This window comes from Helianthus annuus, chromosome 15 (genome assembly GCF_002127325.2).
Source record: "Helianthus annuus cultivar XRQ/B chromosome 15, HanXRQr2.0-SUNRISE, whole genome shotgun sequence".
In the NCBI taxonomy this organism is placed as follows: Eukaryota; Viridiplantae; Streptophyta; class Magnoliopsida; order Asterales; family Asteraceae; genus Helianthus; species Helianthus annuus.
This window is the reverse complement of record NC_035447.2, coordinates 173,663,366-173,735,454: the sequence shown is the minus strand read 5'-3', so window position 1 is coordinate 173,735,454 and position 72,089 is coordinate 173,663,366. Positions and strand designations below refer to the sequence as shown.

The window sequence follows — 72,089 nt, the reverse complement described above, 5'->3', positions numbered from 1 at the left end:
AGTGTATGTCGAAGGAGATACACAAACAAGTATAAACACATAAGAAAGCATATCAAGGATGATACTTAAATAATGAAATAAAACAAGTATTAACACATAGAGAAATATGTCAAGAATAACACATAAAGAATCGAACAACGAAACAAGTGTTAACACATAATAAAACAAGCATTAATGCGTAAGAATAACATGTCGAATATTACACATGAGTAACATACATGTTTAAAAGAGCATAAATAAGTAACAAATAAAGTATCATGTAGTAGTCCAAGCAAAGCATACGAATAAGGTTCTAAAACTATAGACTAGGCTAAAGCATTCCTACTTTTCCTAATTCCCTATAGTTATGGCTCTGATACCAATCTGTCACACCCCAACCAATGGCGGAAACATCGGGATGAGACGAAGTGTGAAGATTGCTAGAGACATCATGACGCTATTTGTGACAATATTTAGAAAATCCAAATTTCATTTCATTTCATAACTTCAAATAGTCAACGTTACAAGAAATTCAAATACGACAAGTTTAACAAAACAACATGATAACATATCAAAATTTTGATACAACATTTTAAACCCTAACGTCTATATGTGTATCTAGGCATCAACGCTACTTCATTTCATAGCATCATCGTCCTCAACCTGTAACATGTTTAAAATAAAGTTCAATGCAAAAGCAAAGGCGAGTATACAAGTTTGATACGTACATAGCAAAAGATAAGTTTGAACAATTCCTCATAGCAAGCATGTGATTCAAGATAAACATTTAAACATGGCATGTGTCTAACATATCAAACCAAGAAAACGCAACTTGCTCATGACATAACCAAAGTTTCAGTAGAGGCGGGTCGTTAATCCTATAGCGCTACATATGTCAAGGTTTGGCTCGTACGAAGTTAATGATAAGTTCAACACATAAGAATCACCCAAATTTAAAGTATCAAGTCATCACATATACAAGCATGTTATAGGAATGTTCATGTGTTTAGACAAAAGTTCATGTGTAAGTTTCAATAGGTAAACATGTTACACCCCAAAAGTAGTAAAAGTAAAAAGGGGAAAAGTACGAGTATACTCACAAAGTTTGCATATGTTTTCCGATTATCCAATTGTTGACGAGTAGAGATTTAGAGTCCGAATGTATAAGGGTTAAAGTTCAAGTATGTTTAGAGTCGAGATTCGGTGTTTAAAACAACATAAAAATAAGATATGAGAATAACATGGAAAATAATCATTTAGTACATATGATGCTTGTTCTTGACACTAGGAAACTCGAAGGAGTTTAGATGTTTTCATGGAACAAGGTTCCATTAGAATCGTGACAAGTTATCATAGTCTAGGATGATGTAATCTAGTACCCCGACATATGAACACTAGTTCATCATCAAAGATTCGATTATTCGAATAATATATTTAGGTTATATAATATATGTCCAATAGTTCAAGCATGAGGTAGAAGATTAAAATCTTCATTTTGGTACCTCTAAATGTCATAGAAGTCATGTAGGAGGTAGGAAGATCAAGTCTTCCATTTAGGCACCTCTATGTGTTCACCACTACACTTGATGTAAAAAAAAACAACCAAGGAGGGTCATGAACATACAATAAAGAATAAGAAATATACACACTAACTAAGAGAATTCATCAAATCATGTGAGGATTGTATGTTTGGACAACCCAAGTTGTTCCATAATCACTCATGTATCAAAGACAAAGTTTGACATGACTTGTGGGTTAAAAACCCTAAACAAAACACCAAGTTTATGAGGTTTAATCCTCTGATTTTAAATGTCTCAACCTTGTTTTTAAGCTTAACCAACCATGGGATAAGTTGTAAGCATTAGGACATAGGTATGAGATGTGTTGGACACAAGTTGCATAGGTTTAAACAAGTTTTTGATGAACATAAAAACAAACAGAAAGTTTATGGACTATTTCGGGACATTTCCAGGTCTGATTTCTCCAAGGAGAAGTCTAGGAATCGAACCCCATGATTATACAAGCAAGTAGGAAAAAGAATCGAGTGAATCGGATAAGAATTGAGTGAGTTATGCTCATTTTCGTGAAGGGGTGTCAATCTACTCGAACCCTTGCTTTCAGCTACGGTTTGGTGGATGTTTTGTGAGTTTTTAGGGTTGCAAAAGTGGTAGGGAGGCTGGTTATAAGTGGTATTTATAGGGGGGAGGATTAGGGTTTCAATGGGTTGGGCTTTGGAAGTGTTTAGAAGGGGTTACACCTTGAAACTAGCCCACAAAACCCAACTATATGGGCTGAATTTTGCTGAATTGGGGCTGCCATATTTCTTTATTTTTTTATTTTTTTAAAACATTATAATGAGTAATTTTGTTAGTTAAGTTGTGTAATAATGTGCAACAATGTTTCCCCTAACTTGTAACAAGGTGAAATATGAAATAAAACGTGATTTAACTAGGTAAAAAGTGTAATGTACAAGTTTTATTTACGAAGCAAGTTCCGTATTTTACAACGATTACAATGAAAGAATGGTTATAAGAACACAAGATTTCCAAAGTTAGAATTTCACGTAAGGTTTCTAAATGTAGGAAGTTTGAAAACGCAGGGCGTTACAATCAGAGCTAGAACAGTCAAATTTGATTTAACAATCATTTTGACGTAAATAGTTCAGCTCAAAACAGTTGATACTGATCGTTTGTTCGTCGTTGAAAAACAGAGTAAGGATTAATCACCGTTAAAGTTGATTTCTCAGTACCTGTAAAACAACAAGAATGACGTCACAATCTCAGGACGATAAAAACAACATTGGTTCTCTTTTTAAACCACATATGCTAAAAAGAAATGAGTACAACATCTGGCAGAGGAGGATGGGTCACATCCTCGCTCAACAAAGCACAGGTTGTTGGAGGTCTGTCGTCTTTGGTCCCCATGTTCCTACAGTGCCAAGCGCTGAAGATACTAAAAAGTTCTTTCCAAAACCAGTTGAAAACTATACCGAAACCAACTTTCAAAAGATCGAACTAGATGCCAAAGCGTTTAGCATCATAGCTTCAGCGCTGCCCAATGAAATATATGCTGGACTGTTACACTGTAACAGTGCCAAAGAATTGTGGGACGCGCTTAAGGAACAGTTTGGGGGTACTGAAGAAGTCATAGAAAACAATAGGGAAATTCTGAACCAACAGTATGAAACATTTTGTCATGTTAAAGGTGAATCACTGACGCAACAATTTGAGCGTTTCAGTTGTCTCATCATTGAACTGAGGCTTGTTAAAACCACTTTTACAAACTCAACTCAAAATAGCAGGTTCCTCAGGTCACTGCCAGAAAAATGGGACACCATAGCTTTTGTCACCCGAAATTCACCTGAGTTCAAGGATCTGACCTTGACCCAACTCCATGGTCGACTCCTGACCTACGAAAGGGAGATGAACCAGAAAAGGAAGTTACAAGAGTCAGGAAAAACCGTTGATGATTATACATTCGGTAACACTGCTCTTTTGGGTCAAGAAGAATCTGGGAGTAGTGGTAAGGATCAGGGTTATGATCACTTCATTGACATAACTGCTGGTGCAAATTTTAACAACCCTGATCCTCACTCTACAAGTTATGCATTCACTGCAAACGAAAACCAGATGTCAGACAATCTAAGCTTTGAATTCAATGATCTACAGCATTTTGACCCCACTGATTTAGAGGAAATGGACATCCTGCATCAACTGGCCTTGCTAAGTGTTAGAACTAGCAAGTTTTATAAAAGAACAGGGCGAAAATTCCCAGGGTTGCATGGGAATCTAAGGGTTGGGTTGGATAAATCAAAAATCAAGTGCTACAAGTGTAATAGGTTAGGACACTTTGCTAGGGAATATAGGAGTCAAACTGCTGGCCTCATAATCACTCATCCTAGTTCAAACCCTAGACCTCAAAATCAAAACACTGTGCACTATGCCCAATATGCCCCAACAGCTCAAGTGAACACTGCTCACTATGCTGTTGCCCCTGTGCCAGTACATTATGTCCAAACAGCTGCTCCACAGATCCAATATGTTCAAACCCCTGTCCCTCAGGCACAAGTGCAACCTGCACCTCAAACCACTGCTCCAGCAGCAGTACAACCAGATCAACAAAGCTTTTTCACTCAAGGGTTTGTTGACTGGAGCAGTATGCCTGAAGACCTTAGTGATGAAAATTTTGCACTCTATGCTTCCAATGTTTCTTCTCATGATGAATTTTGTTTGATGGCATTAGAGTCAATACAGGAGGATGTTGAATCTGAAGAGGAACAGCTGGTTTCTGAAACAGTGGATGTGGTGATTGAAGCAGTGGTTACTGCTGTGGCAAATGAAGTACTGTTGAGAGAAAGTTCAGGCACCCTGATTGAACCACTGACAGATCCATGGTCAGAAGAGAACAAAGAAGAAAAGGCAGGTGAGAAAGAAGAGAGAGCTGAAGATGAGGAAAATCCTCAATGTGATTGTGCAATGATGGCTGCTGCCAAGGTATCATCCCAAGTTCTTGAAAAACTGTGTTCTGACAATTGCATTATTGCTTTTGCTAACATCAAAGAGGTGAATGAAAACCTTCGTGATAAAATCTTATCTGATGAAGTCAAATTTGAAAGATCTCTAAAAGAACTTAAAAACAAATTGGCTGAAAAAGAGAAAGAGATTAGCAGCATGAAAGAAGAGCAAAGCATAACCAAAACCCAACTCCAAACCTTGGTAGAAAAATACCAAGGTTGAAAAAGGAGTTAGAATCCACCCAGATCACATGTGAGAAATGGGTGGAATCATGCAAAGGGTATGAGGTTATGCTTGAGAAACAGATAAAAAGCAATGTGAAATTTGGGGTTGGTTATAGAAAACATGATGATGAAAACACTGCTTTTGGAAAATCTGTTTCAACCACTGATGTAACTGCTGAGTTCATCCCCACAAACAAGACTGACAAAGAAGTGAAAATCACTGACAAACTTGGTAACAAAATCACACTTGACAGACCAATGGGCCCCTCTGCTTTTGAGGAGATTGAAAATCATCAATTTAAACCAAAATGGTCTGATGAGTGTGATATTCTTGAAAATTTCAAGCCAATGGACTTTACATCAACTGATGGTGTTAAAGCTCCAAAAGCTAAAGTCATACCCCTCAAGGACATCCCAGCAGTGGTTAAAACCTCTGCTACAAAGGAGTCTGAAAAGAGAAAGAAGAAAGAAAAAATTGATAACTTGTTTTGTGAATTCTGTGAGAAAAGGAACCATCTAACAAAAGATTGTTTCCACTTAAAAGCTTATGATATAAACAAAACAAGTGTCATAGTTTCAGCTGAAAGTTGCATTGTTTATGGTAAAACAAACCACAAAACTCAAGCATGTGTGTATCTCAAAAACTTTGATATCAAAAAGAATGAGTACCTTGCTAAAAGATCCTTGAGTCCATCAGCATCATCATCGGTCAAATTCACCAAAAAGCAACCACTGTTTATACCAGTTCAAACAGCTGTCACAAAACAGCTGAACCAAACATCTGTCAAAAGAGATGTTCAGGTTACTGATGCACCCCCTGCCAATCAGTTCAGAAAAGGCAAGGAAAAACAGTCTTACCAAAGGATTCCACACGTTTATGAGGTCTACAAAAAACCCTCTAAACCCAGAGTGAACAGGCATCCTTTTGGTTATCAGCAGGTGATTGGTCAAGACCCCCAACAGTGGTTAGCTAGAAACAGTACTAAAACTGTCCAAACCTCTGACTTAACCACTGTCCATCACACTGCATCCATACCAGACACTGTTGAGACTCCATCCAAAGCCTTGTTGGCTTTGGAGTCCTTAATGAACTAATCCTTTTACTTCATGTGCAGGGAGCTTCTGCATGCTTTGACAGTCTTTGGTATGTAGATAGTGGAGGCTCCAGGCACATGACAGGATGTAAAGCCCTCCTCAAAGACTTTAAAATCCATGGAGAGGGTGATATATCCTTTGGGAATAATAGTAAAGGGAAAGTTCTGGGTTCTGGTACAGTGCAATCTGGTAATGTAAAATTTGAAAATGTCAATCTAATAGACAATCTGAAATTCAACCTTCTGAGTGTGTCTCAAATGAGTAACAAAGGGTTTGGGTCATTCTTCACAAGAGATTGTTGTAGGATTGTTGGACCAGAAATGGTCAAAAAGTTGGAGCAATAATCAAAAATGGTCAAACTAAACTTGTTGCTCAAAGAAGTGGCAATGTTTATGTTGTTGACATGTCAAAAGAGTGTCCCAGAGCTGATGCCTGTCTGTTCTTAGCTGCCTCTAACAAAGAGACAGAACTTTGGCACAGAAGGCCGGGGCACACAAATCTTAAGACAATCAGTGAAATCTCAAAAAATGGTTTGGTGAGAGGCCTACCACAAAAATTGTTTTCATGTTCTGAACATTGCATTTCCTGTTTAAAAGGAAAACAGCATAAAAGTTCTTACAAGTCCATTGAAGAGTCCAAAACAACCCAGTGTTTGCAAATGCTACACATGGATTTGTTTGGCCCAGTTCAAGTCATGAGCCTCAAAAGGAAAAGATATTGTTTGGTTATAGTTGATGACTTTTCTAGGTTTACATGGACTTTCTTTTTGCACTCTAAAGATGAAACTGCAGGCATTTTGCAAGACTTGTGACACAGGTTGAAAAGCAATTTGATCTTCCAGTGAAAAGCTTTAGGAGTGACAATGGCACAGAATTTAAAAATAAGGAGTTGGATGCCTTCTGTGTGAAGAAAGGGATTGTAAGGCAGTACAGCATCCCTAGAACACCAGAGCAAAATGGGGTTGTTGAAAGAAAGAACAGAACTTTGATTGAGGCTGCCAGAACTATGCTTGCAGATTCAGGTTTGCCATTAACTTTCTGGGCAGAGGCAGTAAACACTGCTTGCTATGTCCAGAACAGAGTTTTAATAAACCCCAGGCACAAAAAGACTGCTTATGAAATTCTGTATAAAAATTAAACCACTGATCTCATACTTCAAGGTGTTTGGCTGCCCATGCTTTATTTTGAACTTAAAAGATTCCATTTCAAAATTTGCAGCCAAAATTGATTGTGGTTATCATCTGGGATACTCAGCCACTACCAAGGCCTACCAAGTGTTCAATACACGGACCAAGGCAGTGGAGGAGACTTTGAATGTAAAGTTCAATGAACTTTCCTCAATGAAAATCCCAGCAAATCCTGCTGATCTGTTTGATCTTGAAAAGTTTACTTTTGAAAATATTGCTGTCAAGACTAACAGTGCAGGTCCAACAGAGGATACAACACCAGACTATGGGTATGAAATCATCATCCCTCAAAGGTCTGCCACAAATGGAAAAGCATCAGTTGTTCAAAACAGCTGTCAAAGCTCAACCACTGCTACCTCAACAGTTGTTGACCAAAGTAGCCCTTCTACCACTGCTTCCACATCCTCAAACACTGCTGACAAAAGTCCTCAAACAGTGGATAAAAGTCAGCAGTGGTCCACTTCATTACCACCCATTCCACCACCTTTTGAAGCCACTACTGGGTCATCAAAGTCACCAGCAGTGGTTAGCTCAGATGATACACATTTGCAGCCTTCACCAACAAATGCCATCATACCATACCAAGGAGATTTAATCTTCTTGAGATCTCATCCACCTGATCAAATCATTGGCAACATCAATGAAGGGGTGCTCACAAGAAGCCAAACCCAAAACATTTGTCTTTTTGCTGGCTTTCTATCACTCCATCAGCCAGTCAAGTACCAAGAGGCACTAAAAGACAACAGCTGGGTAGAAGCCATGCAAGAGGAGCTCCAACAGTTTAAAAGACAACAAGTATGGGAGCTTGTACCACTGCCAAAAGAGGTTAGTCCCATTGGCACAAAGTGGGTCTTTAAGAACAAAAAAGATGAAAGGGGCATTGTTGTCAAGAACAAAGCCAGGCTTGTGGTTCAAGGTTATAGACAGGAAGAGGGGATTGATTATGATGAAACATTCGCCCCTGTTGCAAGATTGGAAGCTATCAGACTGTTCCTGACCTTTGCTGTCAACCACAACATGAACGTGTTTCAGATGGATATCAAAAGTGCTTTCCTCTATGGTACATTGCAAGAAGAGGTGTATGTATGTCAACCTCCAGGCTTTGAGGATCCATTTTATCCTGATCATGTCTACAGGCTAAACAAAGCCTTGTATGGCCTGAAACAAGCACCAAGGGCCTGGTATGAAACTCTTTCCAACTTTCTACTCTCAAATGGTTTCAAAAGAGGTACCATTGATAAAACACTGTTTCTTAAATGGAGAGGGAAAGATTTAATGATTGTCCAAATTTATGTGGATGACATTATTTTTGGAAGCGCATGTACCAAAATGTGTGAAGAGTTTAGAGAACTCATGACAGCTGAGTTTGAAATGAGTGCAATGGGTGAGTTGCAATGCTTTCTTGGTCTCCAAGTACAGCAATTGCAAAATGGAACCTTCATTCATCAAAGCAAATATGCTAAAGAACTTTTAACCAAATTTGATATGAATGATTGTAAACCATGCAGCACACCCATGGCCACAAATAAGCTGGTCATGTCTGATGAAAAGGATGAGCTGATTGACCAAACACTTTATAAAAGCATGATTGGGTCTTTATTGTACCTAACTGCATCTAGACCAGACATCATGTTTGCAACATGTGTCTGTGCAAGAAGTCAATCAGCTCCCAGAAAATCAAATCTCATTGCTGTAAAAAGGATTCTCAGATACATAAAAGGTGCTCCCACACTTGGTATCTGGTATCCAGCTAATGGGAATATCAAGCTTTCAGGTTTTTCAGACAGTGACTTTGTTGGATGTCATACCACAAGGAAGTCCACTTCAGGAGGGTGCCAGTTTCTAGGTGATTGCTTAGTTTCTTGGCAAAGCAAAAAGCAAGCAGCAGTTTCAACATCCACTGCTGAGGCTGAATACATTGCTGCTGCAAGCTGTACAGCCCAACTCCTGTGGCTTCAAAATCAGTTACTGGATTTTGGTATCACTGCCTTAAAGACACCACTCATGTTGGACAGCCAGGCAGCAGAAAATATCATAAAAAATCCAGTTTCCCACTCTACCACAAAGCACATCGACATCAGACATCACTTTGTGAGGGATTGCTATGAAAAAGGTTTGATTTCTCTGCATCATGTCCCAACTAAAGACCAGCTGGCAGATGTGCTCACAAAAGCACTTGATACAGCCACTTTTGAAAGCTTGGTCTCTAGGATTGGGATGCTAAACATGGAATAACAAGCAACATCTTGTTTTTCTATGAATAAAAGCAACAAAATGTTTTCAGAAAATCAAAAATACATCCTTAAAAATAGCTAAAAATGAAAATTTCATTAAAATCCTTAAAAGTCTGCCATAACCACTGATCGTTCAAAAGTCTGCTCTACTTCAAAAAGCCTGCCCACTGCTGAAAGGCAACCTCTGTTCTCTCATTCCTTGATAACCTCTGTTGTTCAAAAGCAGTGTCTTATCCACTGATATGCTATCCACTGATAGTGAAAATCATCCACTGCCCCCTTTTCACTGCTTTCATCAGTTGCTTTCATCAAAAGTACTGTCCTTCATTTTCACCAGTGGTTGTCACGTGGGCAGTACATAGCAGTCAGACCTTTTTATAACGGCTCCCACGTCAGCATTCATTCTCTTTCCTATAAAATTCCCCACTCACCACCAAAACAGGGTTTTACTGTCGAATTGAATTCTTAAAAATTCTCTTCTCAAAGCAGTTTTTCTTCTCATCTCTCACAAATTCCTTCGATCATTCGTTTCAAAAATGACAAAATCGAAGTCATCTGCAAAACCCACATCAAAATCATCGAAAACAGCCTCTCAAAAGGCAACTTCCACTGAAATTCCATACAAATCATCTCACAATCTCCTGGGTCTTCTAACAAAACCAGGAACCACCGATGTTTTCGATTCCATCATCAACATCATGGCAAAATCAAAGTACAAAACTTTGTTCACCGCCGATGCACCAATCTATTTGGCGACCCAAAGGGAGTTTTGGAAGAATGCAACCCTTGACAAACAAGGAGACATTGCAACCACCATACACTCTTCTGTAAAGGGTAAAAAGGTCCAAATCACGCCACAATCCATCTCCGAAGTCTTTCAACTCGATGATCAGGCAGGTAAAACTTCCTTCACTAAAAACGAGTTGCACATTGACTTCATTGAACGAGGGTATGAAGCCACAATGATGAAGAAACTAACCTTAGAAAAGGGTTATTTTTCTCCTACACCTAGATTCCTATTTCATACCCTCCTACTATCTGTTTCAAACAAAACCACTTCTTTTAATCAGATCCCTATAAAGATTTAAAATCTGGGATATGCAATTCTTCAAGAAGAAAATTTTAACTATTCTCGGGAAATCTTTAAAGATTTGGTTAATAATGTTGAAACCAAATCATTCTTACTATTTCCAAGGTTTTTAAGTTACTATTTTGAAAAGAAATTCAGTAAGGATGATTTAGCTTTAATAAACCAAGGTGAGATAACTGTATAAACTGCCTAACATCTGAAACTTTTTCACGTATGTTAGCACCTTGCAAAACACAAGCAGGGGTGCCTGAGCAGAATTTAGCAGCTACCACTGCTCCTCAGGTATCTGCTGCTGTAACACCCCAAAAACGGGTTTGGTAATCAAACCCTGTTAATACTAAAAGACGGGTAAAATACCGTTAGTGGTAAAAATTAACCCGGTAAGTATTAGGACTCAAATATATAAGTCTAATATTAATTAAAAAGGGGAGTAAATACTTTGAGAGAACAAAGTATTTAAAAAGGCCAAAATAACGGGACTTAAAACATAACGGGTTATAACTTCCCGAACCCGTTAAAGTAACTAGGAGTAACTAACCTAGTTAGTTGCATGAGATTAAGTAACTAATGATGAGATATAGCTTCATTTGGTCAAAATAAAACATGAGGGACTAAAATGGACAAGTGGGAAACTTGTTTTATTAAAACACAAAAAAAATACACACACACACATTGTGTGCGTGTTCTGATCGACCAGAAGGTTCTCCAAGAACCAAAAACCCTAGTTTCACAAAATCAACCAAATTGAAGGCCAAATCGGGCTCGAATCAAAGGCATGAATACATACAAATGATCACCAAGTCAAGGGGAATCAAGAGGTATGTAAAATTGTGTTGTTACATGAAGTTGTAAAAATTGAATGAACATCACTATATGCGATTTTGGTGTAAATCGTAGAAATTAGAACTGAATTAGTGATGTATACATGTTTAGTAACAAAACCCTAAGTGAAATCATGCATAACATGATAGGAATTGAATGATTGAATGAATTCTCACACTAGGCTAAGTGGGTATTAGTCATAAGATGGATTTGATGATATGATTATGATTGGAATCATCCTGCATGTTAAGTAATCATGAAATACTTAAACAATTTGCAAGTTTGAGTATTTGATTATAAGAGTTAGTGGTGGAATTTTGATGTTAATCTTGGTAAAAATGACTAGTTATGAACTAGTTAGCAAATGTGTAGAATTATGCCCATTAGGTGTTTGTTAAAATGCCTAAATGAGAACTAAGTGTTAATAATGTGCCTAATTGAGTCTTGTGAACTTGATAGTGCAATCATATGTGTTAATTGGTGATTTGACTTTTAATAGTCAAACCGACCATTAATAAGATCGAACGGTAATTGTGATAGAAAATATGTAAGATGGAATAGTCATAATTAATGATGACTAATATAACCGTCTTACGAATTATGATAATAGTTTGACGCTTGACAAGCTAGGTGGAGGCTTGGAAATGAAGCGGGTCAAACGAAGCAAGAATGGCGGAAAAAGCATAATTCGGATGCAAGGTAAGTATAACTTACACTAGTCTTAAATTGTGGAATGTTTTTCTTATCATATAAATTATGAATGAGGTGTCTAAACATTTGAAAAGTGATGTTCCGTCGTGTAATCGAACGGAACAAGAAAATCAAGGATAAATGGTTAATTCGGCCAAACGGGTCGAAAGGTGTAGATAACACCTTTTGACTATATCGACTAACGATTCTTTTGTCGAGTCATATGCTTACAGGAATAGATATCCAATGGATATTCGCACCGTTCTTAATTAGCGAATATAAAGCAAGGTATTAAGATCGGGTCTATTTGTTGACTCGAGTCAGGTACGCTTATTTATGATGTATGTAAAAATATTAATTTGGTCGAAAAATTGGTGATAGCCCTTCATTGTAAAAGAAGGATCAAAATCGACCAAAATGCCCTTGTAGGCTAAATTGAACAAACAACTCTTAGAGGTTGTTTGGAAAGGATTCTTATGATTAAACAAAAGTTGGAACGAGTACGGGTAGGGAAAGAAGAATTTCTTGGGCCAAAAGACTCCATATGAGTCTTTGCCGTAAAATGATATTTCAAGAGGTATAAATTCGGAACACATAGATATCTACTTTAAATCCAACACACATTTAGTTGTGATGGAAGAGTACTATATAAGGGATATAGGTTACAACGCTAGATTAGAATGAAAGCGAAATTTAGCTTAAAGGTGCTTAAAATATCCTTAACGGGTCAAAATAAGCATGCTAGTGAAAATGGGTTTAATTTGTATAATAAACCTATGATTAGAACCCAATATGGTATATCACAATTATTGATGAAGTGTATGAAGTATAGGAATCAAATAAATACGTTTATTTGATAAAATGCGTAACCGGGTCAAAATTGGGTATAAAGGGTAATAAGCCGAAGACTTAAAAGTCCCAAATTTCGGTAGTCCAAATATTGGATTTTTACTCCATGTGATGGAGAATTAAATTACGATCGCATAGGAAAAAGAATCGGGTAAAACGGATGCAAAACGAGCAAGTTATGCGAGTTTTAGCATTTATGAATGTTAGCTGATCTGGGCGTCGTGCACGGTCGTGCGCTTGGCCGCATGGTCGTGCGTTTCCGAGTAAATCAATGCACTGGCTTGTGCACTGCCAGTGCCCCCAACGTTGTAGGAACTGCATGGCCGTGCGGTTGGATGCATGGTCGTGCGGTTGGATGCATGGCCGTGCGGTTGGGTGCATGGCCGTGCATCAGCTGCCAGTTCAGTAAAATGTGCAGAATTGACCAAATCAGTCCCGTAACCGAAAAAGGAGTCCCGAATCATATTCTAAACTTATTATAGAATGTTTATGGGATGCGATGAGCGTGTATGCATTTATATATGGAAAACTCGATGCAGGGGCCACCGTAAATTACGGTGTCCACCGTAATTTACGGTGGAGTTGAAAAATGCTACGGTGGATCCCTCCTGGTTTACGGTAGGGGCCTGTAGTACCAGTGGCCACCGTAAATTACGGTGCCACCGTAATTTACGGTGGAGGTCAGGTTGAGAACTTTGTTTGTGTTATCAATTGTTCCTCGAATTCGTTTAGACGCGTTTTAAGTCCTGTATGACTAAAGCATTTCATGTTTATGAAATGTAGGTACATTTTGGATGCCGGAAGACGATCAAGCATCATCGAGGAACCGAACACTATACAGATTCACGTTTCCGCACATTGTAAATCGATATTTTTAAAAGACGAATTTTGGTCATATTAGGCGGTGTACTTGGAATTTGTGAATGTTTTAATTAACTCGTATTTTCTAAGGATACTTAACGTTAACTACATGTTTATTTTCGTTAATAATACGAAAATCTTTAAAATAATAACTAGGATGTTACAGCTGCTGAGCCTACTGCTCTAGGTGATCAAAGCAGCAGACCAACTGTTTTGAAACCCACACCTACAAAACCCAAAAGGCTTTACAAAAAGAAAAATCAAAAACCCCCCAAACCAATCAAAACGGCAACTCTGGAGGATGAGATACCAGAGTTAATGCCTGTGACAACACAAATGTCACAAGAAACCACTGATGCTTCTTCCTCACAGCAGTTGGTACAAATATCTCAACCCATAACCATAACTCCTCCTGCTTCTTCACAAAAAGAACAGGTTGTACACAAAGGGTCACCACATTATGATGCTCTGGATACACTCGTTTCCATCATCCACAGCTCAATGCCCGGAGCAAGTCCGCTTTCTACACCAACCATCACATCCACAATTCCACCAAAAACACAACTACTGTTGGATGCAATTGATTTGAACCAGGCATTACCCAGTCCTTCTCACTCACCTGTCAATGAGAATATGCCTCAACAAATGACTGAGCCTGCTGTATCATCCATTGCTAACCCACCAACACAACCTGAGGAGGTTACACCCATTGAGTTACAAGTAACTCTTTGTGGTAATCCAAGTGAAGCAGCCACTACAACTGTTGAACCCACTGGTTTACAGTTGGAAAGTGGTTACATCAATAAGACTTCCTTGGAGGCAATTCCTTTTATAGCACCTCTGCCAACCACCAGTGGATTTATTTATCCTACTGGCAACATCAAAAGGTTGTCAAGTGCTGAAGGAAGAAGACCCCAGTACCAAGAAAAAGGGGCATCAGTGGTTAATGTTTGGAGTAAACTCCCTACTTCAACCACTGATAAAACCACTGTTAGTGGGAAATCAGATGATCCCATTAAATTGGGTGATGATTTAAAGTACCAGAAATTGACAGCTCGTGTTGAAAAACTTGATAACTCTGTTGCAGAGCTCAAAGATATGCTCCAACAGTTGTTACAGGTACAAAAGGTACAATCCACTGTTGTTCCACCTCAAGCACCTGCTCTCCAACAGGCACCTGCTACAAATGAGCTCTGGAATCTCTTTCAACCTTTTCTCCATCATCAAGCACAAGTAGCAGATCAGCAACATGAAAAACATGTTCAAGAGCTGAGAAATGCTATGGAGTCTAGGCTCAAAGACACTCAGGCTGATCTAAAGGCTCTCAAAACTCAGATCCTGCACAACTCTGGCACTGCTCCTCCACCTGTGTTCTTCATTGATCACCTCCCTGAAGATAATGCCAAAAAGGGGGAGAAAATTCAGGAGTGGAGAAGGAAAGGAATAACAGATGGTCTCTACCTTGCACCAGAAAATTCAAATATGACCAAACAGATTCCTTTGCCAGATGGGAGTAAGAAAATTGATGTGACCACAAATGCACTTGCAGAAGCACTTGCATGTGTGAAAAGGGATAGAGAGGCCAAAAAGAAAGCCAGGGTGGATTATCCGGATCAGGGTACTTCAGGATCAAGAGATGATGAAAATCTTATTGATGAAAAGAAGAAGCCTACAAGAAGAGTAAGGCTACCCAAATCCATTCCAGTCAGACGTTCAAAGTCTGCTCAAAAACCATCACCTAAAACAGCTGTTGTAACTCCTGTTGTATCCGCTGTTGTTGGTACTTCAGTAGTTTCAACATCTGCTCCAACTTCAACACACACCACCTCAACACACACTACATCCACTACCTTACCTCCATCACCACCAAAAGCAAAATCATCTCCTGTCAAAAGGCAGAAGACAGCAGTTGTTATAACTTCTGCTGTAAAGACAACAGTGGTTGGAACACCAGTTGTTTCAACAGCTGTTAGTCTATCACAAACCACTGCCACTACAACTACCTTTCCATCCAAAACATCATCAGTCTCTCCTCAAATAAAAAGGAGAAGGCTAATTCCTAAAGATGATGTCACTTCACCATCCCAAACATCTTCAAAATCTTTAGCTCTTGTCAACATACCAAAACCAGTTCCACATTCTTCAGTTCCAATACACAAGCCCTTACCTCCTGCAGGTGTTCAATTTCCTCTTGAACTAGAAGCTGTTAGAGAAGAAATAAAATCTTTTTATATTGAGGATGACCTTGCCAAAAGGAGTTTGCCTTCAATCAAAGGATATCCCTGGCCCAAAAATATTGATGAATATTTGAAGATAAAGGCCAAGCAAGCAGAGGATATCTCGAAAAGAAACACACAAGGGAAATCTGACAAAGAAGTTTCAAGATACTACCAATATCTGCTCACACAAGTCGGTTCCCTAGAACATTTTGCAAAGAATGTCAGTCAACAAATTTCAGAAAGAGCAGCTGAAACTTTGAAGAAAGACTACATTGAAAGCATTATGTTTTACAAAAGATATAAAGGAGAGAGACACATGTACAAAGAGTGGACTGTTCCTGAGCTTGAAGTTGAAGCAGCAATAATTCAAGAAATGATAAAAAGGAAAGTCACTCACACTCCTCCTGATTGGGCAAAGTTCAGAAAGAATGTACCTGACAAACAGATGGAACTGAAGAGAATGAAAGAAGAACTTGTTGCTGCTGATTATGGTACCAAAAGAAAAGTTGCTAGATGGAAAGAAGATGTGGTCACGACAACCTACAAAAGGTTGGAGGAATTAAGAAAGAAAGATCCAAAAGTTCCTCAAAAACCTGACTATCCTGAAGCAGCGGTTTCAAAAAGACCATCAAAGCTGCAAATCAGGAGAGCCACTGCTCCAACTGGTAATGCCATCTATAAAAGAAGGATACACAAACAGTTGAGAGATGAAACCATCCAAGTGATGATAGAAGGAGATGACCTTGTAAAAGAAGGCATAAAGAAAATGATCATAGAATCTCTTGGCTTGGGTCAAACTGCAAACACTGCTCAGCCAGTGATGAATAGGCCAGCCTCACCAAATACTTCTGCTAATAAACATCTCCCAAGAAACCCACCAGGCTCAAAAATACAAAAGTGGGAAACTGACAAACAGACCTGCGTATTGACTTTGCTCAGGTCTGGTGGAGAAGTGGAGAAAATATCAAGGGAACAAGCTCTTGGCCTGAGTCTTGAAGATTTGCAGGATCTCATTGATCTTCCACTTAGCAGGGATGATGAAGATACAGATGCCCTTGACTTTGAATTACAATTTAAAGGTCAGATAAGGGAGCTGTTAATGAGGCAATAAAATATCCACAAATAATGAAGAGTTTTGGCATTATCTGTTCCAGGGGGAGATTGTTGGGATTGAACCCAATCAGAGGAACAGATAATTAAAGCCAAAACTGGATCAGAGCAGTGGATCCTAAATAAGCAGATGTTGACATACAAATCTCTCCCCTTGAAAGTGATTACAACTACTGATGACCTCCTATCTGCTGATCTTGCTAAACTGCTGACCCATAACTGCTGCTCAACTAAAGATCTGATGGAAGACTAAAGTCCTGCTAATTCAATCTACTGCCTTGAGTCAAGCACTGCTGATCCGGACAAGTGCTGCTGGGTTCACAGCAGTAGAAGGTTGCAGCAGCTGTTCTAAAGTCTGTTTTGTAATAGAATGTATTAGCAGTAGTTAACACAAGCAGTGTCTGTATAGATCAGAGGTTAGAGTTTGTTAGGAGGTTAGATGTCACTTTCATGGTGACGTCAGCTAAGATGCTCAGTAGTTTGCAAGTGCCTATAAATAGTTCAGTACTTTGTACTGTTCTATTAGCTCTTTGCATCATTCGTCTTCTTTGCACGAACAAACTACTGAGCTCTGGCTGAGGGGGAGTTTGCAACCATTCATCAATCATTGTAATCGTGTTTGAAATAAATTCAATCTTTCGGTTCATTGTGTAAAGATGTTTGATAAAAGTATTACTCTCGTTTGATTGTATGCAAAGTTTGTGTTCATTATAATATCCGCTGCACACTCATCCATCTTCATCTTATTTACAAACATAAAATACAATCAAAAACAAACTCAGATCCAACAACAATATATGGGAAACCCCCACTAATCTTCGCAAACATGCCTGGAGGGCCGCGATGTAATTATATACGATACATGGGTTACTAAACAACCAAACGTTTTATGAAATGAACACTATTACTAAACAATCCACTGTGAACTTGCTCAACTAGTTGTTGACTCTCTGTTACATGCCTTGCAGGTCGTTAGGTACACTTGGAGCTTGCACTGGGAGGCGAGGTCGTTGTGGACAAGGATCGTGAATTGCTTTGATTAAACATTATGACATTTCATACTCATTCTCATGTTGGGTTTATTTTTATGCTTCCGCTAAACATTGATATTATACTTATGTTTGGAACACCTTTCATATTGGGTTGGTTGAATTACATTTACTTTTACTTATTACTTACATGTTCAATATGATTGGTGACTGGGTAATCTCGGTCCAATTGCGGTCCCGAGACTCTTTCTTTGACGCCCGGTTTTCAAGCTGGGCGTTGACTGTTGCCCTTGCGTCGGGCTGGTTGTTACGCGGGACGTATGGCTTGGGATCGCTGCCGCGATTCCATGTCTCCTGGTTGCGCTTGTTATTGCGCTTAGGCTCTTGGCGGGAGGACTGGCCTTCCGCTTGAGGCTGTGCCTTTGCAATATGCGGTTTGAGGGACCGCTGAGTCTGGGCGTACGTCTTGACCGCAGCCATGACGTCTTCCCATTTCTTTGGCAAGCCTTCTTTGCCGGAGATAGTCATAACCATTTTTTCGTCTTTAACGGCTACAATGAAATGGTTGCGTGCCATTTGGTCTGCCATGCCACCTATCTCCAGGCATTCTTTGTTGTAGCGGACGACAAACGACTCAAGAGATTCGTTGTCTCCGCGCCAGATGTTCATGACGTCCATCGAGTCACGCTCGTACGTCGTTGTTGGCAAAAATGTGCGAGGAATTTTGCATGTAAATCCTCGAATGAGGCTAGTGATCCTACTGGCAAAGAATCGAACCAAGCCCTGGCCAGACCCATGAGGGTCTGGGGGAAAAATGACACCAGGTGGGCTCGTCCCACCTGCCGTTGCACCTTGCGCCGATGAAGATGTTCATGTGGTCGTACGGGTCGGACGAACCATTGTATTTCACAACGTTTAATGGGAATTTAGTTGTGGTGACATCGGCGTGGGCAATCTCCGGGACAAACTTAGAGTTTTCGGCCGCAGATTTGGCATGTAGGGTTGGCTCTGAGAGCGCTTTGCAGCGCGGAGGTATATGTTGCGGGGTTGAGTTGGAGGAACATAATTGTGTCCTCCGGGTCGGCTGCTGGTAGCGTGGGATTCCCCGCAATATGTATGGTTCTCCGGGTCGGTATGGCCATACCCTTCGTGATGGGACTGCGGTCCCAGCCGGCTTTCAATGCCAGAGCCGCGGTGGCCTGTGGATTGTCGCCTGTTTTCGCCTTGAGGGCCCAGGCGGCTATGTATTGGGCCCTGGAACGAGACCCATATGAGGAATCATACTCATCAATTGTGCGGACCTCACAGTAAGAGGATCCGCGGTCTTTACGCCTACTCCGGGAGGCTGGGCGTGTGGGGGCCCTGCCATCGTATTGTAAAATACGACCCGCAGGGGTATGTGGTGCCGGGGTAGGACCGACTTATATCTGCGCATCTGCGCAGGCTCTGTTGTATGCTGCGGCCAGCAGAGTTTGTTGCTGGTCGTAACAGGCATGAGGGTTCATGTCTGGAGGAATCACAGATGCGTACTGCGAAAGATCGTGTCCAAACGTAAGGGATGCGCCCCCTTGCGTTGATGTGCCAATGTGGCCAGTATTTGGGACTGGAGGAGTGGTCCCCACAGGCCCTGGGTTTGCGGGGTTTAGGTTATCCCCGGTAGTGTTATTTAGACAATCAGACATGATCTTTTGAGAGGGAGAGGGATGGTTAAAAAGGTGCTAAGAGTAGCGTTGGGCACCAATGATGAAACAATAGTTAACCGGGCAGGGTTAACACACTGGTCTCGTCAAGAAGGGTTAATCCCTTCCTCTCGAGGATCGCTGGCTGGATCGTCCGCCGGTTGATCTCCTTCACAAGGAAACAAGCCGTGACTCGTAACAAGGAGGATGGGGTGGGGGGTGCTCCTTGTTACCACTCTCCGGCGGTGAGAATCAGTAGTTTGCTTGGGAAGCAAAGTGTGATAGTAGTAGTAGTAGTAGTAGTGAGAGAGTTGTGAAGAGATACCTCAAACCTGGTTGGGGTTGGTATTTATAGCCGAGGAGTGAAGGAGGAGTTGAAAGGACGGACTGACGACGTGCAACCCTTATGCAGGTGTGTCAGGCTTGTCGGTTGTGGAGGTGAAGCCACGTCCTACTGCAGTGTCAGTCTGTCGCTTACGTATGGCCTGACAGGCGACTGTCATTGGTCTCACTTGCTCTGTACTGTCAGTCCCACTTGCCCCGTGGGCAGGATGCGGTGCCGCGCCGCATCGCTACCTGCGGTAACTGCCGTTGTTCCCGCGTTGTCCTTCTGGCAAAGACTGTGGGATGCGGTGCCAGGCCGCATCGCCACTTGTAGTGACTGTTGCTGTTATCCAGATCCCTTGTATAGATAGAAGTGTTCACAGGATGCGGTGTTAGGCCGCATTGCTATGTGTACACCGTTTTCATACACTAGATGCGGTGCCACACCGCATTGTTATACCGTTCTCATACTCCGGGTTAGTCCTCTTCCATCATTGGGCAGATTGGATTCGACCTCTGTGTTCGCGCGTGCCCGCACGGACACAGATAAGTCTTTAGCTAGTGGGGGTTTTGATAAGGGTAATGGTCACTCGCGGTCATGCTGACGCGAGATCTGGGACCATACCCCTTCAATTTACATTAAAATATGTTTTATTTATTTATGAATAATTTCTAGAAAATAAAAAATATATAACTCAAACACCCTAGAGTGATTAACCATACCTAGTGATTGAATGCAAAATAAGGAGTGGAATGGGGAGTTGACATGACATAATATTATTGAATAGAGAATCACTCAATCACCCTTGAGTGATTAACCATACCCCTAGGCCTGTAAACGAACCGAACGAACACGAACATCGGTGTGTTCGTGTTTGTTCATTTAAATTTAACCGAACACGAACACGAACACGTAATCGAACACTTTTTTTTGTTCATGTTCGTTCATTAAAAAAATGGAAATGTTCGTGTTCGTTCGTGTTTGTTCGTGTTTGTTCATTAAAAAGCTAAACGAACACAAACGAACACACACAAACGAACAAACATAAACGAATATGATTGAACAAACATAAACGAACATAAAGCAAACATAAATGAAAACTAACGAACACAAAAGAACAAGTCTAGTACATCATAAATCCATCATGATTCTACCAAAACAAACAAGTCTAGTAGATCAAAAATCCATCATGTTAAATAATGGTTCAAAAATAAATAATTCATCCAAAAATTAATCATAATTATACTAAAAAAAATCTATAATGATTCATCCAGCCACCATTCATGTTTCATCCAAAAACCCATGATCCATGTTTAAACCTGTAATAAAAGATATATAAAATACATAAGCTAAAATTAGAGGTTCAAACCTACTATTTGTAAAAAATTAAAAATTCAAAATACTTCACCCAAATCATATTTTTCATTCAAGCTCAATGTATGTAATATCGTCATTTTCCTACAATTAACAACGAAAATATATATTAGTTCTAGACCAATAGTAACAAAAAAATGGTACTATAGTTGAAAGAATAAGCAAATTACCTTGATTTTCTTTTTATGTAGTCCATAGTAATGACGATACCAATCAGCTCCACAAACAAGCATATCAACCATCTCTGTTCCTAAACAAGAACGATGTGGCTCAACAACCCTCCCACCAGCGCTGAAAGCCGATTCAGAAGCAACAGTTGTTATTGGAACAGATAGGATATCAACTGCCATTTTGGACAAAATTCTATACTTAAGTCTATTCTCTTTCCACCATCCCAAAACATCAAAAGTTGCACCCGTCTCACAAATGTACACTCCTTCCTCTAAATAAGTGGCTAACTCTGACTTCACACGTTCAACAGTATCAAGACTTTTAATATGTTGAGCATACATAGCGCTACCTGATTTCAAACCATCACCAAATCGAGAAGTCATGAAGCTTGATGAACTCTTAGAAGAACCGGCTCTGATCTCGCTTCCACTCCCAGTAGTTGCACCACCAGTTCGAACAACATTCGATTCTTTATGTGCCTCAATATACTCATTAAACAAATCCTCTAAAATGTCATTAACAACTTGTACTTCTTCTTTAGCCTCCTCCGGAGAATAAATTGTCTTGAAAGATAATTTAATTAGTTCCATTTTGTATCTTGGATCCATAACAGCACCCAGAGAAATCAACAGATTAGTAGAGCCCCAATATTTGTCAAATTTTTCTTTCATTTTACATGCCATAGATCGCATGCAATCATTCTCCTCCAAAGCTACAGTATCCAATGCATCTTTTATAACGTATAACTCAATGAGAAATAAATTAGAAGTTGGATACTCAGAACCTACAATATTAAAAAACAATTACTTATTAGTATATTGTATAACAAATAGCGAGAGATAAAGTAGAATAAACTAATACCTGAAATTATTTTGGTAGCCTCATTGAAAAGTGACAAGAATGAGCAAACATCTTTACATTTTTTCCAATCATCACCACTTGGTAATTTGGTGTATGTACTTTCTCGATCGGCATAATTCTCAAAAACTTCTTTAAACTCCAAAGCCGTAGACAACATTGCGTATGTTGCATTCCACCGAGTACTGACATCCAAGATAAGATGTCTTTTTTTCAATTGTAATTGTTTAGTGAGCTCACTAAAGAGATGTAATCGCCCAGGAGAAGCACCCACATGTTTCACACTCTCACGAACATTGTGAATTATATCTTGAATTTCTGATAGACCATCTTGAACCAACAAGTTAAGAATATGCGCACAACATCGCACATGAAACAACTTTCCATCAAGAGGAAGTTTTTTTTGTAGATTTAAATTATCCATCAACTTTCTAGCCACCACATCATTAGTTTTAGCATTGTCCACAGTCAAAGTAGCCACCTTCATCTCAATATTCCAATCTTTTAAACACTTGAACAAGCAATCATAGATATGAACTCCAGAATATGGCGGAGGCACGTCTACAAAACTCAATATGCATTTGTGAATATCAAAATCCGAGTCTACAAAGTGGCATGTAACTACCATGTAATGGATATTTTGAACGGATGTCCACATGTCAGTTGTGATGCTCACACGATTAACAGTATTCAACATTTTTTGAATTCTTTTCTTTCCAAGTTTGTAACTAGAAACACAATCTTGTCGAACTGATGCACGAGAGATCTTCTCAAATTCCGGATTGGCTTCCTTCATCATCACATTGAACAACTCATACTCAACAAAATTAAATGGCAATTCATGCACCATGATCATATGAGAAATAACCTCCCTCATCCTCACATTGCTAAACTTCCAGTTTTTCACTATTGATGAAGAACCTGATGTTATTCAAGAAAATTATTAATATCACTAAGTAAGAAAAAAAATTCATATAAAATATTAAGAAGGAACCTGATGCTTTTCCAGAAGAAATATTCAACTTCATTTGTCCTGTGCTTGCGGCTTTTACTTTCGGGCAATACTTTTTTATATGTCTATTTAATGGTGTGGTTGTTCCATCCTTAAACTTGTTAAATTTCTCACCACAGTGTATACATTGATGGACTTCATTTTGATCAGCATTAGTTATTGTGCGAAAATGAACCCAAGCAGTTGATGTCTTCTTTCTTTTCTTTTTAGTGTAATGGGCATTGTCTTCATCATTATTTACTTCATCATTATTTTCTTCATCATTGAGATTTTCTTCTTCATCGTTAACTACAATAACATCATCGCTATTAGGCGCCTTTTTCAGAATTGAAAAATGCTAAAATAATGGCTAACATTCCATCAAATGCTAAAAAACAAAGGGTAACATTCCACAAAAAAAAAATCTTGGTATTTCTTACAAATTACCGTAAACACGTCTATGGATGTAAAATATAAGCCGAGTCGATCTCACGTTAAAATATACTTGAGCTCGGTTCATATAAAATTGCTCTTTAACATATTGTAAAAAATCAAACCTAACTTAATTGTTTAATGAATAACGATCTACAGGTTGGCTAGTCTCATTTATACATAGGAGTATTCCTACACAAGAGAAAGCTAATGTGGCTATTGCTTACAACTTCTAAGCTCTTTTAAGTTATATACATCTACTATATTTCTATATAGTGCATCAACTATAATTAGCCCAATAACATCTCATCTTCAAGATTCTTATAAAATCAATTGGCCAAAATATCATCATTAATATTGCAGCCCACAAATTTCCATTTAATTCCAATTTCATATTCTGGCTCCACGAATGAGATTTCAAGATGAGATTAAGTGCTTTGACTTTTGTTAATTTACATACATGCATATGTAGGAACTTACATATATCTACATATATGATATGAGAACATACCTCTTAACAGTCGATGAAGAAAAGAAGAGAGGAGAGTTTGTGGGGTTGTGCCGTATGCGACTAATGATGAAAGAAAAAAAGAATAGTTTGCGTACGTTTAGAAAACTATATCCTAAAATTTCTAGGTTTTATTTCATATAAATGGTAATATAGGTGATTGCTTTCTTAAAATTTGGACTACTATATATTTATATTTATATACTTAACTATTTTAAAAAAGTAAAAAAAAAATATATTTGGGTTTTTAAATCGAATATATATTTGAAATTTTGTTTGATATTTAAAAGAACGAACACGAACAAACGAACATAAACGAACACAAACGAACATAAACGAACATATATGAACGAACATAAACGAACGTTCATGAACATAAATGAACGAACAAAGCATGTGTTCATGTTTGTTCGTTTAGTTAAACGAACAAATATTTTTGTTCATGTCCGTTCATTTATTAAATGAACGAACATAAACGAACTTCCCGCCGAACATGTTCATGAACTGTTCATGAACGTTTGGTTCATTTACAGGCCTACATACCCCCACCCTAAGGAGTAAAAAAAGACAATCTACGTAATTTTAGAAGTGCAAGTTTTTGGGACTATTAAAACATCTGATACAATTATTTAAAACATATTTTTGATTTTAAAATAATTACTTTTCACGATTTATAAACGGTCATAACTTTCTTATACGTTAATATTTCTAAAAAAATTACACTATAAAAACGAACATTTTATTTTTTATTAATTTGAGTTTGGTATCACTATAATTTTTTTTAATTTAAAAAAGATTAACATTTTACATGAAAATACCAGTGTGTCTGTGTGAAGCGTTGCATGTGTACCATTTAGTGTGAGTGTATATATATATATAGGAGTGAGAGATATACATACACACATAATACAATAGATGAAAAATTGAAAACTATACACTTTTAAAAAATATTGTAAATACACCAATTTTTTTAATGACAAAATATTCCTAAATTAGGACCAAATTAATCCTAATTTATCACATACCAGAAACGATCTTCTCCCAAAAGACAAGAGCTTCTATCACCCATTGTGAAATACACCAAAGGCTTTGCATGTAACCGGTTTAGTTTCATTATGTTTGTTTTCGGTTGAAAGTGATAATTAATCCCAACTAAGAGTAAAATGTCAAAAGCGCCCCTAAGGTTTGGTCATATTTGATTGTTTTACCCAAAATGATTTTTTTTTCATCTGAGTCCTTTAGCTTTGCGTTTTATTACCATTTTCATCAAATTTGCTAACGCTGTTTTTTGTTAGGTTGAGGGGCATTTTTGTCCTTTTACCTAACTTAAAACATATTAAAGCTTAGGTACAAGTTGTTAATGTATATAACCTACCCACCACCATCACCACCACAACGATCACCACCTCCACCATCACCCAACCTCCACCACCAGTGGCGGATCTAGAAAATCCACATAGGAGTAACGTTTCAATAAAAAAGGGGTAAAAAAATCGAAAAACGTCGATTTTTTTTTTTTAAATTTACACTACCGTAGGAGCGTCAAGGGGCAACAGAGGTTACCCCTTCTCTCACTCTAAGTCTGCCCCTATCCACCACCACTGCCCAAAACAACAACCACATCCACCATCACCCCACTTCCACCACCACTACCCACAACAACCACCCCACTTCCACCACCACTGCCCACAACCACCACCCCACCTTCCACCACCATTGGACAACAACCACCGCCTACACTATCACCCCACCTCCATCTCCACCACCATTTCCCAACAACCATGGGCGGATCTTAGTAGAGCCGTGGCAGGGCCACGGCCCTGGCAAGTTTTTCGGCCGTAGTGCTAATTTTCTGCATTTCGATTGAAATTTTGTATATATACTATGTTCGGCCCTGGCAAGTTTTTCGGCCGTAGTGCTAATTTTAGTGCACGTGTCTTTCGGCCCTGGCAGGTTCAACGGGCAAGATCCGCCACTGCCAACAACCATCACCCCACTTTCATCTCCGCCCTCGACAACCTAACCGAAACTGCAGCCAAACCGCCACAGTCTCCAACGTTATCAAATCACAAATAGACAAATTGTTGTGTCCTCTAAAAGTAAGTGTTAAAACTTAAAAACTTAAAAACACAAAACTAATAATTTAGAAAATAGTATTATATGATAAATTGATTAATGACTAATCACAAAAAGGTCAATAAATTATTTCTTGAAAGGATACATTTAGATTCTTCCAATAAGATTTGAGTTACCAAGTCAAACATGAACAAGATTGGCCTCTACTTCCTATATATACCACACTCCACCCACACACTTAACCATCAACTGACACAACAACAATGGAAGAGGAACAAGATAAAACCCGACCCGAACCCCTCCCCCATGATCTCATATCCGAAATCCTCACTCGACTCCCCGTTAAATCCCTGACCCGTTTCCGCTCCGTTTCGACCCGATGGAACTCCACCATCCTCCACCCATCTTTCTCCAAATCCCACTTCCACCGCTCCGCCACCACCACCGCCGCCGGCGGAGCTTCCACCACCCTCCTTCTCACCTTCATCAACCGCTTCAACTCCGAAAGAACCATCTTCTCCGTCACTATTCCGTTTAATCAAACCAAATCACTACCCGACCCGACCCGGATCCTCACCATACCCGGGTTCAAACACCCGTTTGTTTCTCAACCACTTAATGGTCTTATATGTTTCAATTTAGGATCCATGTGTGTTTGCAATCCTTCAACTCGTAAATTCGTCAAGCTCCCATGGACGCAACCGGAGTTTAACGCCCAGTCTCCCGCGTGTACACGTCACCGGACAAACGCATTCGGGTATTGTGTATTATTGATCAACTATAGCACAACAAGGATAATTAGAATTTAAAAATTTAAAGAGTAAATTACTTTTCGAGTCCTAGTGTTTTATTAGTTTTAACCACCTTAGTTCAAAATCAAAAAGTTTAACGTCCTGAATCCTTAGCCATATATTTTATAACGTTTTAAGTCCAATTTTGTTTATTTTATAACGGTTTGAGTCCAATTTTGTTAAAAAAAATTGGACTCAAAAGGTTAAAAATTGGACTCAAAATGAGTCAAATGGTTATAAAAGTCTAGAGACTCCGGCGTATAACATTTTGATTTTGAACTGAGTTGGGTTCAGTTCTTGGTTTATGAACACCCCTAGTTATATCTATGTAGAGATAACGACAATAAACTCTAACTAATATATCATCTAATAGGTTTGACCCGGTATCGAATGCACATAAGGTTCTCGACACTTGGATTACATGTCATGAATCCGAGATAATCACGGAGCACCGAGTGTTCACAATCGGATCGGGTTCTAACACGTGGCGGAGAATCGCGGGTGGCGCGTCTTACCTCCCGTTTAATGAGAGTGTTTGTATAAGCGGCCAGATTTATTTCAGGGCTTTCGGGAGTTTGGTGGCTTCGGAAAGCCCTGTTCTGGCCGCTTTTGACGTCCATCGTGAAGAATTCAGGTTCTTCACGATGGGCGATGAGGCGGTTTTTTATTCGGAAGAAAGTGTTTTGATGGAACATGATGGGTGTTTGACCATAGTTGACCATCAAGGGGAGGATAATGTTTTGGTGATGTGGATATTGGTGGATGAGGAGAATGGCAAGTGGGTGAAGAAGCGTGTGGAAATTCCGGTGATGTGTTGTGAGATAAATGATCGCCGGAGGTATCGGTTTGCCGGAAGTACGGTTTCCGGCGAGATGATATTTGCGGAGAAAAGTTTAGTGAATCCCTTCTTTGTGTTGTTGTATGATATTAAGAAGAATGAAGTGAAGAAGGTGGAGATTTGTGGGTTGACTGATTTTGACTTTCAGTTTGGTCATGTTCTAATGAATGTTACAAGTGTTAACGAACATGTAGAAAGTATTGTGTCTTTATATTAGGTAATAGGATAGTACAACCTAACATAAAGACACAATACTTGATATAACACGGTTATGTTAGACCAGTTTGGTCCGGTGAAGTTCATCTCAAAAGGATCTGCCTTTGGCTTTTGAAATGATACTAGAGCTAGTAATTTATGACACGATATAATTAAGTGCGGAGTTAAACGAGTTTGGGTTAAAAACGCTCGGTTGTAAGCAATGTGACATGTTAAAGATATGGTTAAAAGATGGTCTAGACGGGTTCTGCCCACCTAACATGTTTTTGATGCGCACATGAAACAAGCTAGTTCTATAAGTTTTTAAATTGAATTGTATATCATATTGGACCACTTCACTATCCTAATTTAATTTTCGGTCTACAATAGTCTCTTGATAGTGTCACGTTTCAATGGTATTTTAGGAAATGTTGGTATGAACTTTTCTTGGATGGGATGTGATTGGTATGTATAGTTTTTTATTATTCATTAGCCAAAATAAAAAAATGATAAATTTATCACAATGAAGAGTTATGGTGGGTAGAAGGCGATGGTAGGTGGCGGCGGTGAGATGGTAGGAGGGGCGAATGATGATGAAGGAAAGTGGTCATCGTGGGCGTTTGACGAGGTAGGAAGGGCATGATCAATGTTAAAGGAGCAACGGTGATCGATTGATGGTTACTATAGGGTAGACGTCGGGCAAGCAACAAAATTGGTGGACACTGACGCTATCAAAGGTGGATATTGGTGAAGATGGTAGCATACGACAAACAATAGTCGGATGAGTTGACGATCAATGAGTGTGGCAGGGTGACATTGACGGCCGGTGATGGTGGTCAAGAAGGGTGGGAGAAGTCTGAAAACCTTTGAAAACATTTTTCTGAACGATAAATTTGGATCACTGACGGACCATTGGAGTATCATCATTTCACCAGCGGAACCACCCGAATTAATCGTAAGTTATTACATAATGGTGACTACGTTCTTATTGTCACCAATACAATGGAGTGTTTAATAGGATACAACTTTACTTATTCTCTTGATCGCTTGAATTTTTTTAATCTTAATAATGGACATGTAAGAACGTAAACATGTGTTACCAATATTTTTTATTTACAAGTGGTGAGTGTTACATGTGATAAAGTGTTGAGTAAGAAAAAAAAAGTCAAAACAATTAACCCTTCAACAAGTAAAGATAGTTGTGACTCTTTGTTAAATTATAAGGACACTCAGTTTTTATTTGTTTAAAAATCATTTCAAATTTTCATAAACTGCAACTAGTTTTATTTCTATAAACACTCGATTATTATACAAATATACTATATTTTAGATCCATAATTTTATCTGTTTACTATAATTTTTAGATCTAGTTAACTTTATCGTTCTTCCAGTTAAACTTATAATTTGGATCAAATATAAGCACCTTTAGACATCAATGTGGCTGTAGTTTAGTGGTAAGAATTCCACGTTGTGGCCGTGGAGACCTGGGCTCGAATCCCAGCAGCCACACATCTTTTTTATAACTTGGTGAAATTGTTCCGTTTTTTTTTTTTTTTTAAGTTTCATGAACCAGATATTGTCTTCTATATATTGAATGAAATTTTTTTACTTATGTATGTAATATTATATTTTTGGGAGTAAAAAATTTACCAAGTTCTCAAAGCGTTATAAACTTCCCTACTATAACAAAGAGACCCCGGTTTTATCAAGGACGATGAATTTCTAACATGAAACAAATTTAACATAAATTATCAAAACCCAACGGTCACATTTAACTAGACAGGTCTAGTTTAAATTAACCTAAATTGAATTATCGATTGTGTTTCAATGGCTGCTTCATCGGAGTCCATCAATTGTGTTTTACATTTAATTACTTGGCAGTGATTATAAACAAACAAACCATTTCATATCAGAAAAATAAGGAATAAAAAAACCACAAAATAAAAAAAAATAACATGTTTTGAGTCTTTTTACACGAACATGTTTTCACCCATTTGTTGGCCCGACCCCACCCGCCGGTTTTGCCAGGCTTAATATTGAGTCAATGCAGACAAATAGCTCGATGATAAAAACCGTCTTGTGATCATGATGCATAAACACAATTATCGAGGAACAATAAGCAGGGCTGGCTCGATAGGCTTGCCAATCTAGGCACGAGTCTAGGGCCACCATAAAATAAGGGCCTCCAAGTTTTTAGAAAGTTTTATATATAGTATATGTATTAGGCCCAAATAAACATGTTTATTTCAAAACTAAACTAGTTTTTCTTTTAAGAAACTTAAAGTAAATATTGTTTAGCAAAAAAAGACCAGTTTCAAAGCCAATTTCACATTACTTTTCAGCTATTACAACATAGTAACAACCATCAACCTAATCATCATTATTCAGCGGCCTAAAGCCCCTAAAATACAGCTGCAATCATCGTTCCCACTTTCCATCACAACCTGCTTTCAATTTCTAGGCTATAGGCTATCACTAGATGAAAAAAGTACCGGTAATCATCCATGGCGACGGGTCCATCGGGATTGGAGGAGAGTTTATGGGCGAAATTAGGGCCCCCACTTCGTAGTTCGCTTAGGGTCTCTAAAAAGGTTGGAACGGCCCTGACAATAAGGAACGGTAGAGAATAGCGCTTGTTACTTGTTACCGCGGCTTCGACATTTGCAGGGGATTCATTGATGGAGCTTGAAAGCATTGATATAATGCTCAACACTATGCTCTCAACCTGTTAACAAAACAATTTTGAATAAAAAAAATAACCCAAATATTTTTCGACATGACATGAACATAAATATTCAAATATCATACCGTATGAACAGACGTCGAGTGCTCACTCGCAAGCTCATAACCGTTAGGATCATCACCCAGAGGATGATTAATGGATATACAAACCTTACCATCAGTATAAACTGCAAATTACCATAACGAGACAACTGTACACAAGATCCACCAATACAACAGACAAATCATCACATAACGTAACCTCAAATTGAGTGTTGTAAAAATCGGGATTAATAGCTAGTTAGTCCGTAATTGGTACTCTACCGATGGGATTTCATCTAACCGGACCAAAAAATCGGCAGGCAGTACAAATCGTTCCTAATCGGCACAAATCGGTCCCTTGGTTTTAACTCGTAAACCCGAGTTCTCGACCCAATCCATGGGTTGTAGTTTTTTAATTTAACCTAGCCATCACTCTATTTGACGTTAGAAGTAGTTGATTTGTTGTTTAAACTTAAAACCATGTGAACTTTGAAGTATTATATTGACATGGAGGGTTAGGTTCGTTAGAAAACCATTAAAAACTTGAAAACCGAGAAAACTACTACCAACCAATCAATTTTTTTTTTTTAATTTTTCCTTCTCGTTTTCGTTTTCTTTAATTATAAGGTTAGTATTGTACAAATAAAAATAAAAATTAAAAAATGTATGTAGATTAACAGGCTATATATACATGGTTTGTGAAGGTACACATGATGTATAAATATGTAGTGCACCAGCTACATATATGTAGCTCGTCGATCTACATATATTTTTATGTCCTTTTTATAATAGCATGTATGGAAACATTGGATATTATATTTAATATGGCAGAAATATTGGATTGATTCCGTTGGCCGTTAAAAAAAAAATATATGGCAGAAATTTTTAACACAACGAAGTAAACCGAAAGAGTGATACATTCAGACCACCATTTCCGCTTCACTAACACTACTCGGAATTCCAACATCTAACCGCATTGTGGGCTTGTACTGTTCCGGCACTGCGGCACCACCCTGCACGCAGATCTCCACCACCGCAGGCGCCTGACCATAAAAATTCCTCAGCTCCTTCTGCAACATCGGTTCGTCCAGATTAGGAACATGCCACACATACCTTGGTGGTATCAAATCATCAAGAACTGCCGACTGCCACCCATGCTGCCCGTTCCGCTGCTGATGCTTAAACGCACCACAGTTCTGCGCTTTATGGCCTGAGGGACCCACATGGATCTCCGGGCAGTACCCGCAAACTCTCACAGGGTACATCTTCATTAACCTATTCGCCCCGGTTCTCATTTTCTCCCATACTTGAAGCGTTTGTTCCGCAAGTAAAACCATTTCATCTTTATTAGATGGAGGAATGATCTCCAGATCGGGTATTTCGGTCAGTAACACGGGTTTTGGATCTTGTGGGGGTAAATCTGGCAATTCACTTTCGTCTGCGTCGATGAACTCGCTTTTATTGATTCGGATTATGGGTTTTCGTCTTCGTTTTGTGGGGTATTCGGGTATATCGACTCCTGCTTGGATGCATAGCTCCATTAGTGCGGGGATTCGAGGGACGGAAAATCTTTCTTCGTGTGGGATACGTTTTCCTAAACGATCGTATAGATGATAGGCTTCGATTTGAACTATTACGTCCTCTACAACCGCATCAACCCACTCATGTTTTCCCTTCCGGATTGAAGAGTTTGTGCCTTGACATGATCTAAATGGATGGCCCACAGGCCCGACATGAATTTCATTACAATACCTGTCAAAAAAAAGTCCAAAACATAGATATAACTTCGTTTAGAATGTCCAAAAACTAACAAAATTGTCATGGGTATAGAGTAGAGGATGCATAATGGATGGGTTGGTTAACTCGTTGAAAAGGGTTGTGATCAAACCGGTAAATTTTAATATGCGGGTTGTGGTTTAACGTTTTTTCACGTTTAGTCCCCACCTTTTGAAAATAGCAGGTATGCTCCCTATGGTTTGTTATTTTGTTAGTCGGATAGTCCCTGAGTAGATGTCAGTTAGTTTGGAAATAGCAGGTATGCTCCCTATGGTTTGTCATTTTGTTACTCGGATAGTCCCCTGATATATATTCAGGGGACTATCCGAGTAACAAAATGACAAACCATAGGGAGCATACCTGCTATTTCCAAAAAGTGGGGACTAAACGTGAAAAAACATGAAACCACAGGGACCATCCGGGCAATTAACTCTAATGAAAATACTAGGAGACTGTAAGCATTGAATCACATTTCGGGCCACTTTCGAACCGTTTTACCAGCTCTAGGTTACCCAAGTTTTTAAGCGTCCCATTTGACCATTTAAAAAAGTGTTGGAAGCTTAATGTTTGGCACAAGAAATATCGATTAAGTAATAACTAATAAGTATTGTAAATGTATGTGTGACGTATTAGATAAATTGTATATAATCCTAAGTCTATAACCGTTCTATTATGGTGTCAACTGACTTGGCAGTTATGCCCAAAGTCAAAGGAGTGTTCCCATACTCGCACCATTTCAATATGTATAAATATTAAATAGGTAGAACATTATCATTTGTATCTGGTGGTTGACAGTTATAAACAACCTTACGTTTGTTTCCTTTCTAATCCTAACATATCGTTGACCTCTACAAGTGTGTGTGTGTGTTTATCACTTCTGTTAATCACCAACAAAAAGGGCGTACCCGGTGCCCTAGGCTCCCGCAGGGTCCGTGGAGGGGTTGGATCGGTTCGCAATATGAACCCATGACCTATGATGCTATATTTATTTTACCTTCACTCTACTGTTTTTTGCTCTCACCACTGCTTTTGTCTCGGGTAGTTCTAGTACTCTTTTAGTGCTTGTTGTTATAGAGCTGGGGGTCTCTCTGGAAGCAGCCTCTCTATCCTCGTCGATAGGGGTAAGGTTTGCCTACATCCCACCCTCCCCAGACCCTGCCATTAGCTTTGCTAATTGCGGGATTTACTGGAAATGGTTGTTGTTGTTGTTGTTGTTGTTACCCACCCAATATAGATTGCTTAGATGGGGTTATCAAGGGTATTTTTTGCAAAAGATGTCTGGATAGTCACTCACATTTACTCTTTGAATAACCATTGGGTGTCAGCCCAATGGCCACCAGCCCGCATTCTAACCCGGAGGTGGCGGGTTCGAGTCTTGCTCGTTCCCAATGCCCCTACGGTAGCGGATTTACTCCCAGACTCAGGCTTGCTGGGTGGCGGTCTGCGAGGTGGGATCACCTCGGCGGTTGGGAGGACCGTGGAATATCCCCCCCCCCCCCCACATTTATTCTTTGAATCATAGTTGTTAATAGCGGTCGCTATGCTTGCTATAGCGAACAGCGTAGCGAAGCCGGAGTTTCCCGCTATAAGGTGTTTAGCGCCTAAAAAGAGATGAATTAGCGATAAAAGAGGTTTTTTCTATTTTAATAAATACAAGTATATACTGAAAAATAAACATATTTTAGGGTTTTTTGTTACATGATTGAAATAAGAAGCGTGTATTCTTCCATATTTACTGGATTTTTTATAATATCTACATATAAAATATTTTTAACATTTCCTTCTAGTGTATCGCTATTTATAAAATAGCGCCCGCTATTTCATGATTTCATCGCTATCGCTACGTAGTGTATAGGTATCTTGTCGCAATTTACTGTTGTTATTCGCTATTAACAACTATGCTTTGAATGGGTGTATGCTAGGGCTGTTTGGCCAGAAATTGTTGATTACGTGGAGCATATTAAGGTATCCAAATCGATTTGCTATGTGATTGCTGCTACTTCAGTGTATTGTACTATGTTGTCAAAGACGCAAGGCGCAGGCGAGGCGCATCGGCCTCGCCTGGAGCCAAGGCGCAAGGCGCAAAAAAAGCGTGGGCTTTTTTAAGAAAAGCGCACATAGAGAAAAACAAATATAAAAAATACGTTATGCTTTGAAAATGAGTTTCTGAGCTGGAATTTGGTTGAACTCATGCGGACACGAATACAGCTCCGAAAAGCCCGGACCCGCGTGAGGCAGTTTTTATTCGTACTCAGTTCAGTTTCGTTTTTTTTTTCTGCTGCGCCTCAGGCCGTTTTTGTGCGCTTTTTTTGCGCCTCAGGCCGTTTTTTTCAAAAAAACCCATTTTAACGCCTAGGCTGCCACCAGGCGCTATTGGTGCGCCTCGCTGCACCCGGGCGCCTAGGCGCGCGCTTTTTGCGCTTTTGACAACATAGGTATTTTATTTGGCAGGAGCGTACCAACAGGCCTTTTAGTGGTATGAAAAGACCTGATTATTGAGGCGATTAGGCTAAGACTTATGGGTCTACAGTTTAAATGCACCAAGAGTGTGGAAGAAGTTTGAAATAATCCATAAGGTTTAAAAGGCAAATGAAGGGTAGAATGGGTAGATATTGTTATTGTAATGGGTTAAAGAATCGTTATTTGCTGGGTTGGGGAGTGTTTGTGGTAAATGCAGGTTTATGATGATGGTTAGAAGATTAAAGTTAGATGCTGATGCGCGGATTATGGAAGGTTTACGTTTGATTTGTATTTTTGGCTGTTTTAGTTTGTTTATTTGTTTGGATTTTGAATAGGATTTATGATTGTAATAGTTGGGCCGTGTGTATAGAGATAGTCCTAGTATTTTGTATTGGTTAAGAGTGGTTTGTTAAAACCCGTTTTGTTAGGCCTTAGTCGTTTTTGAGGTTGGTGTTCTCCTTGGGGTATATCCCAATGCTCTTTTGGTGTAATTCTTTCTATTTTTATTAATAAAAAGTAAAATGTCATTTTCGTCCCTGAGGTTTGGCCACTTTTGCGACTTTCGTCCAAAGGTGCCATTTTCATCTAAAAAGTTTGAAATCTTCTCATTTTTCATCCCTGAGAGCCAAATTTCGAGGAACAAAAGTCGCAATATATTGCCATCCTCAATAATGTAAATGGCAAGATTTTGAAACGACAAGGACCCAGATGCGAAAAAACAAGCATTTTGCCGGGGTGCCGTCCTCTTTAACAAAAAAACAAGTGGCAAAATTGGCAGGTTGGGTACATAGTTATTAAAGCGAGCGCCCAGGCGCGCAAATAAAGCCCCGGGCCCAACAAATCGCCATGAGTGCGCCTCGCGCCTTTAATAACTATGGTTCAAGTCATAGTTATTAAAGCGAGCGCCTAGGCGCAAATAAAGCCCCGGGCCCAATAAATCGCCCTGAGTGCGCCTCGCGCCTTTAATAACTATGGTTGGGTAATAAGTCACTTTTTTGTCCAGTATCTTTAACCTTTAATAATTAACTAGTCTCACATATGACTATAAGAATTTTATTCATAGTTATTAAAGTGAGCGCCCAGGCGCGCCTAGGCGCAAATAAGGCCCCGGGCCCAACAAATCGCCCTGAGTGCGCCTCGCGCCTTTAATCTTCAGGTTAGTTCATGTATGCCAATAATGTTATTAAAGCGAGCGCCCAGGCGTGCCTAGGCGCAAATAAGGCCCCGAGCCCAACAAATCGCCCTGAGTGCGCCTCGCGCCTTTAATTACTATGATTTTAGTATCTGCATAATAATTTAGAATTTATGATAGGTATTATGCATTAGAATACACTTTGTGCAACTCTTACACTCATTCCTTTTAAGCTAATATCTTACTAATGTGACCCGTTTGAACCCGAAACAACTCATTCATAACTAAATGTCTAAATGCGACTTACTTGCAGGCTTGTACAGGAACTACTTTTAAGAGCTTTTTGAGATTGTTAATCAGCATTGTTCGTGCATTCAACACAGCGTACGCAAGAGGGATCATCCTTTGAACCAGTAACCCGTTCTTCGGAGGAGGAGCGGGTCTTTTAGGTTGACCTTTTCTACTCTTCATCCTCTCTCTAGCGGCACGCCGAAGCTCCACGATGGGTACCGGAAACGGCTTCTTTTCTTTCTTGGAATAATAACGCGGCAAATCAACATTCTGAGGGTTATCACTGCACCGAATAACTAAGGATTGCCTACATTTCCTGCCACTAAACTGCATTAAAACAATCCAATTATCATCAGTACAACAAATGCTCATGTATTAAATTCCAATCAAGGAACCCATGATGCACCTTTAATGAATCAAAGAACTCGCGGTCCGGACACGAATTGTATCTCAAAATGCCAACTTTGGGAGGTAAAAATCTTGGTTTACATAAGAATGAAGTGGTTCCCAACTCAGGAGAAATCAAACTGGAACTCATACCTGCTTAAGAAAGTATGCAAATTGGATCAGAACTTATACATATATATTGTATATACAACATTTTAAGTTAGTTTTGCAAGTCCCGTAAGTTACACGAACATAATTCGAGAACAATACAACACACAAACTCTTCAAATGTCGTTTGGGCATTTCATCGAACACTTGGTGGGCACAAAGAGAAAGAATAAAGGTAGTGAATTTTTGTATATCTTATCTCCTGTTTATTCTAGAAACATCGTGGGTTTTGTAAATAATTGAAGTTAGAAGTTGCAAACCCTGCTATAATCGAAGAAAATCGACACATAAATCAGTACAGAAATCAGTCATAAACTGAAGGAATGGAACATACCGGTAGAGATATAGAGATGTAGAAGAAGATGTCGTCCTCCAACTCAGCAGTAGCCGACGGAAATTTTGATATCCACTGAAGTGATGATAAAAGGATGGAAGAGGCTACTGAGTTATGCACATTTTTAACCACTTTTTTTCCAAGAAAATTATGGCAATAGATATCTAGATACCTGTATACAAGACACGATTAAACTTGTTTATTGAAAAAGTGCATAACATGATTTTTTTACTTTTTAAAAATAAATATAACTAGTATAAAGCACCCTGCGTTGCGGCGGGGGCGAACACTAATGTCACACTACTGACAGCGACCACCAACACTGAAGTTGCGGCGTGTTAATGCGAAGAAATTAAACTGAAACGTAAAACATATAAAAGAATAACTAAGTCGATCTAGGACTCGAGCGTTACGATGAACCTGTCAAAAGGGAAAAAATGGACAACATAAAAACGTTTAACCACGCACGCACGTTACGGCATTTTAACTCGCAAAATTTATAACGGAACGTAACACGAAAATTTTGCGAAAAATGAAAAGTATAGAGGATCAAAGTTGAAAGTAAAAAAGTTGTTAGGTTAAATTGCAAAAAATGAAAATTTTGGGGTAAATAGTTAATGTTATTTTTTAATAAAAAATCAACACCGACAAATTACCATGGAAAGTATGTTGGTAAAAGCGCAAAACAACTATTGGCAATTTATGTGTACAAAGTCCTTCAATAATCTGTCAAAATAAACATGTCGTTTGCGACATCGCGGAAGTTTTTGAAAATACGTCGCAAGTAATGTCTGACGATGATCAATCGGTACAGCGCATTGGAATTATCCATGCCTTGTTTACCAATAGAGTATCACCAATTGAGCCACCTTCACTGATGGAAAACCGAGAGATCTGGTCAGTGAAAGTTTATGTTTTAGTGATTACAATCTAAAATCCACTGAGAAAAACATACAACCATCAATCCAATGCCCTATATGTTAATGGTGGTTCAATGAGATTGATCTTAACTAAAGTAGTAACAACCGAAATAGAAAAAAGCTAGTCTCGACACACACCGGACCTAAACCAACACCCATAACCCCACCATAAACTTCAATTGCACCCTTCTATCAACCAAAAAAAGAGATTGATACATAAGAAATTGATTCACGATTGTGGACCTAGTAACTATGTAATGTATACTTCTATATGGGCCTATTCAACCTTTTTCCTCCTTATAGTATAAAGATTTATGGTCTATTAATAAAAAAAAAATTAACACCAACACCTAGGAAACCCATAAGATAAAGATGGCAAAGCCCAGAAAACTCCTATATTTACATTCTTTGCCTAGGTTGGAAAATTATAAGCTACCCCGACATACAAAAATATGGCTGTTTGTTGTGGAGTAAATATACAAAACTATAATATGTTTATTTTTGGTTTTCCTTCTTTTCTGTCCATCTCAAAAATCAAATATCGTAGTTTGAAACTACTAGTTTCAGTTTCGGATAGAAAGACTTGCGTAGATGGGCTCACCATATTATAGTTTAGTCTCACCCAAACACTTAAATAGTTTGATTGGAATTAAATGTTAAAATATCATTATAGTTTGAAATTTTTGTAACGAGTAAAATACGATTTTCGTCTATGAGGTTTAGCTAGTTTTACGACTTTCGTTCAAATGTTTGTTTTTTGGCATCTAGATCCAAAATGAAATCTTGTCATTTTCATCTAGCCTGCTAACTCTATCTATTTTTCTCCGTTAAGTCAGATGTATTTCCATCCTTTTTTTTAACTTAGAGGGCAATTCGGCCTTTTTTTAGTTTGTGTAAAAATGTCGAATACCCCTGAAAAAATACTGAATTGCCCTTTAAGTTAACAAAAAAGATGGAAATACCCCTAACTTAGTGGAGAACAATGGATGAAGTTAACGAACCGGATAAAAATGGCAAGATTTGAAACATTTTGGATCCAAATGTTGAAAAACAAATCTTTAAATGAAAGTCGCAAAACTTGTAACGTTCCGTATTTTTCATTTTATTTTCGATTTATTGTAAATCGTATTTCAATCTCAATCCTTGTTTAATCATGTATGCACAATATGCAAACAATCACGAAACACGCATTTATAATTAAAAGTCGAGTCATACACCGAATTCTGAGAACTATATTCATACATTACACATTCTTGTATACACCTTAAAATGCCTAAAACATACCTAACTAAGTAATTATAGCATGAAATAACATACAACCCAGCTCCAGGGACTAACAGTGACATTTTTGGAAAATTTTGATTTTTCAAGGCCCTTACAGACCGCAAGACCAAACCCCTTACGGTCCTGGTCTGACAGCAGAATTGTTCATTTCACGAATTTTAGTGTTTAAACTCCATTTTCCCTCTTCTTCACCCATAACTACCTACATTAAACACCAAACTCTAATCCCCACTTATAAATACAATCATTCCCTACATCCTAAACACTTTCAACACCTCTAACTCACTTCCAAACTATCCCAAATCATTAAGAATCTCCACTAGCGCATATTGTTCAAAGCTCCAAAACAGTGAGTTTTAAGCTACTTTCTTCAACTCTTCTCCTTGTTTTCTTTTTCCTTTTTCCTTGGATAACCACTAGGTACATTACCACATGTTTACCAAGGTAAACAAAGTTGATATGTCACAATTTTTGATGTCCAGGTGAGGATTTTGTTAAACTTTTTAAACCTGTTTTTACTTTACCTTGTTTTCTTGGAACTTTTGAGACCAAACCAAGTCACCAACTAATCTCTATGTTGAGGGACTTGTCTTAAGGTTTATTATAGAAACATGATGTTCATATGCCTCCTCATACTAGACTCTAAGTGATCTTCAGGCCATCAAAGTGATGAAACCACACCAAGTCTCCAATGCTACAATATTGGAAGCACTCGTCTTGGTTGACACTCACTTGGTTACTTAGCATATTAGATAGTTGTTTATGTATTCATACTTATATTGATGACCGTCCGAATTATCCATGTAATGATTTGTGCATTGGTGAAATCTTTAAGTTAATGGATTTATCCAACCTATGCTTGACAATACATGGCTAGAATAATATATGACTATTACATAATAGTATATACATAATATAAATCTCCAAAACCGAACCATGATATCAACCGAATTCATGGTTGAATGTTATGTGTTAAGGTGGAAAATATCTTAGTTTCAGATTCCTTAGGTTGGACTTTAGTGGGTGACTTAGCACCCATGAAAAACACAATTAACAATAGTGTCCAACTTAAGTGTCCAAAACAAGGTATATTTTATATACTTTCACACGCATATAATTCCTGTTTACTTTCCAACCTCCAACTCATCAAACTCATACACCTTTGTTTATCCTTTTTACGGAAAATTGGTGATTCCATCCCCTCAAAGCGCTCACTCGCAATTGTGGAACTTATCTTCGCAAACCATGAGTATATGACCCATTTTCCGTTTTACTTATTATTTGGATTGTAACATGTAAACGAACTAAATTCACACACACATACAAACAATCTTATGCAAACACTCAATCTATATACATGCTTAATTGATATGCTTATTATGATTCCATGCTTGACATTTCATGCTTATTAATGCATCATTAACCTTGCAAGTCTCCCTTAACATGTATAATGCTATACTTTACGATCTTGTTAGGTTATACTTTACGATCTTGTTTACTTCGGTGACAAGATTACGCTCACGATCTTATTCACTTCGGTGATAAGATTACGCTAGTGGACACTTTGGATTGATGTGTTAATTATACGTGTGGATTTGAGAACCAAACCTTTATTATGTTATGTGGTTAAAACTAGTATGCTCACCGACATCTATGTTGACGGATATTTATTACATGTTGCAGGAAATGTATGATGATGCCACGAGAAAACTACTTAGGGTGGAATTAGAAACTCACCCAAATCTTACTTATGTATTTCAATGCTTAGTTATGTTTGCTTTCATGATGATGTATTTCTTTTTGAAACAATATATCGTTTGACTTGATGAAATGAAATGAAAATTTAAAATTCAATTATTGTCGCGACTTAGCGTTATGAAGTCTTTGAATAATCTCTTTCGTCCCGCTTCGATGTTTCCGCCATCAACTTGGGTGTGACAAAACTGTCCGTAACAATTTGACAAAATTGACATTTTACTTGTAACACCCCGAAAACGGGTTTGGTAATCATACTCCGTTAATACTAAAGGACGGGTAAAGTGCCGTTAGTAGTAAAAATAACCCGGTAAATAATTGGATTTAAATAAGAAATCCTAATATTAAATACAAACGAATCAAAGTTTTAAGGAAATTGAGTCTATAAGAGCCCGAGTTAACAGGACTTAAAATAAAAACGGGTTATAACTCCCGGGACCCACCAAGTAACTAGGAATATTAACCTAGTTAGTTGGCGTCTTGACATAATAGAACAAATATGGCTGAAATAACCAAACTATATGATTAACAAAAGTGGAGGGGCCTATGTTGTTAAAATTGAAACTTATATTATTAGTTTTAATTAAAAACAAAACCAAACACCCCCATTTGGATGTCTGGTCGATCAAGAACAGGAGAGGGCGACCTCCCTCATCCTCAAAACCCTAAAATTCACTAAACCCACAAATTGAAGGCTCAATCCAAGTTGAAATCAAAATCTGAACATGGAATCGTGATCACCTCGTCAAAAGGAGTCATAAGGTATGTGAATTTCATGAGAAATCTCTAGTTGAATTTCTGGGTGATCTTAGAAAATTCGAAATTGATAGTTGCATGTTTGTTATATGGATAGAATAGGAACATAGTAGTGTCTAGGAGTAAACCCTAGACAAGTATATGTTGAAATCATGCTTAGCTCAAGTTTTTGTTGATACCAAATTCATGTATGAGATGTTTTTAGGGTTTTGATTGCAAAAGAATAGTGTTATGATGTCAAGAACAAGCTTAAACTGAAAGCTGAATTCAAACGATTCTTGATCAGAATTTACAGCCGATTTGTATTGGCTGTAACCTGGACAAAACCTGATAAAATCATGTGTTTCTTGAGTCTAAAATGTAATTCCAGGAAATATCTTTAAAACCCCACTGGAATCGCATTTTTTCGACGAAAACTGAGCGTTTTATGAATTTTTCCGTATCAAAGGTTCAAGCTGCGTTTTCTGGCAGAATTTGCAGCCCATTACGAATGTCATAACTCAATTTAGGAAGTGAGTTATGATCTCAAATTTGTACTGTAGAAAGTGCTAAGTGATTAGAAAAATCACCAATTGGAATTTCGTCAATCGGGTAAACGAGGAATTTTAAATGAATTTTTCCGTAAGCTTCAGTCAGAAGTGACGAATCTGATTGCAGCTTAGTTAATGAATTTTTACGAACTTTTGGTAAAGAGCTAGATCTTGAAATTTTAACACAAGGTCTAACCCTCCGAGTGGTACACCACATAAAAAAATCATAATTTTTGAAGACTTGCAAACAGGTTAAACAGGTCAACAAAAAACAGCCTATTTTCAGTGATACAAAACTTGATTGTTGATGTTATAAATTATGCCCACAATGTTCATATGTTGAAACTATGAATGAAACGCGTAATTTCCTAATTGATTCAATTAGGGGTGATACGCGATAATACGTAATCTAATCATAATGTATATTTTAGTTAATTTCACGTATCATATGATTAGAGGTAGTTAACTAGTAGAAAGTTAAAATTAACCAATGACGAAGTCGAATAATGATTTCGACATAGAAAATACGTAAGGTGGAATAGTCGTATTAGTTATTGACTAATCTAACCACCTTGTGAATGATGATGTTAGTTTGACGCTAAACGAGCTAGGTGGAAGCTTGAGGACGAAGCGGGTCAAACAAATCAATAAGGAAAAGTAAGGCATAGTTTGGATGCGAGGTAAGTAAAGCTTACACCTTTATCGTAGGATATGTATTTATTTATAGATTATAAATACGACCAGGTTATATTCAAAATATGATTTTGACACGAAAAGATACGGGTCGGAACGTATCAAAAGACGAAAAACCATGTTTAATGGTAAAAATGGGTGAAATGGTAATTTGGTCATGGGATGACATAAATAAAAATGAGTTTTTAAATGGCTACTTTCTAAGTAAGCTTAATCGAATAAAAAGGGTAAAATGGTGATCTAGTCAAATATAAGCGCGAAATGTTTGGTCGTTTAGACCAAACGGGTCAAATGGTAATATTGTTACCATTTAACAATTAACGACTAATAAGTGTTTGTGGAGTTTTATGCACACAGGATAAACCGGCCTATGAATTAGCGATGCTATGAATTAGCGATTATTGAGACAAGGTATTAAAACGGGTCAATATGTTGATCCGAACCAGGTACGCATATTGTGGGTTATAGATGAGTATACAGTAGATTGTGTATAACCAAGGGGAAAGATTTAAACTTAAAAAGTTTAAATATTCGAAATAGGTTAAAAGAATTATGCGCATAGATTGGGTACTAGCCGCGTAATTCATAAAATTTACAAACCCGAATTAAAGAGTTTGATATAAACATGTTGATGTATGCTTAATGGTTAATTAGAAGCAAGCTTGTGGTTTAAAAACTCGAACAGGTCAAAAGTCTTTAAAAATGAATTTTAAAGCCAAGGGCTCGAAGCCTATTAATTTGTGAATTCAGATGTTAAGTTTGAAGCTACCGTAAGTTAAGGTAGCCACCGTAACTTACGGTAGCAAATAAATTGTTACGGCAGTTTTCTACTGCCTTACGGTAGACCAGTTTTGCCCAGTGGCTACCGTAACTTACGGTGGCTACCGTAAGTTACGGTAGAGCCCAGTCACTTTTGCTGAATTTTGCACATCATAGTTAATCGAATCCGTTTTTGAGCATAGTTTCGATTACGACACGCGACGGGTGTAAAACCTGCAAATCCTTGTTATTTTAATTGTTTGATACATGGGACTTGTATTAACTTGTAAATAAACTATCAAAACTAACTTTTTTTTGGTTTTGATTCTAGGTTAATGTTATATGCTTCCGCATGAAGATCAAGCCACAAGCAAGAACCGAACACACCTCTCAATGAAGCTTCCGCATTCGATCTAGTTTTCTTTTAATAAAAGTGGATTATGTAAACACTTTTAACGATGTTTTGGATGTTGTAAACATGTTTAAATACTTATGATGTAAAAGTTTTTGTTAAGTGGCATTTTTCATATAAAATGCTTACTTTAATGTTATGTAAATGTTAAAAATTATTATGGGTGTTACAAGTTGGTAATCAGAGCCCAAGGTTAAAAGAATAAAGTGTTCGGTTCGAGGCTTGATCGCAAATCCGGTAAGTACAAGTATGTTAATGGTTTAGCGTATTAAAGTGTTGTAAACAACACATAGGGTTATCGTGTAATACACGTTACCCTAATTAAAATGATTGATATAGTTGATGAAAATACGCGCGTTGACGGATATAGTAGAAAAAGCCTTGTATTATAATACGGGCGATTATTGAAGTTGATATTATTAACTCTTGTAAATGTTTTAGTTGAAGGACACTCGCATCTAAAGATAGCGGGAGTCTAACAAATTGCGGACTTGACGGGGGAACGGTCCAAAGTACGACAAGTAGAACATACTCACCAATGACCTAAATCACGTAGCGATCGCGAACAAGGCTAATGGCAAGAGAAGCCCGTTAGGGAAAGCATTTCCAGGTGCACATTTTAAATTTAATTGCACAAATAGTAATATGCAACAAATACGTAGATATTGAAAGTTGCATATGTAGAAAAAAACTTGGAAAACCCGGATAGAAAAATCTATCCGGGATATTGTTTCCAAGAGAAATAAATAGAGGTGTTACTTACATGAGGCGTGATGTGAAAGTTATAAAAGGGTCATGTATGTCATGTGTTGATCGCCTACTCTGGCCAAGTAGGTAGTGAACACATGATACCATGAACTTATTATGATGGACACACTTACACCCGATGTAGTAAGGATGGGGTGATGGGACAAATTAAAAAGTACCCAAATGAATCAGATAAGCAAAATATTTGATAATAATGTAAACGCACAGCCGAGTGACGGAAGCGTATTACATTAGGATAATGAGTCCGAGTGAAGGGACAAAGAAACATGTAAAATGATTTAGACATGAATTGGGAGGGAGTGTACTTACACTCGAACCCAGAAAACGTAAATATGTAAAATGATTTAGACATGAATTGGGAGGGAGTGTACTTACACTCGAACCCAGAAAACGTAAACATGTAAAATGATTTAGACATGAATTGGGAGGGAGTGTACTTACACTCGAACCCGGAAAACGCAAACATGTAAAGTGATTTAGACATGTATTGGGAGGGAGTGTACTTACACTCGAACCCGGAAAACGCAAACATGTAAAGTGATTTAGACAAGTATTGGGAGGGAGTGTACTTACACTCGAACCCGGAAAATACAAATATGTCCCTTTACGGGTCGTTTTGTAAAACGTCAAACTTAACGACAAAGTTAGAAAAAAAAATGAAGCGAGGTCTTAATGCATACTGGGAGGGTTGCAATAATAACGACTTCGGTAAAACAACCGGTTAATGGGTAAGAATTAAACACATGCGTAAACCAAGAAACGTGAACGCGGGTTAAAAATTCAAAGGACTTGGATTATGAATTATGACCATAAATTTCGTAAAAGAAATTTTGAATAAATATGTTCAACTATTTTAAAGTTGAACGGGTCAAATATAATATTATGCCGGACGACATGAGTAAACGCAAGCAGAATAGTGGTAGCGTTAAAAACAAAAGAATAATGAGCCCGGTAATGGGACATAATCAAATATGAATGTATGTAAACTGGAAAAAGGTGAGCATAAAATAAACCGACGCATAAGCGACGTGAGAAGTCATAAAGTCGGAAAATTTGTTCGAAAAGAAACGAATGTAGCCTTAGACTAAGGTCAAGGTCAAAGAAAATACCAAGGCGAAAATAAATGATTTTAAACAAAAACAGGATGCCTTGACACCAAACATGTATTTTAAGAATGACATGAGTAAGGAATGATCTACGGGATCAACCTAACCTTTGGGGTTATAAATAATGGAAAGGTCTACGAGACTAAAACAACCCACGGGTCATGACTAGAAAGAAACAGATTATAAGGACCCTGCCATAAAGAGGTGAAAGTCTAATAAAATAGCCTATAAGGCAAAGTGATAAAACCTACGGGTTAATTAGACAAAGCGAGGGAATAAATTGAGGATCCCTGCATAAAACAAAGACTGTAAAAGAATGAATTTTGGACTGTCGATATCCCGGTATGGATAATTGACAAAAGTTAAAAAGAAGATACTAAAACTAAAACTTCAGTTTTGATAAGAAATAACGTTCTTAAAAATATAAATTCTAATAGGAATTTAAATAGTAAGTATAAAAGATACAAGTCTTGACACTGATAGGCGCAAGACGATATATTCGAAAAGAGATATTTTCGAAAAAAATGAAAGGTTGATATAAATTAAACATGATGTGACACGATCACGGGCAAGAAAGGCAATGTGAAGTAGAATCACATTATAACCAAGCGAGCGGTAAAAAGTAACTGGACTAATAAGTCTAGTTAATGAGACCGGTTAAAGTCAGCAATTCAAATCAAGAAATTTGGTTTGCTCGGTAGATTTGGTATAATTGAACCTAATAAATAAATTTGAAAACAAAAGAATTTGTTGCTAAAAGTGAAAGATTTCACTAAAGACCTTAAACGGGTCAAAGTAACGGATTCATAAAGAATTCGATAGTATACGAAAGCGATGGATATCGCTAAGTTAACTAAACTAGTGGAAATAAAGAGATTACGTTATTTCAAGTTGCACTATGTCTTATGAGATATGTAGACAATTAGTGACCAAAAATATGTTACCATACTTATCTGGTAGTAATAACAATTGGTTAAAAGTGTAAGTAATGTTTAAAAGATTTCTCGGGTCAAATACATTGAGTTTAAACTCAATGAATTATGTAAGAAAAGGTTTCGAGGACGAAACCTCTCTAAGGGGGGTAGACTTGTAACACCCCGAAAACGGGTTTGGTAATCATACTCCGTTAATACTAAAGGACGGGTAAAGTGCCGTTAGTAGTAAAAATAACCCGGTAAATAATTGGATTTAAATAAGAAATCCTAATATTAAATACAAACGAATCAAAGTTTTAAGGAAATTGAGTCTATAAGAGCCCGAGTTAACAGGACTTAAAATAAAAACGGGTTATAACTCCCGGGACCCACCAAGTAACTAGGAATATTAACCTAGTTAGTTGGCGTCTTGACATAATAGAACAAATATGGCTAAAATAACCAAACTATATGATTAACAAAAGTGGAGGGGCCTATGTTGTTAAAATTGAAACTTCTATTATTAGTTTTAATTAAAAACAAAACCAAACACCCCCATTTGGATGTCTGGTCGATCAAGAACAGGAGAGGGCGACCTCCCTCATCCTCAAAACCCTAAAATTCACTAAACCCACAAATTGAAGGCTCAATCCAAGTTGAAATCAAAATCTGAACATGGAATCGTGATCACCTCGTCAAAAGGAGTCATAAGGTATGTGAATTTCATGAGAAATCTCTAGTTGAATTTCTGGGTGATCTTAGAAAATTCGAAATTGATAGTTGCATGTTTGTTATATGGATAGAATAGGAACATAGTAGTGTCTAGGAGTAAACCCTAGACAAGTATATGTTGAAATCATGCTTAGCTCAAGTTTTTGTTGATACCAAATTCATGTATGAGATGTTTTTAGGGTTTTGATTGCAAAAGAATAGTGTTATGATGTCAAGAACAAGCTTAAACTGAAAGCTGAATTCAAACGATTCTTGATCAGAATTTACAGCCGATTTGTATTGGCTGTAACCTGGACAAAACCTGATAAAATCATGTGTTTCTTGAGTCTAAAATGTAATTCCAGGAAATATCTTTAAAACCCCACTGGAATCGCATTTTTTCGACGAAAACTGAGCGTTTTATGAATTTTTCCGTATCAAAGGTTCAAGCTGCGTTTTCTGGCAGAATTTGCAGCCCATTACGAATGTCATAACTCAATTTAGGAAGTGAGTTATGATCTCAAATTTGTACTGTAGAAAGTGCTAAGTGATTAGAAAAATCACCAATTGGAATTTCGTCAATCGGGTAAACGAGGAATTTTAAATGAATTTTTCCGTAAGCTGCAGTCAGAAGTGACGAATCTGATTGCAGCTTAGTTAATGAATTTTTACGAACTTTTGGTAAAGAGCTAGATCTTGAAATTTTAACACAAGGTCTAACCCTCTGAGTGGTACACCACATAAAAAAATCATAATTTTTGAAGACTTGCAAACAGGTTAAACAGGTCAACAAAAAACAGCCTATTTTCAGTGATACAAAACTTGATTGTTGATGTTATAAATTATGCCCACAATGTTCATATGTTGAAACTATGAATGAAACGCGTAATTTCCTAATTGATTCAATTAGGGGTGATACGTGATAATACGTAATCTAATCATAATGTATATTTTAGTTAATTTCACGTATCATATGATTAGAGGTAGTTAACTAGTAGAAAGTTAAAATTAACCAATGACGAAGTCGAATAATGATTTCGACATAGAAAATACGTAAGGTGGAATAGTCGTATTAGTTATTGACTAATCTAACCACCTTGTGAATGATGATGTTAGTTTGACGCTAAACGAGCTAGGTGGAAGCTTGAGGACGAAGCGGGTCAAACAAATCAATAAGGAAAAGTAAGGCATAGTTTGGATGCGAGGTAAGTAAAGCTTACACCTTTATCGTAGGATATGTATTTATTTATAGATTATAAATACGACCAGGTTATATTCAAAATATGATTTTGACACGAAAAGATACGGGTCGGAACGTATCAAAAGACGAAAAACCATGTTTAATGGTAAAAATGGGTGAAATGGTAATTTGGTCATGGGATGACATAAATAAAAACGAGTTTTTAAATGGCTACTTTCTAAGTAAGCTTAATCGAATAAAAAGGGTAAAATGGTGATCTAGTCAAATATAAGCGCGAAATGTTTGGTCGTTTAGACCAAACGGGTCAAATGGTAATATTGTTACCATTTAACAATTAACGACTAATAAGTGTTTGTGGAGTTTTATGCACACAGGATAAACCGGCCTATGAATTAGCGATGCTATGAATTAGCGATTATTGAGACAAGGTATTAAAACGGGTCAATATGTTGATCCGAACCAGGTACGCATATTGTGGGTTATAGATGAGTATACAGTAGATTGTGTATAACCAAGGGGAAAGATTTAAACTTAAAAAGTTTAAATATTCGAAATAGGTTAAAAGAATTATGCGCATAGATTGGGTACTAGCCGCGTAATTCATAAAATTTACAAACCCGAATTAAAGAGTTTGATATAAACATGTTGATGTATGCTTAATGGTTAATTAGAAGCAAGCTTGTGGTTTAAAAACTCGAACAGGTCAAAAGTCTTTAAAAATGAATTTTAAAGCCAAGGGCTCGAAGCCTATTAATTTGTGAATTCAGATGTTAAGTTTGAAGCTACCGTAAGTTAAAGTAGCCACCGTAACTTACGGTAGCAAATAAATTGTTACGGCAGTTTTCTACTGCCTTACGGTAGACCAGTTTTGCCCAGTGGCTACCGTAACTTACGGTGGCTACCGTAAGTTACGGTAGAGCCCAGTCACTTTTGCTGAATTTTGCACATCATAGTTAATCGAATCCGTTTTTGAGCATAGTTTCGATTACGACACGCGACGGGTGTAAAACCTGCAAATCCTTGTTATTTTAATTGTTTGATACATGGGACTTGTATTAACTTGTAAATAAACTATCAAAACTAACTTTTTGTTGGTTTTGATTCTAGGTTAATGTTATATGCTTCCGCATGAAGATCAAGCCACGAGCAAGAACCGAACACACCTCTCAATGAAGCTTCCGCATTCGATCTAGTTTTCTTTTAATAAAAGTGAATTATGTAAACACTTTTAACGATGTTTTGGATGTTGTAAACATGTTTAAATACTTATGATGTAAAAGTTTTTGTTAAGTGGCATTTTTCATATAAAATGCTTACTTTAATGTTATGTAAATGTTAAAAATTATTATGGGTGTTACATACTCTTTTGTAATTGATGTACGTATTAATATTGCATATGAGTGTTTTGTGTTGGAAGTTGTTATACTCTATGTTGGAAGTTATGGTACATTTGGTGGGTATAAAACTCACCAATGTTTTGTTAATTTCATTTGTCATCGCCTCTATCCTTTTGCACCACGGCCTTTCCACCGCTGCTGTCATTGTTCTCTGCTGCTTTTGTTCTCCTTTTTGGGCCTCCGATAAGGTTCCCAGGTTTGCTTTCACGTTCTCTTCTAGTAATTTTGGAGGGTCTGATGCTTCAATGACGATGAGTGTTATCTCATCCATGAATTCCTTTGCATGCATCGATCGATGACATTTGTTGTCGTTTCACCATTTACGTTTTCAAGTTTGTTAGATTGTTTGTTTGGTTTTTGTTTGCTTTGAAGACGATGATGCTTGGTGAATTGGTGTGGTTTAGGCTATTGTGACGGTGATATTTTTTGTTCGCTTTGACTGACGACCGATCGATACATTTTGTTTGTTTTATGTATTTCGATTGACCTTTTACGCTTGGAAGGTTGTTAGATTGTTTGTTTGGCTTTCGTTTGGTTTGATGATAATTTTGATGACGTTGGATGAATTGTTGTGGTTTGGGGATTTTGTGACGGTGATATTGTTTGTTCAGTTTTGTTGTTGTAGTTTGTTTGAACGTTTACTTTTCCAATTTTGTGGGTTTGGTGATGATTATTGAGTTGTTGTGGTTTTAGACTTTTCGTTTTAAAGTTTGTTACTTTGATCATGAGGATAATGATAATGAGAAATGTATTTTGGTTTGGGGCTTTTGTGATGTTTGTACTATTTGTTCGATTGTGTTTTATGATCCACATGCTTGATGAAGATAGCGATATGCTAATCCTAGTTTTTACCATTACATGCCTGCGTTGGCTATGATGTCATTTCGTCATTTGGCGTGGCAACCTTGGTCGCATCCATGGCTGAAATCTAAACCAGATGCCTTTGATTAGTATTCGTCTGAGAGTTTTGGCCGTTACATGTCTATATCGGCTATGATGTCGTTTTGTCATTGGGGGTGGCAACCGTGGTTGCAACCATGGCTAAAATCTAAGCCACAATCCTTTACTTTATGTTGGTTTGCTGTAGACTTTGCTTATATATATGTGTGTGTGTGTGTGTGTGTTTGTGTGCGTGCTAGTTCATAAGCGATTGTTGCAATGTTGTGTTTTACATGTTGCATATTGGGGTACAATTCGTGGGATTCTGTTGTTATATATGTTTTCGTTTGGTTAAGATTCACTTACAAATTAACATATATATATAAATCATGGGATTGGGTTGTTGTATATGTTGTTGTTTAGTTTCTTTGTGCCTAAGGTTGTTGTAATTTGTGGCCTTTTGTACTTTAACCTTGGATTTGTGCATTTAAGATAATTGACGATTATTGGACATTTATAAAGGTTATGATGAGGTTAAATTTTTAGGCGCGACAGCTGAGACAGTTCGAATAAAGCAACCGGTTGTCGCCAAATCTTTAAGCCTTATGACTGATGTTCGATTTGCTTTTTTATGCTTGTTTATTTGAATTTAGATTTGGAAGGTGAAGGGAAACGATGAATGCGTCGTGGTTATGGCTTTGGTGGCTATGACAGCTTGGAAATGGGTCCAATTGCATCAATGTCTATGAGCCTATTGTTCGGATCCTTATGATTAATTTATGATAATTTTTGCATTTTTAATTCTACCGAGTATTTTGAAGTTTTCACAAGGCTATAAAAGATACTTGAGGTCGTTGTTGAATCTAACCGCCATATATCACGTTGAAGCTCAATGGGTTGGTGCAATTCAAAAGAAATAGGCTGAGCTGCAGGTATTCATTGACGTGATCTGTGTGCGTCATCAAGAAGACATAAGATCACGCCAATAGTTGTTGATTGAAATAAGGTGTGTGTGCGCGTGAGTGCACGGGGTGTGGATGCATGGGTGTGCTTTTTTTAAAACCAAGATTTTTAATAATTTAATAAATTATATGTGCGTGTGTATATGTGTGTGTGTGTGTATATATATATATATATATATATATATATATATAGTGGAGGGTTCAAATGAGAAGAAATTTTTTGTAAGAATAAAAAGAATAAATTTCAACCAATAAGAACCCTTCATTTTACTTCATTTAATTTTTGCATTTACTATTAGTGTAAGGGTATATTGGTAAACTTAAATAGATCATTAATTGGTAGTCTTTCTTTTTAATAACTAACAACATTAAATTTGTAACTTATTTTTAAAAAATATATTTTTTCAAAGAACAAAAGAAAATTAATTTAAAGTGTATGATGAATTACGAGATGTGTATTATGAATTACGAGGTGTGTAGGATAAATTTAATATGTGTAGGATAAATTTCAAAACGTGTAGGATAAATTTTGATGCGTGTAGGCAAAAAAATTCGTGTGGAGGATGATAGTCTTTATGACTAATTAATTAGTCAAAAAAACAAACATAAATGAGATGAGAAAAAACTATTTAATGTTTTACAATTGTACCCTTTGTTCTTTTTCTTCTCAAATTAATTTTCTTCTTAAATGAACCTTCCCCTATATATATATATATATATATATATTAAGACCCTTTAGCTACCTTTCAATGACCTCATGAAGTCCCCCTGAGGTATTAGCATATGATTCTTCCAACTCAACAATCTTCTTCATTTCTACAATTTCATATGCACATAATAAACATATAGGATGTGTATATTTTGGAATCAATTATTTAGCCACAAAACCAAAACTACTGAGACAAACTAATAGGAACTTAACATTTTTGGCAATACCTCTCGTTCATGATTACGATTTTCCAATTACTCCACTTTCATTTTATCAATAACTGGCACTTCTTTGATTACGCGGAGCTTGTTTAGTAGCGACTTTTCTACTTCTTTCTCATGAATAATTTGATTGTGCGTCTCTTTCAATTTTCCTTGCATTTCTCGGATAGCATTCCACAATTTTATGATTTCTTGTCCCTTTCCTTCTTCAAGATCGACATGTAAGTAACATAAAACATTTAGAAAATAACTTTTTTTGTTACTATTAACATGTTAATCTCTGTTGGACATATAAAAGATGTACCATCAAATTCTTTTTAAAAGTTTAACCTCCATGTTAGCTCTTCACCACGTTTTTCCATCTTGTCTTTAGCTTCTCTAAGGGTCCATGCTTCAAAAAATTTATAGCTTTTGCAGATAAATTATGAGTAGGTTACGCTCCAGTAATAAAAAGAAACTACAATGCTTTACAGAAATAAGAACCTCCTCTTAAGAAGGAAGTGGCTTACGGAAGCCATGTTTTGCAAAAAGCGGAAGAAGTTGGGCAGGTGGTGGGTTTTTTTAATGATAAAATGATATTCTAGAACAAATGAGAAAAATGAAAGAGAAATGTGTTTGATCTAGAAAAAGAAGACACGTGGCTTGAAAAACATGCTAACAGCAAAAAAGAGAGTGGGTAAAAAAAGTTCAAAATAATTTAACTATGCTGGGTAAATAATGACAATCATGTTAACAACAAAGAGATAGTAAATAAAAAAAGGTTAAAATAATTTAACTATACTAGATAAAAACAGATTAATTTTTTTACCATGACACTATTCATCAGCCATGGCTAATTAAAATTAAAATAACCCTAAACTAAATCAGCCATCCTTCTCTTTGTCCTTGAAAACAGCCGACAGATCTTCTTTCATTCTACGATTCAGCACGGAACGTAAGGTTCAGTGGGTGTTTGGGATTCCTTATTTTACCCCAACTTTTAACTTATTGAATTCTTTAAAGTTAACAAGTTGAAAAATAATGTTTGGCAACTGGAGAAGGAAAAGTGAGAATTCAAAACACAAAAGTCCTTTTGGGGGATAAGGCCGTGGGGTATGGGGCGGGAGTTTTGGCGTGGGTTGGGGTAAAACGCCCAAGTCACCACCTCGGGTGGGCTTGAGTTTGGGGCGTGGCCCTTGGGGCTTGGGTTTCAAGCCGGGCGTGGGGCGGAGGAGCAAGGTGACATGGCGGTTGTTGAGTGGCCCATTCAAAGTAGCCGTTGGCTAGCTAGCCGTTGGGGGCTAGTTTTTTTTTTTTTTTTTTAAAAAAAAAATCTTTTTTCCTTTATATATACTTACCACATTTAACATTTTTCTCACACAATATCAAACACTTAAAACACAATATTACCATGAGTTCTTCAAGTTATAGTGAATCGTCATCATCATCTGACGATGGTGCGGAAATATTTCTACAAACGATCGCGGCGGTGGTGAAAGCTATCGTGGAAGACGAAGACGATGAGGAAGAGACTCAACAACCTAAACGGAGGAGGAGGTACATCGCTCGTGAACGGCACACCGCTAACGATTTGTTGGTAAGCGATTACTTCTCAGCGGAACCTAAGTATGATGAAAAAATGTTTAGGCGTCGTTTTCGTACGAGTAAAAACTTATTTTTAAGAATATCTAGAGATCTTGAGGAGAAATATGATTATTTCCAACAAAAACCCGATGTAACCGGGCAATTAGGATTTAGTACGTGGCAAAAGGTCACGGCCGCACTTAGGCAGTTAGCGTACGACAATAGTTCGGACATTATGGATGACTATTTAAAAATGTCTGCACGTGTAGCTAGAGAAACTCTTCACAACTTTTGTTCGTGTATTCTAGAACTTTATAAGAAAGATATTTGAGAAAGCCCTCCTTCAGTGACATGCAACAAATATTGGAACATCACGCTGATTATCATGGGCTACCCGGGATGATAGGTAGTTTAGATCGTATGAAATGGCCCTGAGAACTTTGTCCTACCCAATGGCAAGGTGCTCACACTAGTGGATTTCATGGGGTGCCAGCCATCATGTTTGAAGCGGTTGCGTCCCAAGATCTTTGGATATGGCATACGTTCTTCGGTATGCCAGGTTCACATAATGATATTACCATCATAAACCACTCCCCTCTTTTCAATGATCGGGTAAATGGTATAGGACCCAAAGGAAGTTTCTTTGTAAACGGGGTTGAGTACGTGTACGGGTACTACCTAGTTGATGGGATTTACCCAGAGTGGGGGGTTTTTGTAAAATCGTTCACAAAACACGGTACCACAGATCCAAAGAGATTAAAGTTTAACAGGGTCCAGATGGCTGCACGTAAAGACGTCGAGCGAGCATTCGATGTTTTGAAGAAAAAGGTGGCGAATATTGGCAATTCCTTGTCGACTATGGGACAAGGATCAGATTGGAAACGTGATGTACACATGTATCATTCTTCACAACATGATTTTGGAGGATGAAGGTAGAGCGGTCGTTACCTACTATGATGACGATGACCCCCAACCAGGTAACGTAACAGACGAAGATAAAGCGGCAAATGAATTTTTAATAAAGTTATGGGATATACATCAGAACCTTCGAGCTGATTTGGTGGAACACGTTTCAACGATTCCTGGGTTCGAACCCGACGAAGACGACGAAGAATGACTGTCTTTTATTTTGATAATTATTATGTATGTTTATGTATTTTCTTTTTAAATATGTATGTTTATTTTTTATATAATTATAATTATAAAAAAATGTTAAAAATAATTGTTGATGTGGCATAATCACCCGCCCAGCCACGCCCAACCCAAGCCCCAACCATACCCCTTGAAAACTTGGCTTTGGGTTGGGAATATTCAAGTTACACGTGTCACCAAATGCCCAACCCAAGCCCCACCATACCCCATGGTCTAAATTTTCCATTAAACCCCTCAAACTACCACCTGGATCTGCCGCCTTCAATTCATCAGCATTCCCTCAGAAATCATCTGCATTCCCAATCAATTAAACCTCCTTCAATCAATTACCCTCCAACTACCGCCTTCATCAATCAATCAGCAACAAAACGGAATTACTAGCACCATTCGATCCCCCAACTACCATTAAACCTTTACATCTCAACAACAAAACAAAATCACCCATCTCTGCTGTTGCTCGTTGTTGCCGGAGAGAGAATCATCTGCAAAAGGTAATAAGCTAACCCAAACACGCCCTATTTATGTGAAGTTTACATCCTGTTTTGGTGATTAGTTTGCAAATCTGTTTTTGTGTTGGGGCTCGGCTTCTTGTTTACAAATTCAGTAGAGCCAAAAGCTCGTTTATTCTTATACACCTATCAATATCTATAAAAATTTGAAAATAATATATTTTAAAGGCGCCTAATGCAGGATGTCTGTATAAACTACAGAAAAAAAACAATTTATAAAGTAGCTGATGTTAAAATTTGGATTGTAAATTTAGGGGTGCAAACGAGCTTGACTTGAAAAAAAGCTCGAACGAGCCGAGTTTAAACGAGCTCGAGCCCGAGCCTAAAAACAAGCTTATTTAGTAACGGGCCCGAGCCCGAGCCTCGTTTATCGAGCTCGAGCCGGCTCGCGAGCCTAAACGAGCTTTCTGTTTATATATTTTTTATTAATATATTAACCATATATTTATATAATAATAATTACCATTTATATAAATATAAAAAATAACTAAATTATATGTATAATAATAATTATAATTAATAAAAATTAATTAATAAATACTAAACGAGTCGAGCCCGAGCCGAGCTCGAGCTTTCATATGTTAAACGAGCTCGAGCCTGGTCAAGCTCGGGCTCGGGCTCGGGCTCGGCTCGTTTGCACCCCTAATTGTAATCTATCTGTATATGCTTTAATATAACCCAAAACTACAGGAAAAAATAACTTATTGGCTTACAAGTTAATCCAAACACTTTTTTTTTAAATTCCTTTTCAAAAAGTCCTTTTAACAAAAGTCCTAGCAGGTATCAACGCATGCTCAGTTTGTTATAAACATGTAAAAAATTATTAGAAAACATTTAGTTAAATTTCAGTTAATCAAAATACAAATACAATTATCAAATTAAATTACCGAAACAAATTAACACTTAGGGGACTAGGGGTGGTTCACTAGTGATAGAATCTATCACTCCCACTATCCAATCAAGTCATGCCATGTGCACAACCAATATTCTATCACTAGTGATAGAAATGTAGGGGGGGTGGTATCACTAGTGATGGGATTCCAATGTACAAGTATTAATACCCAATGTACAAGTTAATACACATTCATTGATCAAGTTCAACGCGTTATACGTTTAACGCGTTTTCAAAATAACGCGTGTTGGATTGAGTGGCGGCGGTGTATAACGCCGTGGTAGAATTCATCACGGAAGAAAACGAAGCCACCCCGGGTCCTCTTAGTATTAAAACACTAGCTTGTATTCAAAGTAAAAAAGCACATATATGATCAATACAAAGGAAATTTACATCTGTTAATCTACCCTCCAACTATATGAATCCAGTAAACTAAAGTGGTCCATAAGAAGTTAAATACCAATCATCGAAACCCTAACATATTCTTGTTAGAACTCGTTTTAACCCGAACATCACAGGTACTCTACGATTTAATTTTTTCTTATCAATTTTTATTTGTAAATTGTTATACTATTTATCTCTTAAGGTTGCTATTAGTGTAATTTACCTTTTTTTATAGATTTTAATAATACTCTTTAAAAGCGACCCGTTGTATTAGTGTAATTTACCTTTTTTTATAGATTACTAGGTTATAATCCCGTGTATTACACAGGTTGAATAAATGAATTTTATATACCAAATAATAAAACATTATCTTTTTAAACGCCTTCTTTATTGCACGGGTTGAAGAAATGTAACTTTATTTATTAAATAATAGAAAAAGTAATATTTATAAGAACCATATGTATTGTACGATCTTTTTAAAAGCCTCCTTTATTGCACGGGTTGAAAAAATGTAACTTTATTTATTAAATAATAAAAAAAGTTATATTTATAAGAACCATATGTAAATTGTACAGGTTGAATAAATGTAATATTATATACCAAATAATAATAACAAATTATATCTTTAAAACCATTATATTACACGGGTTGAATAAATGTAATATTGTTTACCAAATAATAAAAAAAAATTTATATTTTTAAAAACCCATGTGTATTACATGGGTTGAATAAATATGATTTTAAATACCAAATAATAAAAAATATATTTAAAAAAACTAACGAATTTTTTTATATTTATAGTATAATAAGATTGAATATTAATTGTTATTTATTTAGTTAATATAAGATTGAAAAATCATATGATTGAATAGGTGGTAGGTTGTATGATGATAAATCAGTTAACCATATTATAATGTCATATGTTTTTAGTTATATATTTTTTAAATTATTTAAAAAAAATAGGACTTTGTTATTGTTAGTAAAATCAATGATTTTATATTTGTAATTTTATTTGGTATTATTTCATTAAAAAGTGCATATTATACATATGATTATAATATGCCTTAAGTTATTGATATCATTCAAAATGTTTTTTAATTTTATGTCTAGCATTATATATACTATGGTAAAAGTTTAAAGTTTATTAGAGATAACTACATTGAAAAGAATAAGAGTAAATTTGTATGTTACAAATAAAAAGTAGGTGTTTGTCAAAAGAAATAATAATTTTGGTAAAAGGAAACTAAAAAATGTAGTTGTTACATTACACGTTAGAAAATATAAACAATGAAGATAATATGATATAAAAATCAAATAAATAATATTATAAATCAGAAGTATACATTAATTATAAGTAATTTGAAATAAAAAACTACACATGAACAAAAGAATCTATAAGTACTTTTAAATCTTAAACAATGGATTTAGCACATATTAAAGTTTCGATTTTTTTAAATGACCACAAAATGTTTGTACTCTAAAGTTCAACTTCATTCATTTTGGTTTTTTTTCTTTCAATTGCCATACCGAGTGCCGATACCGTAACTAACCAAACTGATTTCGACCAAAATTGAATTTCCGCTCCATCGTGTGAGGGATTCTAGTACCTATTACTCTGAATTATATATTTGTTATTGTTATTAACCAAAATAAATTTCAATTGCCTTTCTCATATTAACTAAAATAATATTAACTAAATAATATTAACTAAAATAATATGGAACGTGTGTGGGTTATTTAATCGTGTGATTGTTATTAACTAAAATAATATTAATTAAAATAATATGAATTCTTATTAGATTTGATTAAATATTATTAATAATAAGAATTTGTATTAGATTAGATTTTAAATATTATTAATAATAAGAATTTGTATTAGATTAGATTAAATATTATTATTATTAGTATTATTAATAATTTTAATCAATTGAATGAGAGAATGACAAGTGTCCCAAAACAGGTTTCTTTTATTATATAGTATAGATACGATTTGTTTTTTTCTTAACAATTTTTATTTGTAAATTGTTATACTATTTATCTCTTAAGGTTGCTGTTAGTGTAATTTACCTTTTTTATAGATTATAATAATACTCTTTAAAACCGGGAGATTAAAATAATAATGTTAACCTGAAAGAAGATGAAGACCTTGGAAGTAATTTTTGGTTTGTTTTTCTGTTATATTCTAAAAAAAATAGCAATACATAAGCAAATAGAATTTGGCAATTTCACACAACATGTGCAGATGCAAAGACTATTTTCTACTGTCTAGTTTATTACCACGTTATAAATAAGCAACATGTTGTTTTATATGGTTGTACTCTATGCATGCATAGGGTGTTTTTCAAAAAAAATTGATTTTCTACTTTCAACCTAAAAGTCTTTTATCTTTTACATTTTAACCCCTTTGATTTTTTTTTTACTTTTAACTCAAAACTTTTTATCTTTTGCAATTTAACACAAACACTTTTTTAAGCTCAACTTTAGTCCCTCGTACTTTTATCTTTCGCAAGTTTTTCGTTTTATGTTTCGTTCTAAATTTGCGAGTCAACACGCCGCAACGTGCGTGTGGGGTTCAATGTTTTTTGTCTATTTTTCTCCGTTTGCAAAGTTCATCGCAACTTGCGGGTCCTATATTGACTTAGTTATTCTCTTCTATGTTTTACGTTACGGTCTAATTTTTCGCATTAACATGACGCAACGGGCGTGCGTGGTTCAACAATTTTATGTCTGTTTTTTCATTCGGTGTTATTTATTCCTTTTTTATCTATTTATCCTGGTATTGATGGTCGCTGGCAATGGTGTGGCATGGGTGCTACTTGGCACGATTTTACGAACGTATTTAACCTATTAAGTTTTTTACTAATCATTTGTTTCGAGTTTACCCATATACTTCCTTTACTTAAAAGAAACCATTTTTTACGTGCATATTTTTAGGTATTTGTCGGTATGAATTCGATTTGCTCTACGTTTCGACGTAAACTTTTTCTAAAAATGAGATAGGTCAAATATAATACGTTTTCGTATAAAAAACCATTTTATGTACGTTTCGGTATACATTCAAGTTGGTGTATGTTTCGACGTAAACTTTTTTTTTTTGGGGAACGAGTCAGGTCAAATATAATATGTTTTCGTGCTTATTTTATGAATGTTTGGTAAAATTTCGAGTGGAGTCAAATCGGGGTTTCCTTTTTCCCTTTTTTTAAGTTCTAATAAATCTCTTTTAATTTTACGTATCAACTTTTTCATTACATGTGTTACGTTTTCTATGTATGAGTCGGGTCACATATAATACAATATCATTGTACGATATAAATTTGATTTCCTTTATGTTTTGATCCAATCGCAATGCTTATATAGGTTACATTGAGTTCAATCGGGAAACGTCGAAACACGTGTTTTCATATGGTTAACGCATCACATAACATTTGGACTAATCCATTCGATGTTTGTGACGTACCTGCGCTGCAACGCGCGCGGGTCTTATTGCTAGTTATAACTAATTATATAATACTAATAATTTAATCACATGATTATATATTATGAATTAGCAACTGCTTTGTGCAGTTGCTAATTGTATGCCATGCTTAAATTGTATTTCGTGCTTGTCTTTGTTGCAACTTCTTCTGATTGGTTTGTAAATTTCTCATAAAATGTCAGCTGTATATTTACCCATATGTGTCCTGTGACTTATTAAGGCAACCCGTTGTTTTTGGGGAAAACCATATCCTCTTCTTTTTCATCTACACTCTCAATACACATATACAAACCTAGAGCGAGAAAGGCGATGTCCATGGTGATGAAGATACCGATGGTGGCGATGCTAGATCATCGGTAGTCACCGGAATCGAAACACCATCTTTTGTCTATGTTTGAGCAATTAATTTTGTTTATTTGCTGACGTTTTACCTATTTCGTCAAGTATGGGCGATTTCGTCTCTTGATATGTCTTTGTGTTAGGTTGGTTTGTCGTTGTTCTTTGCTTGATTTCTGATTGGTATGTTTCTGTTTTCATAGCCGCAGCTGCAAGCTTTTTCGACGAGCCACCACCGTAATGTGTGCAGCTATTCGAGGTAAATCTAACACCAATCTATTCGTTTTCTGATTTTGAACAAAAGCCCTAAGCGTTTAGTTGTTAACTGTAATCATGAGAAACGAAGATTGGGTTTGAAATATCGAGCGCTTTTAGGGTTCTATTGGGAAGATGATAGCTTGAACGAGTGGTTTAAATATTGTAAATGCTTTCTTAAAACTAATGTTCTTTACCACTATAATATATTCGTGAAAAGCATTTGGTTTAACCTAGCTAATATATACTTCACTTATAGATGCTATTATTGTATTTATTAATTTGTATAGGATCAAATACAAACACTTATGTTTGTAAGAACCATAAGAACTAATACATAAATGACAAGTGTTCTTCAATTAAAAATTAGTTTAGAGGTAATTTAGACCTTTTGACCCTATTTATTTATAATAATTGAAATTAATCATCAAACTATCCCTAAATCCATGCAGATTAATTCAAACCAAAATTTGAATTTTGTAACATGCAGGAACCACCAACAAAAAGAACATAAGCACACCCACATAAACGACATTAGCACAATCAAAAAAGGAACTTCCATTATTAGCACTCTCGTTTCAATAAAAAAGGAACTTCCATTATCAATGACCTTAGCACAATCAAAAAACGACATTAGCATAACATAAGACCATCTACATTATTAGCATTCTCATTTATATCATTTTATAACGAAGGACACATGTCACATAATGGTTGGTTCTTACAGTTATTACAAACATGGTGGTTTGTATTTGATTCCATACACTATTTGTAAAGCAACTATAATGTAGGTCATTCAGAGAATTAAAAGGTTTACACCCATTGATTAACTACATTTCTATTTTGTAGTCATGTAACTAATCAATGTGAAACATGAACCACAGGAAAATAGATATCATCATCTTGGTGCTATGTTGGTTCTTAAGGCTTACCAAAAAATTAAAGACAACCAAAGGTTAAAATAATCAAATAGTTTATTAATTAGAGTTATAAATAGAAAAAAGAAAAAACAAAGATTGAGATTAGAATAGACACAAAGTAAAAGTGATACCCTTGTAAAAATCTGATTAGAAGGGCTTATCTCCTTTAACTTGTTAATCGTCCTCTCTTCTATCCCCCGTAATGAAAGGTACCAAGTACCATTCAAAAAGAAAAAAAAAGGTACCAAGTACTGTTCAAAAAGAAAAAAAAAAGAAAGGTACCAAGTACCATTCAAAAAGAAAGAAATGTACCAAGTATCGTTCAAAAAGAAAAAAAAAGTACCAAGTATCGTTCGTAAAGAAGAATAAAAGAAATGTATCAAGTACCAACAACTGTCCCATCTAATCCTCTTATTTAACAGAGGTTTTACCTTATTTCACCTCGCTCCCTCAAAATCTCTCAGGATCCTTCTCTGTGGATCCTTCTCTGTTTCTGCTATATATATTTTTATTCTCGGATTTGTTATGTTTTCGTGACTCACGGTAACCAAAATGATTTTTTTGCGTTCACAATTTTAATATGTTCGTTTAGAGTCATTAGTATATATGCTTTGGGTTGTTTCGAAATTTTCGGCAACTTTTAGTAACCTGCAATCATAGAATGAAAAAGATAATAAAAAATTCGACCCTTGAAAATCTAAGTGTCATTAATATTTTTGTTGTATTTCACTTTTGTTGCAGTGGAAATTGAGTACATATTTCAAAAGAAATGAAACTTGTAAGCCATGGCGTTCGATTTCTATATACTTCATTTGCTTTCATTTCTAGCACCATGACGTTTCTCTAAGCTTTAATCGACGAGAACACTATCTGGTATGATTATTAATCTTATTATTAATATACACAATCTGATAATTAGTATTATATTTTATACTTGTAATTAAAATGTGTAAAAACTTTTATTTAATATTTTATCAATTGCATGCTTACTTTACTGTGACTACATACTTTATATAGATAATAATGTTTTCTTTTTTTGGTTTTTTGAAAAGGGAAATTTGTACAAGTCTTTGTTTATCCAGTATCTTTTATTTAAACTATATGAAATTAAATACAATCTTAAACCACAATTACTAGTTACTTTCAAAACGCATGACCAAACACCCTTTATGACAGTCATATATAGAGGCTTATTACCTTGAGTTCACAACATTATATGAAATGTTTAAATTCCCGCCAAATCATTAGATGTTATAAATGTTGCAAAATGGAAATACCCATATTGTTCCTCATAGGATTCATATAACCGCTCAAAATTTAGAGCTACCTTTAGATTTTAAAGGTAAAGATAACTTCTTGACGACCCGTACCCGTACTTCTTTAACTGTGAAAAGCAATCAATTAATAATGCTTTAAGGTCGTATAAATGGTATGTGGAACGCATATTAAAATTGATCAAAATGTCTAAAACCAAAACCATAAAATCCTAATCCAAAATCTATCAGATAAAGCTTTTTAAATTTCATTCACCCTCAAAATACATCAAACATTCTGGTTAAATTAGTGCCAGGCTTCCTTCCTTCTTCCTTCTTGTTAGAGCATAAGTATGACCTTTCTTACTTAATACGGTAGCCTTTCCATACATGTAAAAAGTGTACCAACATAAAAACCACATGAAAATTTGTGTATGGGAAAATTAAGCAAGATATACAACACATGGTAGCCTTTCGATAATAATGAACTCAACAAGCTTGCATAGGTTACATAAAACAAGCGCTCCATTAAAGGTGAATCGGACACCCAATGAACACCAAACGCGGAATCGAACAACGGACTGAATATGGAATCAAACACCAAAGAACTAGAAGAGAATGTGGATCGAGCCAAGAGAGAACACCAAACCTGGAATCGGACAAATCGAAATCTGGAATCCAACCAAGAGTGAACACTTCCAATCGCCGATTGAACTTGAATAGTTGGGTAGCTGATTGAAATCGAAAAGTCGGGATTTTGCATCTTGTGTGAATAATTTGATAATATATTCTCGATTTTGAAAGGGGTAATTTTGTAATTTAGATAAAGAAGGGGAAATATGCAATTTTTAGTTTGGGTTGGGTAAATATGCAATTGTAAAGCATTTTAAGGGGAAATATGCAATTATCCCGAACAATAAAGGGTCGGAAATCACTTTAAAAACCATGGAACTAAGTTGACATAACAAAAGCACAACCATTGAGCTGCTGCAAATTTTGTTGATATTCACATGAAGTAAATATCTTAACTTAAACCGGTGGCGGTAGACTGATGTGATAGGAACCGACTTTCAGTTTTAAGAATATGTATAATGTTGGTTAATAAAGTATTTGTGGTGCAGAGTTCACTTGTCTGAGTTGCCACAGAGTGATGGACGCCCCTGTTACTACGCCATGTGCACATAATTTCTGCATCTCATGTTTGTCGTATCAATCTTCTAATTCTGAAGCTAGAGTGTTAAGGTCACGAAATAATTCTATGAAATGTCCTTCATGTACTACGGACATTTTTGATTTTTTGCATAAGCCACAGGTAAATGGGCTAATCTAACTTATTTATCTACTATAATATGTTTGTGTGTTAGAAGTTTCAATTTAATTAACTAAACAAGCATAACAATTTGTTGTCTTGTTTTGGCAGGAGAATACAGAACTAAGGACGCTTATTGATTCATTTCAGAGACGACAAAAAAATGTTGTTTCCGAAGGTAAAATGTTGAAGCCTCTCATATTATGATGGAAAATTATGATGGATGATGATAATAATCTTAATCAACTCATCAATGAAACATATGGAAATCCATGGTTGGCTTTGGCTGAGAGTTCGTCTGGATACCGGGCTAAAAGGAATAAGGTCAAAGTAGAAGAAGCATTGGATGATGATAATAATCCTAATCAATCCTAATCAACTCATCAATGAAACATGTGGAAATCCAGGGTTGGCTTTGGCTGAGAGTTTGACTGGATGCTGGGCGAAAAGAAAGAATGCCAAAGTAGAAGAAGCATTAGATGATGATAATAATTTTAATCAATTCATCAATGAAAAATGTGGAAATCCAGGGTTGGCTTTGGCTGAGAGTTCGACTGGATACTGGGCTAAAAAGAAGAAGGCCAAAGTAGAAATAACAAATAACAATTTCAATTAGATGACTTTTAGTGGGTTCAATCACTTGGTTCACATCATTTCCATTAACAGAAGGTCTAATGGGCTCTCCTTTGTCTTGGACCGTACCATTTCAAGACGGGAAATCCCGATCATCACACAAGGAACATGGCAAGAACAAAGGACTGGCCATTTTCGTTATGTGGCAGCAGATGTTTATGTTCGTTCAATTAGGATACCTAGTACCGTTAATACCTTTAAAGAATTTCGTAACCGCATCTTCATTAGGATGGGCCTTAATGTCAACAATGATCAAATATGTTTCACCTACGCATCATATGTAAGGAACGAAAGCCGAAGGCGCAGAACGGTTCATCTTCAGATCTCTGACGATCCTACTTTTCGTACGTATTAGAGGACTGTGGGTGCCAACACACCGGAATATGCTAATTGTATCTATCTTGAACTAGTCAATCCGTAGTTCTTTATGTGATATGTGTCAGATTTACGGTTGACTTTTAGGGAACTATACACGGGTTTGTCCCGCCTGCTGAAATTCTTCGACATGTTGATGATAATCCTAGTGTTCTGATAGGGAAAACATGGGAAGCCGACAATAGCTTAATCTGATTTATCGAAGTATGTTGTGAAAAAACTAGATTAGTGTTTAATGTAATGCTAAGTACAAATGTTGATTGTAAATTTTGTGTTATGTTATCATGCAATCCATGTGAATTTGCTTATTTTAGTTCATCTTTAAAGTCGTTAACATGGCGTTATGGCCCGCCGCAAAACAGGGAGGTAAATACTAGTTATTATTAACTAGGGTTAAGACCCGCCCGCGTTGCAGCATGGATACATCGTAAACATTGAATGGATTAGTCCAAACGTTATATGATACATTAACCATATGAAAACACACATTTCGACGTATCCAGTTGAACTCGATGTAACCTGTATAAGCATTGTGATTGGATCAAACGTAAAGTGAATCAAATTCATATCGAACAATCATAACGTATTATATGTGACCCAACTCATACATAGAAAACGTAACGGGTATGAAGGAAAATATGCACATGTAATCGAAAGGGATTAATTAGAGCTTTCGAAAAAAGGGAGAAAAAGAAACCATAATTTGACTTCACTCGGTTCGAAACAAACTTTACGAAACATACATAAAATAAACATGAAAACATATTATATTTGACATGAATCATTTCCCAAAACTTTAACGTAGAACAACTTGAATTTATATGAAAACGTACATAAAATTATAAAAATATGCATGTAAAAATGGTTTCTTTAAACGAAAACGTATTATATTTGATCTGACTCGTCTATAAAAAAAATTTACATCGGATGTAGAACAAATCATATTTATACATACCCATACATAAAATATGCACGTAAAAAATAGTTTTTAAGTAAAGGAAGTATAGGGGTAAACCGAAACAAAATATTAGTAAAAAATTTAATAGGTTAAAAACGTTCGTAAAACCGTGCCAAGTAGCACTAATGCCATAACCACATCGACTCTTAACATCGTAAAAATAAAATATATAAAATGATAAAAATTACACTAAACGAAAAGCAGACTAAAATCGTTGAACCACGCACACCCGTTACAGTGTGTTAGGCGAATAAATTAATCAGAAACGTAAAACGTAGAAAAATAATAACTTAGTCGATCCAGGATCCGCCCGTTGCGGCGAACTTTTCAAAATGGAAAAATGGACGCGTTGCGACGAGTCTGTCAAATATGAAAAATAGAGCAAAAAAAGTTGAACCTCACATGCACGCTACGACATGTTAACTCGCAAAATTTAGAACGAAATGTAAAACAAAAAACTTGCGAAAGATAAAAAGTATGGGGGACCAAGGTTGTAAATAATAAAGTGTTGTTTTAAATTACAAAAGATGAAAAACTTTGAGTTAAAAGTAAAAATTTCAAATAGGTTAAAATGTAAAAGATAAAACTTCTAGGTTTAAAGTGAAATATCAAAGTTTTTTTTTTTTTTTTTTTTTTTTTAAAAAATTCCCCAAACTTAGGGTACAACTCCTAATACATAAAAAAGTTGCTAATTATATATGGAATAATAATAATAATAATTTGTTTTTCAAAATATAGAGTTTAATTAGTTTGCAACCAATTTGCCAACTTGGCAACAATAAAAGTTGACAAGTCTTCAAAAATATACTTTTCTTTTTATAATTGAAACTATCGTTATTATATTATTTGTTTTCTTATCAATTATAAGAATATACTATGAATTATATAAAACAGGTGGGTGTCATGAGATGAAGGTGGGGAAATGATGAACATTCCTTCTTGGACATAAAGGCAAGATTGACAACTATGAGATTGGAGAAAGAAAAAGATTTTCCCTCTACAGCCTGTAAGCAATTTATTTTAAAATATTAATAACAAATTTAGTTATTTTAACTACTTTCACAATATCTTTTTAACGGCAAATTTCTTTTATTCATGTCGACTGTGGAATTTGAACCCAAGACCTTCCTCTACTATGGTGTTTAAAGACTTTGTCTTTGCCAATAGACCACCACCTTATTTGCTTCACAATATATTAGTTTAAAAGTTATGTTGTGTCAAGTGAGGCTAGCTCATTTGATAAAGACTCTTGTCTCTTAATAGGAGATCTTGGGTTCAATCTCAAGCAAAAGTGATTTATTTGTAAATATAAAAATTTGGTAGAGTAACATTATGTAGGAACCGTTCGCATAAATAAATAAAATAAAAACAAATTTTATTTAATTGATTACAATACAAAGAAATAAGAAAGCTGAAATACTATTACTATTACAACTGAAATAAGCAAAATACAAGAATGGGGTAGAAACAGAGGGCTGAGTCACGTGTTCAACACGCTTCCCTTAAAACAAATTCCGAGTCTCCCGAGAGTACTCGTTTTGTTTCCCAGGGTACAACAGCCGGAGCAGTAGTACTGCCGGAGTTCGCCTACAACCCGAAGGTTACCTTGAAAGCTGCAAGAAAAATTCTAGAGAGAAAGTTTGGATTGCTGTTGTGTTGCTAGTCTACATCTGAAGTGGGTATGGAGCTGTATTTATACAGCTCCTAGGTTGAAACAGTCAAAATGAATTAAATGAGAGGTTTAAATTGCATTAAACGTCTTCAATGCAATTTAATACGTCATTTAATTCTCAGTCAAAGCCTATTAACTCGTCAGTTACGAAGCTGGACTGAAACTGCCCTGTCATTCAATGCTGGAAGCTTCTGCGCGCGCGCGCCCATGCGCGGTGCGCCATGCGGCGTGCGGCCTCTTGGCTCACTGCCATGCGGCGTGCGGCCTCTTGGCTCACTGTCGTGCGGCGTGCGGCCTCTTGGCTCACTGCCGTGCGGCGTGCGGCCTCTTGACTCACTGCCATGCGGCGTGCGGCCTCTTGGCTCACTGCCGTGCGCGGTGCGGCTCAAGTCCGTCCATGCGGCGTGCGGCGGTGCAGCTCAAGTCCGTCCATGCGGCGGTGCGGCGTGCGCCACGTCACCTGTGAGTCTATACGTGCGCGCGCATGCGCATGACTGCCACGTCATGCGCCGCATCACCTACCACTTGGTCCTTGCAACCCTTGTGCTTCACCACGCGCGCGCGGTCAAAAATACAAAGGCGGCTCTCAAGCGGCGATGCGAAGTGCAAAGTGCGCCATCAAAGCGCCACATTGCGCCTCATCGCCCACGCCACGCGCGCGCGCGCGAGCGTGTGCGAGTTAGGGTGCTCCGCACCCTTCGCGAGGACACTAGTGTGTGCTTCCATGAAACAATAAGGATGGAGAGTTCCACCTTAAATACCCATTTAAGTTCCATCTCTCCTCCTATGTGGGACAAGGTGCTACTTTCCCTTTAGTTTCAACATTGAATGTTCCAAACACCCAACTTTGAGCATCGATATCTCATTCATCTTAGCTCGGTTTTGGACGTGGTTTAGTTCGTTGCGAAGCTCTTCCAACATAGAACACAAACCCACTAATAAATACATAAAACCCGCTCATTTTATTATATTTATTTCTAGTCCAAAATAGGAAAAAATCATTTTCCTATATTTGTGAAAAATGCTATTTTCACCTATTTTTCCAACACATTAGCTATTAAAAACAAAGTTATGTTATAAAAACATCTTAAAATTGATTGTTTCTAAGATTAAATTATTAACAATTATATATCTAAGAGGGACAATATAAACAATAGATGGCAACTAGTGCTATTAGATTAAAGAAAAGAAAGCAAAAATAATTACACTTCACTCGTTTCTAAATTGATACAGAAACATGAGTTGGATTTTCTAACTCGTTTGTCCCACATTTTAAAAGTAGAAAACTTATACTTTTAATACGAAAATATTTAATTTCATAGTAACCAAATTACTTTAGTTTTTTTTAAGTGTCTCAAACTTTTTTCCAACTAAAAAAAAGTTTCAATATTTCCATTGATTGTTGTGGAATTTTTATATAACTCTTCAAGTTTAAAAAAAATAATAAATGGCATAAATGGAACATTTATGAAACTGGATTACTAGTTAATGGTTAGTTTAAATTTTAGGAGGCAGATGTGAAGAAAAAAAATACTAAATAATAATAAGTTTAACCATTATTAAAACAATATGTTATTTAGTTTTAATATATATATATAAAGAATACAATAATAGAACAATAACAAAATTTAAGTGGTTTTCATGGTCAGAAATAAATATTAAGTGAATCCTTTTTATGTTCTATCTTTTCTTAAGCTTTTTACTTTTTATATATAACAATATTCTTTACTTATATATATATAAAAACAACTTGTTAACATTAACTAGTATTAAGTCCCCCGCGTTGCTGTGGGGGCGTAAAACCGTGACAAATAGCATTAATGCCACACCACCGCTAGCGACTACCAACACTGAAGTTGCGGCGTGTTAATACGAAGAATTAGACAAAAAACGTAAAACATAGAAACTAATAATTAAGTCGATTTAGAACCCGCATGTTGCGACAAACCTGGCAAACGGGAAAAATGACAATGTAAAAACGTTGAATCACACACGTACAGTTGCGCCGTGTTAACTTGCAAAATTTAGAGCGTAGCGTAAAACAAAATGTAAAAACGTCGAACTATGAACGTAAGTTGCGCCGTGTTAACTCGTAAAATTTAGAATGAAACGTAAAATGAAAATTTTGAGAAGTATATAAAGTATATGGGATCAAAGTTAAAAGTAAAAAAGTTGTGAGGTTAAAATGAAAAAGATGAAAACTTTTGGATTGAAAGTAAAAAAAATTAAGGACTTTTGGGTTAAAAGTACAATGTCAATTTTTTTAAAAAAAAATCCCACACAGTATGGGGTACATCATCTCTATGCACTTATATGTTGCTAATTTATAATATTATTTTTTGATCGACAAATTTGGATAATTGACGGATCACTGAAGTATCATCGTACTACTAGCGGAACCACCCAATCATATTCATTTTTAATAGATATAATACGATACACCAGGAAGAAAACTAATAAATATGGGAAAACAAACTGATAAAGCATAATTTTTGTGACCGCCCAAAAACTATGAAACATGGTGTCAAAAGCAATTATTTGTGACAGTTACATAAAGTTGTTTGTGACCGTCCAAAGGACATAAATTCATGATCATTTCCCAAGGGTATCCATCAAACCCCAATCTATTTTTGAAAAATATTATAAGCCTATCTTCGATCATCATCATCATTATCATACTCAATATATTCCCCAATACCAAAATTAAGGTAGGATCTGAGCAGGGTGAGATGTAGACAACCTTACCTCTATCCTGTAAGAATAGAGAGGCTGCTTCCAATGAGACCCCCAGCTCGATTGTAGTTTTGCATCAAGCATTGAATATAAGGCACATAACACTCAACAATTGAGACAAACGCCGATTAGTGCATGTACCCCCTTGTCTTTCGGCTATCAACGCCACCACATGATGCATGATTAACCATCCCACTCTTTTAACGTTATTTTCACGAAATTAGTAAAATAACGTTAAAATTAGGGCACTTTCACTTTTGCCCTCCGAGCGCCCATACATTC

The 72,089-nt window shown here is 36.6% G+C and overlaps 3 protein-coding genes, 2 long non-coding RNA genes and 1 other non-coding gene across 9 annotated transcripts; 4 read left to right on the top strand and 2 right to left on the bottom strand.

The window, feature by feature from the left end:
• Positions 1–21,288: 21,288 nt before the first annotated feature.
• On the bottom strand, positions 21,289–25,983 carry LOC110896307 (zinc finger BED domain-containing protein RICESLEEPER 1-like). Its single transcript, XM_022143738.1, has 5 exons — positions 25,819–25,983; positions 23,264–23,618; positions 22,273–23,190; positions 21,411–22,195; positions 21,289–21,324 (listed from the first exon to the last, which is right to left on the bottom strand). The coding sequence occupies exons 1-5, from the start codon at positions 25,981–25,983 to the stop codon at positions 21,289–21,291; spliced, it is 2,259 nt and encodes a 752-aa protein (XP_021999430.1).
• Positions 25,984–26,509: 526 nt separating this feature from the next.
• LOC110922626 (F-box protein At5g62510) lies at positions 26,510–28,492 on the top strand. Its single transcript, XM_022166889.2, has 2 exons — positions 26,510–27,033; positions 27,441–28,492. The coding sequence occupies exons 1-2, from the start codon at positions 26,540–26,542 to the stop codon at positions 28,120–28,122; spliced, it is 1,176 nt and encodes a 391-aa protein (XP_022022581.1). The 5' UTR covers positions 26,510–26,539; the 3' UTR covers positions 28,123–28,492.
• Positions 28,493–29,537: 1,045 nt separating this feature from the next.
• On the top strand, positions 29,538–29,609 carry TRNAH-GUG. Its single transcript has one exon. It is a non-coding gene; the product is annotated as a tRNA-His (tRNA).
• A 2,050-nt stretch (positions 29,610–31,659) lies between these two features.
• On the bottom strand, positions 31,660–37,563 carry LOC110922615 (APO protein 2, chloroplastic). 4 transcript variants are annotated; one of them, XM_022166883.2, is made up of 4 exons: positions 37,412–37,563; positions 36,929–37,062; positions 36,539–36,849; positions 31,660–32,615 (listed from the first exon to the last, which is right to left on the bottom strand). In XM_022166883.2, the coding sequence occupies exons 2-4, from the start codon at positions 37,058–37,060 to the stop codon at positions 31,784–31,786; spliced, it is 1,275 nt and encodes a 424-aa protein (XP_022022575.1). In that variant the 5' UTR covers positions 37,061–37,062; positions 37,412–37,563; the 3' UTR covers positions 31,660–31,783. The 4 variants fall into 4 exon arrangements, with proteins under 4 accessions (XP_022022575.1, XP_035839562.1, XP_035839561.1 ...); XM_035983669.1 differs by having other exon boundaries at positions 36,929–37,065; positions 37,412–37,538; XM_035983668.1 differs by lacking the exon at positions 37,412–37,563 and adding an exon at positions 37,156–37,384.
• A 4,041-nt stretch (positions 37,564–41,604) lies between these two features.
• Positions 41,605–50,592, top strand: LOC110922598. The gene is made up of 7 exons (XR_002583291.2): positions 41,605–42,132; positions 43,248–43,336; positions 43,707–43,795; positions 44,440–48,020; positions 49,136–49,224; positions 49,595–49,683; positions 50,328–50,592. It is a non-coding gene; the product is annotated as an uncharacterized LOC110922598 (long non-coding RNA).
• A 5,767-nt stretch (positions 50,593–56,359) lies between these two features.
• Positions 56,360–66,744, top strand: LOC110922593. Its single transcript, XR_002583286.2, has 5 exons — positions 56,360–56,594; positions 61,903–61,958; positions 63,616–63,747; positions 65,249–65,439; positions 65,548–66,744. It is a non-coding gene; the product is annotated as an uncharacterized LOC110922593 (long non-coding RNA).
• The last annotated feature ends 5,345 nt before the right edge of the window (positions 66,745–72,089 follow it).

Coding starts and splice junctions, on each gene's coding strand:
- LOC110896307 (XM_022143738.1), bottom strand. CDS start 25,983: ATGGTTGTTGGGAAATGGTGGTGGAGATGGAGGTGGGGTGATAGTGTA. Junction 23,619..25,818: donor GTGGGGTGATGGTGGATGTG/GTTGTTGTTTTG, acceptor CCATTATTTTAG/CATTTTTCAATTCTGAAAAA. Junction 22,196..22,272: donor GGCTACCAAAATAATTTCAG/GTATTAGTTTAT, acceptor TTAATATTGTAG/GTTCTGAGTATCCAACTTCT.
- LOC110922615 (XM_022166883.2), bottom strand. CDS start 37,060: ATGAGTTCCAGTTTGATTTCTCCTGAGTTGGGAACCACTTCATTCTTA. Junction 36,850..36,928: donor AGTTCTTTGATTCATTAAAG/GTGCATCATGGG, acceptor GTTTTAATGCAG/TTTAGTGGCAGGAAATGTAG. Junction 32,616..36,538: donor GTTCCTGTACAAGCCTGCAA/GTAAGTCGCATT, acceptor TTTTTTTGACAG/GTATTGTAATGAAATTCATG.
- LOC110922626 (XM_022166889.2), top strand. CDS start 26,540: ATGGAAGAGGAACAAGATAAAACCCGACCCGAACCCCTCCCCCATGAT. Junction 27,034..27,440: donor CACCGGACAAACGCATTCGG/GTATTGTGTATT, acceptor ATCATCTAATAG/GTTTGACCCGGTATCGAATG.